Raw genomic sequence first — 69,095 nt, 5'->3', positions numbered from 1 at the left:
GGTTGGGAACCTCAAAGCTGGGGGATGGCCCAGAGTGACCTGAGAGGGGTCGGCTGCTGCTTCAACCCCCAGCTGATTTCTGCTGGCCCTGCTCAGCGCAGGGGATCTGTTGAGGTCAGCTGACCCCAGCCCTAATGGATGGCACTTTTCATCTCTTACCAGAACCCACTGTAGAAGAGACCACTCCAGCCCCTGTGACACCAAAGGCAAGCCCATCCACCCCAACCACAGCCATGCCAAAACCCACAATCACAGCCAAACCAGAACCCGCAACACCAGTGCCCAGCACAGCCAAGCCAAGACCCGCAACCACACTTCCAACCACAGCCAAGCCATCACCCACAACCACGCTCCCAACCACAGCCAAGCCACTACCCACAACCACAATCCCAACCACAGCCAAGCCACTACCCAAAACCACACTTCCAACCACAACCACAGCCAAGCCACCACCCACAACCACGCTCCCAACCACCGCCAAGCCACTACCCAAAACCACACTTCCAGCCACAGCCAAGCCACCACCCACAACCACGCTCCCAACCACCGCCAAGCCACTACCCAAAACCACGCTTCCAACCACAACCACAGCCAAGCCACCACCCACAACCACGCTCCCAACCCCAACCACAGCCAAACTACCACACACAACCACGCTCCCAACCACAGCCAAACCACCCACAACCACATTCCCAACCACAGCCAAGCCAAAACCCACAACACTAGCACCCATCACAACGCCAGCCAAGCCAAAACATGCCACCACGCTCCCAACAACAACCCCAGCCAAGTCAAAACCCGCAACACCAGCAGCCACCACAGCCATGGCCAAGCCAAAACCCACCATGCCAGCAGCCACCACCACTACTGCCAAGCCAAAGCCCACCATGCTAACAACCATCATGCCAAAACCCACCACAACTGCTACCACTAAGCCAACACTCACCACAACCACCACTACCACCAAGGCAACACCCACCACAACCACCACTACAGCCAAGCCAACACCCACCACACCAAAACCCACCACAACCACCACTACCACCAAGGCAACACCCACCACAACCACCACTACAGCCAAGCCAACACCCACCACACCAAAACCCACCACAACCACCACTACAGCCAAGCCAACGCCCACCACACCAAAGCCCATCACAACCACCACTACAGCCAAGCCAGCACCCACCACAACCACTGCAACAGCCAAGCCAACACCCACCACACCAAAACCCACAACTATGGCCAAGCCAGCACCCACCACACCCACCACTACAGCCAAGCCAACACCCACCATGCCAAAGCCCATCACAACCACCACTACAGCCAAGCCATCACCCACCACACCAAAACCCACCACGAGTGTGGCTAAGCCAAAACCTGCCACAGCCAAGCCAACACCCACCACACCAACATCTACCACCACTACAGCCAAGCCAACACCTGCCACTACAACACCAGCAAAGCCAAAACTCACCACTACCACACCAGCACCTACTACAACAGCAAAGATGCAACCAAAAACTGCCACAGCCACAAACCCAGAGCCCACTGAAACAGAAAGACCCAATCCTACTGAGGCAACTGGGCTAACTCTTTCCTTTGAGTCCACGTTAGACCTCGATTATAAAGCATCTCCAGAAGTAGAGGTAGACACTGGAGAGCCTGTGAGCCCCTTAACTACAGTGGATCCGGCCTTATTAGAAAGCATGGGCACATCCTTCAGCCCCAAATCAGTCCCAGAAACAAATAAAGGTGTCAAAGAGGATGGGAAAGTGAAATCAGCCTTTTCCAGTCCACCTCCATCCCTCAGCCAAATTGTTCCAGAGATCAAGTTAGGTTTCAATAAAGCTGAGCTCATAACCCCCTCAAAGTCAGTGGTCTTCAGCCCTGGAGAGCCCACCTTCTTGCGCTTAACATCATCTTCCAAAGAAAAAAAAGGGCAGAGCCCTGCTTTCCAGACCTCCCTCTCAGGTAAGGTAATTGTGGAGTCTGCCCTGGCATAGACACTCAGATGTTCAGTGATCCCCAAGCAGCATGGAGAGCGCTTGGGAGGAACCAGTATCAGACTGGTCCTTTGGATCCTCCTCTCGTATGTGGCACCAACCCTTTTCCTCACTCTTTCCTCTAACGCTGAAGGGGCTGGTTGGATGTCTCGTTTGTGAAGCATGGTTTTGTTTACAGCCTGCTCCCCACTAACCCACCGGCTGTGTCACGCCTTCGCTGGATCGGGCCACTGCTACCTCGCGGTGTCTTGGTGCACGTCACTGATGGACCTGCATGAGCGGGAGTTTCTCTTTTGTCCAGATCTTCCCCTCTAACTCCAGGTTTTCTTCTGCCAGCAGGTGCCCTGGACACTGAAGAACTGGAAACAAACTCAGACCAGACAAGCATGGATCAGCCCACGGGTGGAGCCCCCAGTACCTGCTTGGGGCTTTCACTCTTCCTCCTACCCAGTGTCATCCTGGTGGGCCTTCTGCTTTGAATGGTCTTTCTCAGCTGTCCCTGCACCGGTCACCAAGGCTTTCTTCAGCATTGGTTGTTCCACAACCCTGGTAGGCTTGGGAGACACCACGGACAATTCAGGTTGACACGCTCTCTTCTTGCGCTGCCTTATCTGCTCCAGCCCCGACGAGCCAAGGGCAGCTGGCAGTCCCATGGGAACTTGGTCCCCTTCCCGAGGAGACCCAAGGGCAGGAGGGTGTCTGCCATAATGCTGGTGACCTTGGATGCTTCTCCTTTCTTCCCGGCCAGCCTGGGCTTCTGGTCCGTTTTCAAACTGGAAATGATGAGCTCCCCCCCACCTGTGTGGCTGGCAGGCCCCACCACACCGTGTCCCCAGGGAAAGCAAAATGACTTGGAAACCCGAGTGGCGATGAGACGTGGTCATTGGTTTTGGTGTTTGTCTGTAGATGAGACATGGTGGTTGGGTTCGGTGTTTGTCAGGATGAGTTTCCAACAAAAACGCTCTTTTCCCCTCCTGATGTGTCTGCCTGTCTCGATTTTGGAGAAGTTTCATCTCTTCCTTTCTTGACCAAAAAGAGTGGCTATTTTTTTTTTTCCCACAGGAAAGGATTCCTGTTTCCTTCCTGGTTCTGGTTTAGCTATGGCCAGTACTACCCAGCTGTACTCCTTTCTCCTCCTCACACCTCTGCAACCCTCGCCTCCTTCCTCTCTTCTGCTCTCTACCGCATGTACCCATTTCACAGTTAGTCCATTGCCATGACTGTATTTTACGCGTGTGCCTGCACCTGTGTGCATGCACAGAAGAAAAACCTTCAGCGCTAAAGAGGAGTCACCGGCTCCTTCATACAGCTTTCTTCTGCATGGCTTCTTTCTTTGCATAACTTAAGTGTATTTGAATTTAGGTACAGATCCCGGTTGACATGTATTTTGCGTGTGGTGGAACCTGGTCTAGGAGAAACAAGTCATCACGTGTGCTGGTACAATTTGAGCTCAAGAGAGCCAAGCGAATGATGTTAGAGGTTACCAATGGTTCCAGGACTTGTTGGAGGACCGCTTTCGTTGTCTGGGACACTGTGTGTTTTATTCCCCCGTGTCTCTGCTCCCTTCCCCTGAGGACTCCCAGTAAGGTGTGTTAAATATGTGACAAGCTTTGCAGACCGGTGGAAGGGGCTAGGAGATACAGTCCCTTCCCTGGTGGTTGCATCCTTTGATTTCTTAAAGAGATGAGGTGGAGAATGACCTGAAGGCCAATAGTCGTGTCCTCCCCCGCGATGCTGCGTCCTGTGCATCCCCAGAGCATGCACTGAATAAATCCTGTTGTGAAAGTCTGTCGTGGGGCGTGCAGTGTCTCGCTGGGGGATCTGGAAGCCGGGGGCCTGCTTATTATATCTGTAAAATGCTCTTGATCGTGTGCTTAGGTAGAATTGCTAAAAGACAGTGTGGCTCCTGGGGGTGCTGAAGGGGTGTTTTGCTTTCCAAAAACATCGGGGTACCGGTTTTTGCAAGGTTGCAACTTCATGTTTTTAGGGCTGTGTAAAAGCAGCAGAAGGAGGAGATTGAGAATGACGTAGGGAGTATTCCCCGAGCGCCCAGCAGAGTGCAAAGCAAAAATGTGTCCCCACCAGGAATTTTTGGGCACGGAAAGCAAGAGGAAGAGAGCTCCAAAAGAGATCGAAACTGGGGCTGGAGCGCTTCTGGTTCCCTGATTTGAGAGGTCCAGCAGCCAGCCCCTTCCCGCCCCCAAACACACGCTTTTTCATCTTTGCAGCAAAGAAAGAAGTTAAATGCAAGTGCGTGTCCCCAGATCCTGTGCTTCTGCAGCATTTTCAGTGCAGAACATCACCCAGCTGCGAGCAGCACGCGGGGAAAGGCCCTCGGGAGGCGTAAACTCGCGGCACGGGAGCGATGCTGGGATCAGACCTTTGCTTTTTGCTTTTCCCCATCCTTCCACCCCTGCTTTGCCTGGCGAGGCTGCCCAGCGGCTCTGCATTTCCCTTCTCCCTGAAATCTGCTGCAGGAGCCCAGCAGCACCAGCTCTCCTGCAGGAAACCAGCTGCCTGCGGGGTTTTTTTAGGTCACGGTCACGGCTAGCCCTGCTAAATGGTGACCGGCAGATGGCAGTGGGAGAGACACCGCAGAGAACTGGGCAGCTCTGAACTCGCTACGCAGAACCCTACAGAGAGTTTCATGCTTTATTTAATCACAAGCATCAGATGTAGTTAAGAATCAGATTAAAAATAACCTCCTGCCCAGGTGCCGTGGCTGCTGTACGCTCTCGTCGCAGGCTGAGCTCCTGCTGCCGAGCTGCTTTCGGGGAAAAAAAATCCAGCCTCGGGTTAGGGACAATGATAGAAATACAGCCGGAGCGGCTGCTGTCCGCCTGTTGTAAGGGGCGAGGGCTCAGGCAGGGATGGAGCTGGGAGAGCATTTCAGGACCGTGACTGTTTTTCCATCTGGGTGAAGGAGAGTGTAGCCTTAATTCCCTATAAAGGGTAAAAAGTGCAGAAAAGCATTTCTCCTCCCAGCAAAATCAGGGCATTTGGTCAACACCTGATTTTTTGCCATGTTGGATCCCCCACCCTGCTGAGAGCCATTGTGGAGCTGGAGCAAAGGTGCTGCTGATTAACAGCATTAGCAGAAGCCCATCAAAATAATTCTAGGATTGAAATATTTTATCATGATTTTGGGGCTAGTGATTCTTGTAAAAACTGTCAAGTTTTGTCTTCCTTAAGGTTTTGACTTCTGGAGACACACAGTTGTGCAAGGACCTATTTATAGAGTTCCTGGTAACAGAAAATTCAAAACCAGAAGGCAAATCCCCTCTCCTCTTCCCCCTGTGCCCCAGGACAGCGGGGCTGAGCCCTGCCAGCACGGGCATTTGGGATGGTTTGGTTTAATCCTAAATTAAGGAGTTCTAGGGAAGGCGGGAAGGTGACCGCATGGCAAGGGCAGGGTATGGTGTGGTGCGCAGGGGAGGACACAAAACATTCAAGGGAGACTTTTGCAGCATTTCCACGCCATTTCTGGGGTTGGCATGAAGGATGCTCTGGCGTCGGGGTGATGTGGCGGGCAACTCCTGGGGTGGGGAAAGGAGCCCAGACCCTGGCAAAGATGCTGCTGGGTCCTGGCAGCCCCACAGCCATGTGTGGTGGGAGGAGGAGGAGGCATTTAACCATCAGCTGTGGTCAGCTGGGTTAAAATCATGGGCTTTGTGGTGTTTATAAGGCTTGGCTGCTGCATTAACCCCACCTGCTTGGTTCCCCCCCAACCCCGGGTCCTGTTTCCCAGCAGGGAGAGGGACGCGCCTGCTGCGGGTGGGGGGAGAGGTGACTTAGCTGCGTGCTCCTGAAGCTCCCCTGAACACGGTGAGTCGGAAGGGTCGGGGCAAGCTTGTACACCATCCTGGGGGATTTGCAGCTGGGGCCGCGATGCTGGTAGGTCCAGCTAGCTGCCCAACGTTCCCTCCGAGTGTTTGGGCTGAAAGCGCTCTCGTCCCGCAGCGTCCTCGGGTGCCGGTGGGGACCCACCTTTCTCCCTCTTGCTTCCTGGCTGCTTTTTGCTAAAAGAAGGGACCTGCTCCTCCTTGCCACGGTGGCCAGCGATGGCATTGCTGCCACAGCGTGGCTGCCCCGCTGAGATGTGCCTGGGCATCCTGGCCAGCGAGTTAGCTGGGCATCCCAAATACCCATCGTTGCAAGCTCAGGCAGCCTGCTAACCCTCCTCCTGGGCAGAGGCTGCTCTTCCCATACATCAGGAAGCATTAGAGGGAATAAATATTGCCTTGGCTGGTTTCTGAGCCCTAGTTGTGATTTATCGGAGACAAGATGATGGGTTAGTGGAGGCTGGAAGTCCCTGTGTTCTTCTGTTGCTGGTATCGGAGTTATAAACATGCTTACAGTGAGGACTATCCAAGGCAGAGAGAAGCCCAACCTGCAGCCCTTGAGCTGGCTGAGGGTGAGGAAGCAGGTTGATAGGATTCGGGTGGGCCCAGGAAAGCACCTACTGACAGCCAAAACGGAGGGTCTCAGCTGCTCGGCCAAGCCAATCTGCCCCACATCCTCATCGTGTCCTGGCTGCGGCTTCCCTTTCACGCTCAGGATTTTGGTCAAACGGAGAATTTGGTCGGTGATGCACGGGAACGCTGGCCACCCCTCTGGAGGTCCCAGTTCACCAGCCAAGCTCGCTTCAAGGCAGTAAAAAGACACTCTTTTAAAAAAGTCAAAACAAGTTTATTTTCACAAGAGAGTATCTCCAGTAATATTTTATTCATGGCTTTCGGCTCACACAGTTTCACTGCTTGAGATTCTCTGCATTAACATCAGTGCAGCGGAGGGGGACTGAACTGAATTCATTTGGGACACGCAGGATGAGCTGTTTTCCAGGGGATACCTCTTAAATATGAAGTGGATATGCCACTCTGTTCCCATGCTTGTTGTGCTATTTTGGTACCTTCCGAGCAATTTGTGGCTCGGAGCCCTGCCCCTCAGCAAGCAGCTAGAGGATAATAATGCATCTAAGAGGACCAAGCTGTAGTTTTGCACAGCAAGTCGCCAGGACCGCTGAAGGGCCAGATTTATGGAGAGAGGATTGCATTCCTTCACTGCCGGACACTGCGGCATCCCCACCCACCAGCTGTGGCCCAGCCTGAGGAAGTCATGGCCCAGCCTCGCTGCAGCTACGCCTCATCCCAAGAAGCAGCGGAGCCTTAAACAAGCTGCTACATTTTGGGGAGTCCCACGGCCCGAGCAGTCAGGTCTGGGTCTCCCTGTGCGTTTTCTCAGGGTGAAATCTGAGGGCTCCAATTTCTTTTTGCAGCTCTCTTCCTCCCACTTCATCTGAGGTCGTGTCCTCTGCTTGCCCTCGCTCCCTGATGTCTCAGATCTCACACGTTTCCCTGACAGTGAGATGGCAGTGATAATGGCCTGAGATGTCCTTCAGTCCTGAAGAACTGATGCAGCCCTGGTCGTATTACAGCTCCACTCATGGTCTTCATCCTATTTACTTTGAAATATGGCAGAGGGATAGTCCCCTCTGCTCCTAAGAAAGAGAAGAAATAATGATTCCCTGTCCCTTGTCAAGCGTCCGAGCTCTGAAGCATGCTCTCTTCTCACGTCTGTTGTCAGATGATGGTGCTACCTGCCTGGCAGAGCCCAGAAGGATTAGGACTTGCTCCCTTTGGCTCACATCTCTTCCTTACCCGTCTCCCCTCTAGGACAGGGCGTTAGTCTGAATCGTTGGCTTATTCTGTGTAAATACACAAGAGCCCTAGTCTCTCGCCAGGGTTTGCGTGTGAGTCGGGTTGATACGGATTATCAAATCAGAAAGAACCACCCTCTAACTCTACACCATGGGAGAGCTGGGAACTTGTCCAAAACAGAATGCACTTCCTGAGCAGGGGCCGACCAGCCAAATCTGATCAGCTCCCAGGGCTTTGAGTCCGCAGGCTAAGCTTCCTCTTGGATCTAGTTCTTAACCCAAACTTCAGAATTGGGTGCAACAAACTTAAATCGCAAGCTCAGATCTATCCTCTTTGTACCAAACTATCCACTCCACTCCAGACTCGAGGACAGCCCAGAAAAGAACAGCACACTTAAACCCTTTAAAACTTGAGCTCATCTCCTGCAAAAAATGAATAGAACTGAACACCAGGAGCTGATGCACCAACTCATTTCATTGTTTCTCTTGCACCCATTAAACAGAGAGGTTTTCCCTAAGTAGGTGGCTCCATGCTCATACGACCGAGGCACGGAGCAGTCCCTGGAAGAATGCAATCCTGGGTGCTATAAGAGAAGACCCACTGAGTTGTTCAACAACGCCATGCTGCGTTCTGGGATCCTCAACAGAAAGATGTGATGCCTCAGGAGCTCTGTGGCTGAGCCAGTCCTCCAGTGGTTTTGCTGCTCTTTAAGGAAGGCAATAGACTGTATAGTTATCACCTGAAATGGGATAAAATCCCTCCCACCAAACTATACAACCTACTACCTCACCTCCACAGAGCAGTACAGAGGTCTCGCCCGATTCACGGCCGTATCACTGGCTTTGCATTACTTGCACCACCTGCCTCCATGCTTGGAGAAGAAGTAGATGATGAGAACTGAAGACCTGACTGTCTCCTTAGGAAAGACAGTAGATTGTATAGTTAGCTCAAAGGGAGGATAGGACTCCACAACTATTCAATCTACTACCTCAGCCTCAAGGACAGCTTGGGATCATGGCAGTCTAAGGCAATGAGATGATCCTCATCCAGGCATCGGCTGCTCTGCGGCTCCTGTGAAGAGAAATGCATGAAAATTCATCAGACTTCACAACGTTCGGGGAAAACCCAACCTTGTCCTGGAGCTCCCTTTCCTTATTTAAACCTCCTTCAGTCCACCTGGACTATCCTTTATCCTTGGCGATCGCACTGGCTGCAAACTTTATGCACCCAAGGGCTTACAGAAGCAGCAGCCCTCCCCTTTGAACCCAGGGCCATACATGCAGATAGCACGCCCCTTCTGAAACTGCAATGGCACCAAGTAACGTACAGCCAGGCTGACCTCACCTCTTGAACACACAGCGTATCTAGAACAAACCTGCCAGACCAGATAAGAGAATCCATCAATTTAGCTGCTATGCACTCCAGGGAATTGAGCAGATTAGAAATAACTGAGTACAAGGAAGCTTTTAGCCTGCAAATGTAATGGTATCGAGTACATCAAGGCAGATCTCATTTCCTAAACAAATGAGTGCAACATGCAGGCTTGGTGTCCCTTTAATGCTATAGCACAGCCGGGCAATATTAGCATGGATCTGAGACAGACGGGCTTCCCCCCAAGCCCTTGGCTCACCTTCTGAGACTTTTTTATTCTCTGTACACCCAAATACAGATGCAAGGTATTAAGTTGGTAGTTTAAAAGAAACGCGTGAGGTTCTTTTGCAAAGAATTCCCCTTGAAGATTAAAGAAAGCCGTAACGCAAAGGGAGCCACCAGTAGCACGTTAAGCGGGCTGCGTGCGCAGCACAGCGGATACCCGAGGGAGGACTTCCCAGGAGAGCACCGTGCGGTGTCCCCGGCCTCCCCAAACATCTGCTGAGCGTTGTGGTGAGAGAGGCAGGGGCTAAGGCAGAAGTCCCCAAAGGGACGAAGGCTGCCTAATGCTTTGTGCTTCCACAGCTCACAGGCAACTGCCTAAATAAGTGAGATTCCCAAAGGTTTGTTGAATTATTGTAGCTGGGATCCTTGAGGTGAGGGTTTAGGATGGCCTGGGGTACAAGGATATCTTTGCAGCAAGGTTTGGAAAGTGCCCCTGTTCCTTTGCAGAGCTGTCCAGAAGTCCTTCTCACCGGCGTTCAGCACAGTCCAGGTAATTCTCTTAATTTCCTTTGACAAACTCAGCCTTCACACGGGATGACCTACTGTGCCAGGCCATCTGGCCCAGGCGTCTCCTACTGTGAGAGGGTATAAATAACGTCAAAAAATCAATGTTGCAGGATGGATTCCTATAGCATTTAAGTACCCAGCCCATCCACAGCGCCAAGTACCTTGCATCCCAAACAGCCTTCTGACGGGAAATATTATTCTTCCTGTTTTATTGGCATAGAAAGCGATGCACAGAGGTTGCACATCACTCCTTAGCACATGCAACACCAGCCAGAGCTTCCCCGAGGTTACAATCAGGCTCAAAGGGCCGTCCAGTCTGTCACAGGCCACTCTGCCTCCTCAGGGACAGAAGTATTAGTTTAGACTAAAGTGTTTCAGCTTCCCAAAAATTAAGGTAGTGCCACAGGCACCAACCAGAAGGGACCATGGCGGCAAGAAAGCCAGCGGTTGCTGCAATGGTGGAGGACTGGGGAGGTGGGCGGCCCAGACGATCGCATCAGATGATGATGCATATAGCAGAGGACACTCATCTTCTTCAAAGAGACTCTTGGCAACTGACCTGGACGAACAATTTTTCCTGATTCCCGATCTGGTGGCTTATATTATTTTAAGCATATAAGCAAGATGTATAGGCCAGGCATTTAAAAGGTCACTCTTGATAGTATTGCAGAGAATAGGCACTTGGGCCAATCTCAAACTGTGGGTGGGAAGTTACATTAAATAACTCCTAGTTCACATAGATCTAATTATACATGGAGAGAAAAAAAAATCCCTTCTGACTTCTGTAAGTAATCCTGAAAACAGGAGATTTAATTATAATAATTGTCTTAGTGAGTATAGGTTTTGGGAATACCCAGCTGCTGACTCTGCAATCCTGATCTTGCCAGGATCCGTGAAGAAAGGAGTCAAACAGGAGGATTTAGAAATACTATGCCCGGTAAGGATCACTATGACCATCCTACCCTTAGCATCACTGTCACATTTGTTTGTGCTAGGTGCTATACAAACTGCAATGACAGCAAGCCCCTCTCCTGGATGGCTTCTGGTCTAAACCATCAAGACAAAAGATGGGAAAGAAGGAGAAGCAGAGAGGTGACCAAATTTTCCAACGATCTCACAGCAAGTCCGTGGTAAAGCTGACGCTGGAACCAGCCTTGGGAAGCCCTGCTCCAGTCTCTGGTCACACTGCTGGGGCAATGGTTTGCCTGAGCCAGCCTAACCAGGTTAGGACAGGTTGATATCCACCTCTCCCGGCTGTCTTTGACAAAGAGGGAAAAAGTAATGTTCCGTTTTAATATCTGCAGGAGATCCATAGATCCTGGGAGAGAGAAGATCACACACATACTGGATAACAGCTCAATGGCAAAACCCCGCTGGGGTTTCACAAAGAGGCATTGTGAATTAGTCATATACCCATGCAGCCCTAAGATTTGTGCAAACTCCGTATCTACTGAGATCCTCGGCAAAAATCCCACGGCAATCGCCAAAGTGAGCTGCGTTCCAGCTCTGCCCTGCTTTCCAGACGGGCAGCCTTCCCTTCTAGCATATCACTGCTAAAGCGTTAGATTTACAAGTGCCTGAATGTGATGTAGCTATGCAAAATTCGGGATAAAATAGCCAACAGGGTCTGTAGGAGTCAGAAGCCTACACCCCAAAGCCTCTCACTGCCTTCTAAGTTATTTAAGCCCAGCTTTGAAGATTTTTGGATACTTGACTGCTAAGAAGTGGACCTCTTTGAAAAACACCGTTTTCTGTGCAGACCTTAAGGTAGCGGCACTGCAATTTTCCCTTCCCAGATTCATACGAGTCCTTCAAAACTAGCCAAATTTGATTTTTGTGAAAAAGCTCCATCGGTCTCTGCAAGAGACTGCAGGCAGGTCCCCGTGCTCAGCGTGTGCCACAGCACGGTCCTGCTGTCTAGAGGTGCTCGGAGGGGTGAGAAAAATTGGCAGGTAAAAGATTAATATGTTTCTTCACAGCAAGATCCTCCAGGCTGGCAAAAAAATGGCATTTCCAGTCCGGCTTTCAGACTCATTTTTGGGAGGGAGAGGTGACCTACAACTGTTCTTCAGTTAGCAGGACTCAGGGCGGCTCGTGACGACCAGCCGATCGGACCCCCAGCAGACAACCCAAGCTGATGCCCCCCCCAAATTTTGAAGCATCCGCGGACCGAAGACGCCCGAGCACGGCCAAGTCTCTGCCTTTAAAACGGGGAGGCACGGAGCCCGCCTCGGAGAGTAGCTGGAAAGGCTCCGAAGCTTTGAGGAGCTGATCTGGTTTATTAAGGAGCACTGAATGAAATGGAGGAGGGGGGGAGGAGGGAGGAGGAAACCATAAAACAACAAAGTCGCTCCTTTAAAAGCAGACACTGCTTTCAGCCTTTGTATAGCCGCAGTCCCGCGCGTCGGTGCCAAAACGTGCTGGGGACAGGCAGGGCTTCTCAGCGGGAAATCAAGGCCCCGCGTCTCTGAGAGGCTTTTCAGCCTCCTGGAGCATGGGCTGGACTGGGGCAGAACCAGCCCCGACCAACGCAACGCCTGTGTGCAGCCAGCCGGCTGCGTTGGCACAAAATGGCTGACCGTCGGCCATTTTGTTTCCTTAGCTTTGCCTGTAGGGATGCCGGTAGTGACTTCACGTCCTTGCCTCGCCACGTTGCTGGAGTGGAGAAACAAAAAGCAAACAGACCAAAAAAGAAAAAACAAACCCCAAATAAGTGAAAACGAAAAGAGGTGGGGAAGGTTTTCGATAGCTCCCCAACATTGCCGGGGCGTGCAGCCACATACAGCACCGTTCAGACCTGCGCGACTACTGGCCAGCAGCGAGGAACCCGCTCACAGAAAAAGCAGCAGGCAGACCAAAAAAATGTCCTGAACGCACCCTGTGCCACTGGAAAGCAAAAAACAATTACATTTGCCAAACTAGCCACAAGGACAAGTTGCTTTTAACGTCTCGCAGGCCAGGCAAACCTCTCGGAAAAGCAAGGCCAACCATCTTCCCAGACACCCGATCCTGGAGTCGATATTAAAATATCACGCTTCGAAAGAGTTAATCAAAGGTGCTGCGAATAGGGAAAGGGAAATGGAAGTAAAAATTTTTAAAGTTCATTCCTGCAACAGCCCCCGTCTCAGCAATGCTTTTCCTCCATGCTCTTTTAATGACGTAGGTAGTATTTCACATCAGTGTTGTCATAGCATTTGTTTATTATTAAATTTTATTTGTTTATTAATAAATAGCTACTCATCTGTTAGGGGTTGTTTCAAGTCCTATCAGATGTTTAGAAACATCTGGATCATCATTAATGAATCTGGTATTGTTATCTATAATACGCACATCTGTAACCTGCTTGTCACACAACTTATCTTTTATTAACCCTTCATAAATCCGTTACTAAAGGTGGCCACAAAGGTAACGTTTTTTCCTAAACGTTCGTGTATTTTCCTTGTCAATTAGCACGTAATTTACACTCTCCGGAAAAAAAAAAAAAATCCCAGAATTTTTGTCATAAAAGTAAAACAGGCGCTATTGATATTTCATAGAGTAATTTCTCCAAAATACTAAAAATCAAGAGATATAAGAGAAAGAATATCTTTTTGGTTTATTTTTACCTGCTCCATACTCAATTCTATAGGTTAACTCAAAAATCTAAAGAACGAAGGTCCTTCCCTGTAATACTCTCCAAAACTCTTCCATTAATACTGTTTTCTTTCTCGATGTTCAGTTCAAAAGCTGCTCACGAAAGGTGCGCAGGTAATGTCCACCCCTAACGTAGATTTGGACCGAAGCATTTAATTTAAAACGCGAACCGCCCGCCCAGCGCCCACACATGCAGCCCCGGCTCTGGGACCACCGTCGCCCGTGCAATTCTCTACATTGTCCGTTTGTAAGCAAGCCAAGCAGATATGGAGGCAAATACCTTTCTGTGCAAGAAAAGCGATTTCCCCTCTTTCTGCTCTCCTTCCCAGCTCCTCTCTGAAAGTGGCTGCTTCTCTCCAGATGTCCGGGCAGCCCCTCAAGGAAAGGTAGGACGATCACCCCAACACCGATGCCTTATCAAAGCCCGATCCCCCCCATGCCACTGGACGGAGATCTGTTCCTCCGAGCGTCCGTGAACGAAGATACGTGACTACTAACTCCAAGACATCCAGGCTACTGAAGGAAATGCAGAATCACTTGTAAAAAAAAAAAAAAAAAAAAAAAAAAAAAAAAATCGCTTTTATTTGGCGCATGTTCTGGTATTTTTGCCATGCTTCTGCGCAAAATTGTATGGTAACGCCACCAAGTTCCCTTAAACTTTCAAGGCATGTTACTGTTGATGGCGTCTCTGTCATGTATCACACCTTAACGTGTGCAGGATACACACGCTGGTGCAGTAAACAGCTTGTTATCACAGTACAGCTCCGTCCTCGTAAGAAAAGCAAGGGCTTAAAAAGCCAAGAACAACTATTTCTTTTAATATTTAAATTAAGATTTTGTATTCCCAAGATGAAAACTTTCAAGGCAAGAAGGCAATAAACAAAACAAAAATCCCTAAAAAATAATCCTCCGGATCACATCAGCTAAATCCAGGCACTGCCAGATCAGTGGAAAGGTCAGATCTCATATTCACCAAAAACAAGAGGACACACAACAGGTTAAAATGCTACCGTCCAGCAATGACCGGCTCTAATCATACCAAGCCGATGTGTAAAACCATCCGCCCGTCCAAAAACAAATTAGACAACAGTGCTCTCTGGTACTTTATAAATACAGAAGAAAGGAGGGCTGTTTTATTGAATATAGCGAACAAACCTTTCCGTCCGGCTATACCGTGCAGCCCCGCGACTCTGCATGCACCGAGTAGCCTTACGCTGCTAATACAAAAGCTCAGTTTGGCAATTCCAGGCATTTTCAGTGCTCAACATACGCCAAAACTACCCACTCTCTGCCTCTGATTTTGGTCTCGTTCCAAAAGGTCCTTTTTTTTTTCTTTTTTTTTTTTCTCTCTCTCTCTCTCGCTACAGCCGGTGCCACGCAGAGACGGGAGAGTTGGGCTCGAACATGGCCGCAGCCTCCAAAAAAGAGCCAAGTTCCAGCGTCCTGGCTTCCCCCTTCCAGACGGAAAACAAAATGGCCATGCAGCAGCCATTTTGTTTGCTGCGGGATGGGAGGGAGAAGGGAAGGGAGGGGAGACGCAGGCCAGGAGGGAGCGCACGGGAAGGATGGGGGGGGAGAGGGAGGGAGAGGGGAGGGCATCGATTCGGCAGGAACCCAAAAGCTCTGCAGCGATGCCCGGGCGCGTCCTCCCTTCCTCCCGCCGGGGCTGAGCGGCCCCATCCAGCCCTGCAGCAGGACCGATGCGGAGGGACGGACATGGGGTCGGCTTTTCCAGCCCTCCCAGGCCAGTTGAGCTCGAGTTGTCCGGCCTCACAGGGGTTACGCTTCCTTCCCTGGGCCTGGCTGGCACCTCCGGAGATCCTGCCCGCTGGCACGGGCAGGCTCCTGCCTGGCCACTGCTGGCACCGCATGGCGTGGACTCTGCGAGAGCTCCTGATGGGAGCCAGGCAGGAGAGCGGAAACCAACCCGGTAACGTCAAACTCCTGAACTTCCCTGGGCAGGAAACGGTGTAAATAACACCCGCGGGGAGGGGGAGAGGAACCCGGAGCAGGCGAGGAGGCCTTGGGGACGGTGGCTCGGCGGCAGCATGGCCTCTACAACCCAGATCCCAATGGCACCTGCGGCAAGGAGGCCCGGGGAGGAGCGATCCGAGGTATCCTCACTCGCTCCTGTCCGGATGAACCCGCCTCAGAAATGGAGCCACATGGCCGAGGCTCATGCAGGGTCCGGGCTGGCTTGCAGCGCCGCCTCCCTGCTCTCAAGCACACCGGGGACAGTGCAGGCAGCTGCCTGGTATCTGCCCATAACGCAGGGTGCAGCTCTGTCCTTGTCCCTCCGAGCACGCACGTCGGGAGGAGTGAAAGCAGCAGACGACGGGGCTGAGCTGCGCTGCAGGCAGCGGGGCTTGCAGGCAGCCCTGCCTGCCCGGTGACCAGCTGGCTCTCTCCAGCAGCGCCTCGCGCCTGCAAAGCACCTCGCAAGCTCCATGACTTTTACCTGTCTTTCTGCCCTTCCACAGCCCAACGCCACAACTGCCCGTTCAGACAGCACGCCTACGGCTTGAGGGACCCGAGAAGGACCAGAGGGACCAGAAGCACGGCGTGAAACCTCCTCGACCCTCTTCTCCCTAAAGGACAGAGCTGAGCTCCTAGTTAGCAGCCTTACTGAAGAAGCCAACAAGCTGCAGAGATGACGCCCACCCTCCACCACAGAGGTGAAGTCCCTTCAAGTCCTGACCAAAACCAGACGAGGTTTTCAGAGCAGGGCAAGCACCTCACGACCTTGTGTGAGAGCACCCAGCATGGGAAGACCCTTAGGAGCACAGAAATCAAACCCCCCCCGGGCTTTCTGCTTCTGTAGGCAAGACAAGCGGTGAAAACCAGGACCATTCCCAGGATTTAGGATGGGTAAGAGTGGCCAGTTACAAGCCCTATCCCCTAAGGATGCAGGGAACTGGAAATGCCAAAACCTAGCACAGTTTTGAAGCTGTTACAGATCTTGTAGGAAAATCCTATAAGGAAGGTTGTTAATTGCACAAGGCACTTCGTGGCATATTCATGTGGGATAAATTTAAGCACTGGAGGCTGGACCTGCTAAGCTTTATCTAGTCAGTGGGGAGGACAATTTCTCTGCAGAGTAATTCAGAGCAGAAACAGAATGCCAACATCTTGAATTCTCCTGTGAAGAAACCTAAAATCTCAAGATTTTTTTAATAACCACTATTCCTCACCATTTGCTCCTCTACCAACTTTCTGTAAAGTAACCTAAGATCTCCAGGTGAAAATTATGATGAATGTAGTAGTAATTAGTAATCACGGCTTAGTAATTTGCTGTGATTGATTAGTCTTATTAAAAATGTGCCTGAAAATAAGCATCACCTGTAACAAACTCTATTAAGTGCCTGCCTATCCTGACTTCTCCTGTGGGCTAGGTGGGGAGCCATACAACCTCAGAGGTAGGTTTGTGCGCTTTGTATTAACCACATAGTTTGGGAATTTTGAAGGTATGTGAGAGATCCAAGTCCGGTTTATTTTAATAGGATTTGGGAAGGCAAGGCTCACTTGAAAACCCCAGCTTTTGCACTGAAAGAATATTGCATTTCTTGTGCAATACTCTTCCAGGAAAAACACGGAGGCAGCTTGCAGAATGAAGACCAAAGGGCTCTGGATGCCTATAGCAATAGATCAAGAAATGTCCGCGTGCAGCATGTCAGTTAGAAGCTAGGAATGAGAAACAGTTTCAGCTGCTCTGACACCAATACTCTCTTCTAGAAAAACCCTGACAAACTGAGGAACTTTATCCTTATTCTAAGTGAAAACTTATTATGAACAGGGCAGGACAAGACGCGTTCACAAGACGGGGTGTTTTGCCTTTCCCAATAACAGGGCCCCTAGGCAGCGCCTTGCCGGTGGGTCCTGAGATGGAGCAATAGGGCGTTAGGGACATGCATGGGGCTAGGATTGCTGAAGACATTAATAGCCCACACAAAATCACACATAACCCCTTGGTGCTAGTTGCTTATTCGATATATCTTAGTCAAATGGCTGGGAATAAGAATTTAAGAGTAAAGAAGATGGTGCGTGCGCTTGGGAGGCTTATTAGCATGGAGGGGAAGGTATCTGAGTGCGTGAGCAAGGGAAGGAGATGACAAATGCACAACAGGTTTTGTGGACCTGGGTGACTGAGAGCTGAGATGGTTTGTGTTAGGAGAAGGAGGTGTGAATACGATTAAAATGCTGGAGCTTTACAAAGGACAAGGGAGGAGTTGCTGAGCAGGGGGATATTTTTGTAGCCTCCAATTTGGGCTGCTGTGGGCTTAGTAAACTGGTGGTAGATTAAGACGTGGTCATGAAAGGAGTCCCTTCTACAGGCCAGGCTGCTTGCTCTTGGTGCTTTCTGCTTTCAGATGCTGCTGCTGTGGCCTCACCAGAGCTCTTATTCAAGGCATACCTTTGACGTTGCTGTTCAAGCTTCCAGTGTTGTGAAGGGCTTACTGCCTGGGCAAAAGCCGGTTCAAAGCCAGGAGCAAAGGACTGGTAAGGCACGTGGGCCCATACTTAAGCCCCAGGAGACTCTCTTCCTCAGGGATGAATCACTGAATGCAAGAGTTGGTTCTCATTCTTCCACACACGTATACTGGCTGCCAAGGACCGTCATTTGATAGTAGGTAGAGCAAAGCGTGCTGTCTGACTTCAGATCAGAGCTGGGTGGGGAGAACAAGACTCCCATTTCTGTTTGTGATCAGGACTCGTGAGAAAGGGTCTGTGATGCTGTCACGGGTCTTGCAAGCCAAAGAACTCTATCTTTGTGCTTTAGCTCTGTTTTTTCCTACCATGTCGTAAAGCCGTGGAAATCAGCTGCTCATCATCATGTGTTTGAGGCTGTGGACTTCCTCAGCATCAAAGCTTCCCCTCTGGCTGTTTGCTGGAATCTCTTTGGGTCTTATCCTTCTGGTTTATTCTCATCCCGGTGACTCTGTACAAACACAGCCCCACCGTCATCTCTCACGTGCTCTTTCCTCCCCACATTGGCCGTTTTGCTTCTGATTCATAAAATTTAGAGTGGATGAAAATGTGAGTAAGAAGCAAAGGGATTTTATTCATTCGCTGATGAGAAAAACTTTCCTTGTGAATGAGAAGAAATGGCATTAGCTTTTTTCCTTAGTTGGTGCGAGCATGTGGGTGAACCAGATCACCTTCTCTGGGTATATTTGGATGGATTCTTTTCTTCTCCAGGTTTGTCCAGCAGCACCTTTCCCCACCGGGCCTCTCTTTAGGACCCTTCCATTTCTGTCTCAGGGTAACTATGTACATAAGGCTGCAGCAGCAACAACAAAATCATTTGGTAAGGAAAAAAAGAGAATTAACAGCTGCATTGCTGAGCTCCTGCATCCAGTCTTATTGAGTCACTTTGCCTCTGTGTCCTCCTTTGGGAGACAGATGCTCCCTACCTGGGATGCTGAGAAGGTTAACTAGTTAATGTACTAATTAATCAAATGTGCTTTGAACAATGGAATTGCTTGAGGCAGTAGATCTCATGAAGGTCTAAGTCTAATACTGGCTTTAACAAGGGCGGGCTCCCAGTTCTTATCAGCTGGGACACCTTCCCCTCAGCCAGAGAGAAAAGAATTTAACTTATCTGCATTATTCATACTGTTGCCACAGCACATCTGAAGCACAAACGGCCAGAGTCCATCCGAGCTCTTCCCTGCCTGCTTCTCCCACCAAGGCTGAAGATGCATCTGGCTTTCTTCTTCTCCTCACAAACACAGCTCTGGGGCTGCAGACCGAGGAAGCGGAGAAATCCCAGCTAGGGTTTTTGACAGCATTGCTAGTCTTTTTGGTACGTGCCCAGCAGTCTGTTTGTGACCCATATCCCACCTTGCTCTGGAGGACTGCATGCACCCAAGGCAGTTTCTCCTCCGTCTTGCAGAAGATGGATGGTGGCAGAGAGCCACTCTGCCTGCTAAAGTGAGAGATGGCTTCACTTTCCACATCACTGGGACCCATCCCAAACTGGATTTGGAGCTGCAGCTGCAATGAATCCCGCAAGCCAAACCGTTTTAGGCTTTGGCCAGTCCTGAGCTCATCCAAAGGCCGTTTCATGCAGCTTCAAGCACATTATGTGTCTATAGAGGCAAGTGAACAGTGAAGTCAAACGCCACAGCAGAGGCTGTTACCTAGTTCTGAAATGTTCCAACAAAGACGTAACCACCGGAGATGATGGAGGCTGTTTGCCTTACTCGGGCATGAATACAGCAATCCATCTAGACTGTGCCCTTCATCAGGGTGACAAAAGTTACCCCTTAAGAGTGACACTGTCCCCAGGCCATCCCGTGTGGGCTGGATGGAAGAGAAATTGTGACAGTTTTGATTGCTCAGGGAACCGAGGTCGAGTTTGATTTCCAAATCTGAGACTAAATTCTCCTTCTACTACAGTTCTGCAAGCTCTGAAACTCTGCAGGTTTAGCTGGGTTCCTCCCCAGCTGGAAAAGAAAATGCAAGGCAACGTCACAGCTATTTCTTCTGTGTCACATTTATACAATGTAAAGGCCTAATCTGAAGAAGCTGAAATTCATAATTAGGCAGGCAAGAACCTACAGTCTGAAAAATGCATCCCTCTTTCTAGTCTAGTCTGAGGCGTGTATTGTATTAGGCTCTTAAGGGCTGAGTTTTCAGAGCTGCATTTTCAGAAATGAACTGCCGCTGAAAGCAGGCCCCCTAAAATAAGCAAGATTAGCAAATGTTCCCACCTCCAGCAGTTCTGACGATGACACCAAGAGACAGATTTTCATCACCCTTTTGACTGAGCCCTTCTGGAGCTGTGGACGTATTTTCTACAGGCAGAGTTCTTTACAAAACTCCCCTTTTCCAACACAGAAACTATACAGATTCCTAACTGCAGCCAAGTTTGACCACAGATACCATAACACAGATCCATCTCTCTTCCCTCTTTGTTGATGCAAAAATGCCTTGGAGAAATAATATCGATATGTCTTTGCTAATTGATGGTGGCATGTTGGCTTTGACCCATCAGTTGATTGGCCATCCTCAACTGTCATTTCCTAAAAACAATATTTTTCTGCTTGTTTATCTTCCCTGGCCTTGTTTGCACACAGCCACCACCCAAAACCCTCTCTCTGTCCAGGGAGTAGGATTTATCGCCGCTGTTTCAGTAGCAGCAGAACACAGAACAATGTAGGGCCTATGCAAACAAGTACTGCTGTTTTCTTTTGCTTTTCATTTATTCCTTAGTGGTAAATCAGCGCATTCCAAAACAAACACAAATCAGAAGATTTAGGACCCAAAGAGCAGTCCAGAGCAATATAATAGGGGCTGAAGACAGGTTGCATTTAGAAGTTAAGCAACAAGTACCCCTTGAAAGCAAATGAAATGTTTCATCTGTGATGTATACCTCAAATTGTTTCTGGTCAGTAATGACATTTTGGCACTCTGCAAATGGCAGCAGCTCAGGTGCCTGGATCATTTAACACTACACACAGGAGAGATCTGGGCTGAGCGTGCAAACTGCTCTGGGTAGGGACCATCATCATCTTCTGTATGTGGATAGCACTTAGTACAACGGATCCCTCAAGACACTCCAACGACCAAACGCGACACAAGTAAGAGCTAATATAAGTGCAGGTTGAGACAGTTTGGACACCAGAACTGGGAATTATAACCCTTAGATTTTGTCCTGACTCTGTCACCAAGCCTGACCTTTCAGAAGACCCTAAAGGACCGTGCAAGCTTGAGCCACTGCATTACAAAAAAGCATTGAGCCACACACCAGCTCCTTCTTTGACTTCATTTTAGCCCAAGCTGGCACGTTGGCCTGGCGTTTGCAAGCCAATGCAGGGCTGCCATGCAGTTTTTGCATAGTTGGACAAGATTGCCAAGGAAAAGAAGGTGGAATGAATCCTGAGGATCCTGCATCAGCAGCTATCAACTTTAACCAGCGTTCCTACAGAGCGGGACTGAAAGCCTAGTCCCTTCCGCGACCACGTGGGGACTGTATAGCCTGTGCTCAGGATCCCACATGATGAACAAGACTTTACAAGCCTGGCAGCCGAACATAATCCACCTTTACCTGCCTGTAGTAAAGTTGAGCTCAGATGAGCAGGCTGGAAAGTTGAGCTTATCAGCGTGTTACAAAGATCACTTTGAACTTTTGTTCAAAGCCCTTGGGGAAGACGCCCCCCCTCCCTCCAAAGAAGAGGCTTTTCCTGGGCTTGGTCCTGCTGTTTGCAGCAATCGTAGCCGGTTTGTTGGCTGCAGGTCACCCGGGGCTCCTTCTGGCCTGAGGCGGGGAGAGGGAGCAGACGCCATCGTCACGGCATCCACGGCTCAGAGCAAGCCTTGTTCTCAGCCTGCCTGGAGTGGCCGTGGCAGACATGGATGAAAACAGTGCCCGGGAGGCATCTGCCTGCAACGGGGCGTGCGCTGTTGATGCGCAAGGATGAACAGATGGGTTGATTACACAGGGAGAAATGGACACTAATCGTATCCAGATTCACCAGCTGCAGGATTTCCTCCTGAGCCCTAAAGGACAGGAAGCCCTTACCTGCTTCGTTATCCTGTCTCTGTTCATTAGCCCCTTCCCCCGCCCTGGGAACCACATCTCGGCTAATCCCCTGGGCAGGGGAGGGCCCAGACTGCAAAGCTGAGATCCAGATGGGAACTCCCACAGCGCTCAGGCACGGCTGGATCCAGCCCCAGGTCAGGGGCCTATCCTGGCTGTCAGCTCCAGCACAGCCAGGCTCCACTGGCTCAAGTTTCCCTACTTTGGGAGCTCATTGCCGGACTCTTCTTTTGCTGCTGCCTCTCTGAACAGCCGGGAAGATTTCAGGACTAACGAGAGCAAGTTGTGCAACAAAGACTGCGTTGGGGATCGACACATCGTGTGTCACCACGTCTCTGCTGCGATGCAGCTGCTTCTGGGGTGGAGTCCAGCGTGTGTTGCATAGCACACGGCTGATGGAGCCAGGGAGTGAAGGAGCTTTTGCAGATTTAAAACAGCAGAGGCAATCCCCCAGCAGGCTGTAGGGCGACTGGCCAGACTGAACGGGGAGGTGATGGTGGAGGTCTTATCTGTATTCTTACTCCTGGGAGACTGAAACATGCTGAGTGGTCGGGTTTCATCGCCTGCTTAGCTTTTATGCAGTGCCAGGTTGGAGAAAGGAGCAAACTCCTCCTAGACCCCTTTATCCGTGTCCCTCTGCGTCCATCCCCGCTCTCTTCAGCCACAGTCACGTGCTGCCAAGGCAGCGTGGCTGGAGGGATGATCCCAGGCGTCCTCCCTGTGGGGCTGCTCAGCTCCCAGGGTCTCAGCCCAGTCCTCCCACAAAGAGGAGCCCTGGTAGCAGACGTGCCGAAATTCAAGCTGTTGATCGTGTTGGTATCAGCACCCACCCTGACTCCATGTAAGGAGTGCAGCCTGCTTGAAAAATGTTATAACCCAAGCCATTGCTCCGAGTCGGGCTTTTTGGGACCCTCTCTCCTTGCATGCCCAGCATGCCTCCATTCCTAGCCCTCAGGCTTCTGTTGTCAAACTCGATGCGAGCAAATTAGCCTGCTCCCATCCTGCTGCTGGCTCCCAAGCCGTCCTGGCTCCACACGCCGGGATGCCACGTGCTGCCCCTGCGACCTCTGTTCCCCTCAGCAGGGCCGGTGCCCAGCACCGAGCAAGCCAAGACTGAAGGAGAGGAGAACCACTCCCCGAATTCTTGGTGTTACTCCCAGAACCTCCCTGCCCAGCCGAAGCTGCTTCAGGTCCCCACACCTGGCACTAAAACATCAGCACGGGCCATCCCACGAGTTCAAACCAGACCCTGAAGATCCTGACGGAACAGTCAACCAAGTCAAAGGTGGACATGGTTGCCCTGCAGAGCCCTCAAGCTGGGATGAGGAGGAGGAAGAAGCACAACACTTCTCATGGTCTTGCAAGCGAGGAGAAACCTCCTGCCTGGTCCTGCCCGGGCCGGGGCTGCCCTGGGATGCATGGCCATCTCCCTTGGGATGGTCCTCGGTCCCCAAGCCCAGCAGGATGGCGACGCTGATGTGCTGGCAGCAGCCACAGGACAGAACAGCACTGATGGGAATGAGCGGGAGAGGTGCTGGCAAAGCCACCACCCCACAGCCTGGCTACGGCCCCCCCAAAACCACAGGGTGTTACATGCGGGGTGATACTTGGTTGTCATCATCACAATGATGTAATACCTACCCCTAGGGCTCCACAGACCTCACTTTGTGCAGCATGTTGGTTGTGCCCTTTGCTGGGCTACTTCTTCTCTTTTCTGTGGCCAGGACTCTCTCGTGAGCGACCCTAGCTTGCCAAACCCAGCGTGCATTAGCCCTGCGTGTCTCCTGGGCTTTCCAACTGCAAAGCCAGACAGCACAGCTCAGTGCCCATGAGCAACCCTACAATAACAAACCGGCCGCCTCGCTTTGTCCTCCCAGACCTCACCTTTCGCAGCAGCCAAGTAACATCAAAGATAAACAGTAGCCATGAGCAACTCCACAATAACAAACCAGTACGAGAGAAAAAAGTGGAGGGAAATTAGGGAATGAAAGAGGTGGCAGAGAGAGAGAGGGAAAAAAAACCTGCAGGAAGGAAAATAAACAATATTGATTCTTCTGAGGACCAGCTGTAGGGTGGTACGGAGGGTCAACCAGATCTGGGTACCTCTGGATACGGTATGTTCCCTGTGGTGCACGAAGCTGCTAGCGTCAGCCCTCCCTTGGATGTGTTTCTACAAGGATCCCATTAAACTTGTGCCCCCAAATCCACTGGGACAAGTAGTGGAAAGGCTGAGGATGGAGCCCAAGGCCAAATTCAGTCTCCTTGCCTTTCACCCCCCCTTTCCCCACCAAAAGTTGTCACTGGAGTGGGGAAGCTTAATAAATGGATGGTCCAGGATGGGGGAAGCTGGTCCCCTCAGGTCTGGCCTGTAGAGACACAGAGCACAGCGTTTTCTGCAACTGTAAATCAGGCAATTTTCACCAATGCAAGTTTTGCTCCAAGTTGTTTTTTTTCTTTAAAAAAAAAAAAGGAAAAAGAAAAAAGGAAATCACAATCCAAACTCTGCCTTGGCCAAACCTGGCCCTTTTAAGGAAAGGAAATTTCCCAGAGCCACCCTCGACAAACCTGGAGGCCCGATCCTGCTCTCAGGAATGTCAGTGCAAAGCCAGAGTGGCTCTGCTGACTGCTGGGGGGTTATGGCAGCTGAACGAGGCTCCAGCCTCGGAGAAAAGCTCCTGGTCTCCCGCCCAGAGATGGAGCAGAGCTTGCACCAGAGCAGTCTGAGAGCAAAGTCCTGATTCAAAGGCAATAAACAGCAGAAAGATCCAACTCCCAATTTCAAGAATTCATCCTTTTTGCTGAGCCATGTTCTGGAAGCATGAGCCCTATTTTGCTGTGAGCTGTGTGGAATAAAACAGCTGCGTCCCTTGGCTGGATGGCTCTTCCAGGGGTGCCAGATGTTTTGCTTAGGACACGTCAGAAATGTCTTGCTTGAGTTCAGGCTTTCTCTCCTCTCGGGCCGCCCACTGCAGAGCCCACTGGAGCCATCGGCTTCAGCCGGTTTTTTTTTTTTATATCCACTCTCCACTAGCTTTTCCCAGGGAAGCAATAGGGGTTGGGGACAAATTGGGAAAGGTCTGGTTCCACCCCAGCCCCTGCTTGTATCAATAACCTGTAAGGGGAAAGCTGGGCTGATGAGCAAAACCCTAGTGCTGCCTTCTCACAGGCATTAAGGGGCTGGATGTAAACTGGTGTGTAAATGTGCTCTGCTGAGAGGGCATCCCGACACATTTTGGGGGTCAGATCCCATGAACTGACCGCCCCCAGCTCCCACAACACGGGAGTTTCAGCTTCGAAATCAACCGCGGGATATTGTGAAAACCTACCTACGGCTGTGCCAAACGGCACGCCGGCAAGCGGCAAGGTTTAGAGCCAGACCCCAGCATCCCGGCTGCCAAACCTGGGTGCACGAGGCCATGCAGCTCGCTGCGGGACCGGGAAGATGCGCAACATCCAGGACAGCATCTCTGGGAGGCAAGGGGCAGGCGAGGCAATTTTGGGGATGTCCCCGGAGCACGGCGAACGCGGCCAGCGCAGGCTGGCGGGTCATGGAGGCAAAGCAGGGCTGGGGCGTTCGGGTGCTTTGTGGCCAGTTCGAAGGCTTTACTGTAGGGCCATGCGTCACTCACTGAAAGAGGGTTTTTTTCGGAGAAGGGAAGAGGAGGGGGGAAGCCAGGCAGGGGGGGAAGGAGGAGGAAAAATTTGGTGAAGGAGGAGGGGCGGCTTTCATGGCTCCCGAGCGCCTGCGAAGTGCACGGCGGCCGGGAAGGAGGACCCTGCCCTGCAAACAAGCTGCTTTTGTTGCGTCCCAAAAGGGCCTAAATTAAGTTTGACAGAAAGAGGGCAGATTCACACGCGCTGGGGCCAAACCCCCGGGCTCGGTTAGAGCCGGGCAGACCAGGAGAGCTTCGGCACGGCGGTGCCAAATCTCGCCCGGGTGCGAGGGGAGAGGCGCGAACCTTCACGAGGCAGGAGGTGCTGGGCGGCCGCGAGCGGCCCCGTTAATCGTCCCGATGCCTTCGCAGAGCAGCCTCCTCCCAGGAGCACCGGGCTTGGTCCATCTCCAAAGCCTAAAGGCCGCCATCAATCCGGGAAAAGCTGCTGTCGGAGCGCTCCCTTGGCCGGCTTCGCCTGCCGGGCCAGCAGAGCCTCCCGCCCCGCTCCTGGGCATCTCCCCGGCCCTGCCGCCCGCCCTGGCACACCGTGCCAGCGTGAAAAACAAGCCAGCTTCTAAACAGTTAACGCTGACAAAACCAGACCGCTTGAGTTCCCTCCTTCCCGAATCGCTCCTGGTGTAATTCACCCCCCCCCAAAAAGAAATAAAATTATCCTCCTCCTCTGACCTTGCCAGGGTGTCCTCCCTCCCTCCCGTCCTCCCTATCCCTCCTTCCACCCTTGCCATGCCCCCACCCTGCGCTGGCACAGCCGGCCAGGAGCACGCGTGCCCGCCGGTCTGCTCGGCGCTACGAGCTCCCACCACGTTAGCTGCGGCTGCCATGTTGAATTGCAAATCCGACATGATTCGACATATTTTTTTTTTCCTCCTCGGTGGTGCCCGGTGGGGAACTAAAGCAGCACCCGCGCGACACGCACCCAGCCCCGGGTGGCTCTCGGGGACGTCCCGGGCGGCGGGGTGAGGGCAGGGAGAGAAATCACCCTCCAGTCCTGCTCCAAACACTGCACGTAGGGACCTGCCTAACTGCTACACATCCCTCTCTACAGGAGACCGATTTTTAAAGTCGGATGTTTTAGCACCAAGGGCCAGAGGACTCGACGGGAAGGGGTTTCGGGGAGAAGGCAGGTTACAGCAACAACAAAGCGACTAAGCAAGTGGAGGAACAAAACGTTATTTCAAATCAAAGGCAAAAAAACCCAACCGCATGAAAAAAAAAATAAAAAACAAAATCAAAATTAAGAGTGAGGTTCGATTTCGTACCAAGGCAGCAAGAGAGACGCACCGTGGAAGAGAGTGGTTTTGTTGTTGAGTGGTGGCTGGATTTAGCTCCGCTTATCCGGACAATCATCGGGGAAGGATCCTTTTCCGAGAAAGGCCAGTTTGAGTGAGACAGCTTTTTTTTTTCCCTTCTCTCGCTCGCTCTCTCCCCTTTCCTTCTCCTCGCAGCTCAACGCCAAGAAATGGGCGGTGCCTGGATGCCAGGCTCCATCCGAACGAGACACCCAAGGCCAACGGAGGCTGGCACAAAGGCGAGCTGGCAGGAATTCCTGCACTCGGAGCCGCGCGCCCACGGGACGAGCCCGCCGCCTCCCAAAAAATCAACCTCCGACGCCGCCCGCTCCGGAAAGTTGCCTCGTTGGGCTCAAAAACACCCCACCAGGCTCAACCACAGGGGGAAAAAAAGGACAAGGGGAGGGAAAATAAAAAAAAAAGCCAAGACTTTCCTTTGCATCGACACAGGTTAAACAAAAGGCCTGGGGAGGTGGATTATTTTTTTTCCGCCCCCTCTGGGCTCCTCTTCCCGCCTGCCCGTCTCCCTCCTCCCTCCTCGCGCCCTCCATCGCCGGCTCCCTCGCCCGCTGCCCCAGCGTCCAGGCAGAAATGAGCCCTGGGCTCCCTCCTTCCTGGTTTTAGCACGACAGGAGGCGGCGGGTCCTTGAATAGGAACACACGCACCCAACGCGAGAGGGATCCGATGGGGGGGCAGGAAAAAAAAGGACCAAAAATAATATATATACAAACAACAACCCACCCGCCATGGAGGAAGGTTGGAAGCAGTCGCCGCCAAGGGGGGCGGATTGGGGGTGGTTTGGGTGCCAGGGGGTATTTTTGGCCTTTTTTTTTTTTTTTCCTTTGCTGCCCTAGCACCTGGGTTGTGCCGATTGTAAAAGGGAGTCACGGCGGGTTGGGGAAAGGACCGGAGAGAGCGGGGGGGCAGCCGGGGTTGGTAGCGCTGCTGGGGAGATGCCAAAAAAACAAAACAAAACACGTTTTCATTTTGTTTGCACCAGCCTGGGCGCAGGCGAGCGCGGGAGAGAGGGAGGGAGAGGGAGGCGCACGCCGCCAGAAAGCCGCCGCGCTCAGACGCGGGCCTGCGGCCACGTCCCTCCGCAGCCGCCCCAGCAGCCGCTCCCGCTCCCTCGTCCCCCTCTCCCTGCCCACCCGGCTTCGCCTGCCAAGTCCGAGTTGGCACGGCTCCCCCGGCTGCGCCGAACAAAGCCGTCACCCATCCCCGAGCCGGCGCTGACAGTAAGCAAAGTGACAGGCGCATCTTCCGCATGTTAATCCAAACGGCGAGAAGGCGAACGAGCGACGGAGGCCCCCCCCTTGCCATGCACGTATCCCCCCCCCGCCGCCGACCCGCGCACCCCACCCTTGGCACCCGCCGGCCTCGTGCGGGGATGGCGAGGCCCCCGCCGGCGGGAGCACCGAAGCCTCCCTGTCGGCGAGGTTTAAATCGAGCCAAAGCCCCGCTCGGCGGGCAAACGAGGCCACTCGGCATCTGCTGTACCTGTTCCCGCTGCCTTCATCTCGCCTTGGAACCGTGACAAGAGCGCACTCGCCTCTGGTGGGCTCTCAAAGCCGCGGGTCTGTAACCCTTTGCAGGAAGTTGGCACCGATCCCAGGTAGGACTTTACTCCCCGGCTCTCGCTCTCTCCCCCCACCTCCGCCTCCCGCTCCCTCCCCTCCGCCTCCCCACCCATCCTGTCCCTTGGGCCCCTCTCGCGTCCCCCAAAACACCTCCCGGCCCCCCGCTCCCCCTCCGCCGCTCGCCAGCCTCGTCGGCCGGGGGGCAACGCGGGGGGCGGCCGACCGCTGCTGGGTGCCCGCCGAGCCCCGCGCGCCCACCGCCCTTGCGCACGTACCCTTCGAGGATGACCTGGGCAACACAGAGAACAACAACTTCCTGCTCCGGCTCCCTAAAACGCCTGTTTCCACGCAGGGGTTAGGCGGCGCGGCGAGACGGGGGGAGCTGGGAGGAGGTTTGGGGGTTTGTCGTCATTGAACCGTGCTTTTTTTTTTTTTTTGCCTTTTTTCTTTTTTTTTTTTGCCTTTTTTCTTTTTTTTGCCTTTTTTCTTTTTTTTTTGCCTTTTTTCTTTTTTTTTTTCCTTTTTTCCTTTTTTTTTTCCCCTTTTTCTTATTTTTTTATGCTTTTTTTTTTTTTTTTTGGAACATATATTTTTGCCCAGCAGCCCGAACCCAACGCAAAGGGAAAGGGGGGGGGGGAAGAGAAATCAAATGGGAAGAGAATAGCTCCAAGTCGGCAGGACAATGCACGGGAAACGGGGAGATTAGCGTAGCTCTCGAAATCCATCGCGCCCTCCCCGTTTCTGAACCATTCGCCCCCGCGCCTCGTCTTTTTTAATACTCCCAGCTCCTGAATTATTCCAGTCCACGAGCGGGAGGGGAGCGCACAGTCCGGAGTCCCTCGGAGCTGCCAAGAGCATTGCAACAGGAAAGAAAGAAAGCGAGAGAGGGAGAGCCAGGCAGAGCCCTCACAATCGAGCAGCGAGAAGAGCAAGGAGAAATTAACATCCAATTAGTGCCGTGTTTAACGAGGGAGACAGAGGCGGCTGTTGTTTTATTGCCCTGTTCTTTTCAGGCGCATCTGACAGGCAGCGGGGAAGGCACCCCTGCTCCAAGTGACGTCATCATATTTTATTTTTTAATTATTTTTTTCCCCCCCTTTTTCCCCCCGTCTTTCCTCCTCCAAGTTTCGCGGAGATCGTCTCGGCAACTCGGCCGGGGAAATTTGGGACTTTCTCGTATTCAAGCCGCCGGCTCCCCCCTCTGCCTCCGGCCTCCTTCCCCCCCCCGTCTCCGACACCAACCCCGGAAAAACAAACGCGCCAACCCACCCCAAAGTCTTTGTTCTTCCAAAAAAAAAAAAAAAAGGAGAAAAAAAAAAAATAATAAACGTTGGGATCAGAGCCGGAGGGAGCCCGGAGGAGGTTTCTCCGCGTGCGCGTCCGAGTGCGTGCGTGCGTCTGTCCCCTCTCCCGTCCCTCTCCCCAGACGGCTCGTTCGCCTTGTAAAACTTTGCGGCATGTGACGCTGCTCCGGCCTCCTCTGGCAGCCTGACAAGAGCCGCACCGCCCGGCCGCAGCGCGCAGGCGGCTTTTAAGGGAGAAACTCCATTCCTAGAGATTAGAGAATTAACACGTTTTCAGCAAGGGACGGCGCCTCGGACAATGGCCGCCACGGCGGCGGCAACACCGACCCTCACCATGTCGGGTCGCGGCGGGGGGAGAGGAGCCGAATCCAAAGCCGGGGAGACTTTTTCCCCCTCCCCGGCTCGCTGGGCCTGCTGCTTCTCCCGCCGGGATGGGGGGGCCCAGCGCCGTGCGAGCACCGAGGGCGGCGTACGGGGGCCATGGCGGCCGCGGGGCAAGGCATCCCGGCCGACCCCGGTGCTGCCACCTCTTTCCCCCAAGGCCTGGGGTCTCCTCGGGGTGGGATAAAATGCCGCCGGCTCCCCCCGAGAGCACCGCCATCCCAGGAGGGAACGGAGCGGCTCGGCTTGGGGGATTTGAGGGAGTTTCCTCAAAAAAAGGGCCCGCAGCAGGCAAGCGGGAGCGTGGAAAGCAGCGTCCCCATGCTCTTCCCCTCCTCTTACAAGGCTTCAGCAACGGACAGAGCCCCGCCGCCAGCGTGGCAGGCCAGGCCACTGCGCCGAGCTTTCCCGCCGTGCCCTTTGTGGCCTTCTCTCCTTGTTTCCAGCCAGGATTTCCCTTGTCCAGAGGGGAGGAATCCAGCAGGACCCAGCTCCTCCGTAACTCCGACGGCGGGTGAAGGCCATCCCGGGGGACGGGGCCACCCCGCTCAAACCGAGGATGGGGCTGTGCGAAGACAGGGGACGAGTCCAGGGCCACCGCGCCGCCGGCGCCTGGGTGCGGTCCAAGTCCCCACCCTGAGCATTTCCCGGCACCAGCCGGTCCCACCTCCCCGGCGGCAGGATCTCCTCCGCGAGGGTTATTATTTTATGTATCTATTTTTTAAAGACTTCTTTGCCTACGTGGAGCTCGGCGCTGCGGGAGAGCAGCGCAAACAGCCTTATCGAGGGCAGCCGCGCCGCAGGGGCACTTCCTCACGCGCGGCCGCAAGACGGGGCCCCTCCATCGCTGCCAGGGCTGGCAGGGGGGGCTGGCACCCCGACACCAGGGTGACGGGCACCGTACAGTCATTGGGAGAGGTTTGCTGGGCTGCTTTCCTCCCGGCTCCGCAGCGGGGAGAGCCGCACGGCCGGGTGGGGGTTTGGTTTTAACTGAAGGGTCTTTAGCAGGACGGCTCCGCAGGGGGAAAGGGGAGGGCGATGCGATGGGTCTGAGCTCAGCTGCACTCTCCCCGGGCACGAGGGCTTCACCAGCACCTCGCTGCTCCCCAAATCCTGCCCGACCCAAGTGTCCAGGCCCCACTGAGAGTCAGGGCAGCCTTGACCTGAGTTTCCCTCTCCCGGCTGCCGTCACTGCCTCCCTTCTCCCCCCAGCAGCTGGGAGCAGATGAGGCCAAAGTCCTGGCAATCGCTGTTTTCCACTGAGGGCTGATAAACCGCGTGGGCAGAGAGCGGCAGCGCTCTCCACCCATCCCCGTTTTGCGCCGGAGAGAGTCAATATTTAAACCTGAGTTTGTTTCCTGGGCAGACAGGGGAACGCCAGGGCTGTAGGTGGGAGAAATCCCCGGCTCCATCCCAGGCGCCGGACCCAAACCTCCTCCTACACCCCTTCATTTCTTCTCCCGACCCCAGGTTTCACCCCGGATCCCCTCTCCCGCGGGAGCAGGGCCCCGTCCCCATCAGCTGTGCTACACGAGCACCAGCTGCGGGGCCAAGCACCCGCTAACGGGGCAGCGATTTAAGGGCGAGGGGTGCCCAGCCAAAGTTCGGGTTCTCTCCTTGTCTGCTTCTGCTACAGCTGCTGTCCCCATGGTGGGACACTGCAAATGAAGCATGGGACAAGAAGAACCAGGGTTAGAAACAGGGAGGAGGTAAGGAAATATTTAATCATCCTATGAATGGCAGCCCCTGCTTCAAGGTAAGGCAGTGCACTGCAATCTTTGAAACCTGGTTTTCATTTAAATTGACCAAAAAACTGTATTCAAGTGTTGTGTTTCCAGCAAACCTCATGGGTCCCAGTGAACTGGGCAGAAATTGCTGGCAGGATGCTTGCTCTGGTGCAGATTTAGGTAAATTCCTTAGGTAAATTCCTTAAATGAAAGGAAATAGCACTTTTCATTGCGGTGGCTGCCGCCAGGCTGCGCGCAGGGTGTAGGAGGCTTTACAGGCATGTGACCAGCAGAAGGTGGCCTTAATTTTGAGGGTAAAGGCGTATGTTCCTGAGCAGGCGTTGTGTGAGCTGGGAGATGCAATGCCCGGTGTTGGGGTGGGCGAGAAACCAGCTAACGCACTAAAAGGCAGGCGGGTAAGGACCCTGGGAGCCGCGCAGGGGAGGACGGGGCGGCTGAGCCCACCCGATGGCCTCAGCGGGTCTGACAGCAGCAAAAGGTCTCCCCCAGCCCTTCCAGAATTGCTCAGGGTCGCTTTTAACTCCAAACACCTACTTTTATGTATGCTGTTCCAAGCAGCCAAGCCCGTTGCTGCCTCCACCCTCGCTCCAGGTGCTCCCAGTTTGCTCAGCCTAAACCTGCTGATCTTTCATGGAGGTGAGGAAGATCAGAGGGAATCTGAGTTTGCAACTGCTGGTTTAGCCCTGGCTTTGGGGAAGAAACCAAGGGAAATGCCCGTGTTAAACTGAAACCTTCCCTGAGTGAGGGAGTCTGTTACGCAGAAAAAAATTAACACTTTTTAAAAGAAGAAACACCCGAGAGTTGTTGTTTTATAGCTGTATTTTGGAGCACGATTAAATCCTCTTTAAAGTAACCTCTGGTGTTAGGGAACAGGGCCATGCATTATTTAACTTTTGTTACTGTAACATAAACTGTATGGGAGGAAGGGAGGACAGACAGGACTGACTTCACGACACCGAAGGGAGCTGGGTGGGAACCACCGGCCCCAGCGTGTACCAGTGCTGTCCCGCAGGCCCTGGCTGGGAGGTGTGGATCAAACCCATCCGACGGAGGAAAACCCCTGTGCGATGGCAGGCTGGGGTCCCCAGAGGACCAGGATGGGATGTGACCCCAGCTGCTGCTGCAGCAACACGTGGGAACCTGCTCAAGGACCCCAAAACCCCTTCCCAGGGAGCGCAGCAACACCTCTGTGCAAAAGACTGCTTCGTGGAGGAACCACAACGGGGGAAATCTGCCTGGCTGCTCTGACAGCACAGACTGGTGCAAAAAAATCTCTTGTCTGGGGAGCTGAGGAGAAATCCTGCTCTGCTACACAAGGGCTCCCATGTGCATGAGGAGCCCCGACCCTGATGCCTCGCAAGCCTTTGGCCGGCTCAAGGTTTATTCCCGTATTCCAGCCAGCAACGGACCGAGTGCCCCTCCTGCGAGGTGAAGCCTTCAGCACGTAGCTGTTAGCAGGACACTGCCACGCAGCAGCCCAGCACCGCAACACATGGCTCCGTGTTCATCGGTGAAGCAGCGATGCTCCGGTTTGGCAGGAGCCCGGCGGGGCTCGTGGCCCTGCCGGCTGGGAGACACCCATGCGACGCAGTCGTGCCGCTACAGAGACACGCTGCACCCAAGCGTGGGCCGGTCCAACCCAGGACCCATCTCCGCTGAGAAATGCGTACAGGCTGCCTGCCCAGGTTATGCCCAGCAGCTCTGCCGGGTGTATTCTAAATACAGCCCATCCCGCTGCAAAAACCCTTCCCAAAGCCGTTACCACCGCAGCGCACGTCCCTCCCCAAGCGCCCTCTCCGTGTCCAAGTCCCAACGCTGCCCTGGAGCCGAGCTCTTTGGGACTGCGCTGCTCTTTGGTAGTGGGACTCTGTTTCCCTTGTCTGTTTTGATGCTGTAATTTCCCTTTCACGCCCATGGGAGGTGGTGTGCTCCCTAGTGTTCGGGTACCCTCAAAACCTTAAATATGGGTCGTGGGGTTGATCTCGCCCAGGATGAGCTACCTGCTGCACAATCGTTTGCCCTCTCCAGAAGAGATGAGACGGGAGGCCGGTCAGCTGGCGTAGCCTTCCCAGCCAGGCGACCTTGGATCTCCTGCTGCTTCTCAGCTCAGGCAGAACGAAGCAGTCTTTTGTCCCTGCATCTTGGGGCTGGCTCATTTAGTACCTGGGCGTCTTCTGGTTTCCCAGACTTCCTCAGTGACTCCAGAGCTACAGCCTGGACCAAAGAGACAAGACAACTCCCTTCTGCTCTCTCTGCTTCACATCTCAGTCGAGACAGCCACGAGGATGGGGCTTTGGTCCAGCTGGAGCCTGAAGCCAGATCTCCAGAAGCCAACTTGTTGCTGGCCTTGCTGGAGAGGAGGTGTCTTGTTCTGGCACCACAGACTTTGGATCGAAAAGAAAAAATATACATATATCGAAACAAGCTTAGGGTTTCTTGAGGAGTCCAAGTTCATCACCTCTCCCTGCCAAGGAGTCAGTCGCTGGGGAAGCAGGCGGCTGGCATGGGCGCCCTGCGGAAGAGCAGGCTGGAGCCGCGGAACAGCTGCCCCTGAGGAGGAGAGAGAGCACAGGGTCAGGGCAGCCGTGCTGAGACCCGGCCGGGGAATTGCAGCTGGTTTAGCAGGGACGGATCGTGCCCGCTGCAAGGCCTGAGCACCCCAGGTTGCTACGGAGGAGAAAGTGGGGTTTCAGCCCTGTGGGTGCTGGAGTCAGGCCTTTCCCCCAGGGGTGACTGAGGGAGAGGGGCAGAGCCGCCTTGCTTTGCTGTGTGCGATGCATCGGCTAGAAGTTTGCAGGCTGCAAGCTCAGGGCGTGTAACAGGCAGACCAGTACTGCCATGCCTGGTACCAGTACCAGAACTGGAGGGATGGAAACGGCTTACAGAGCACATCAAGGATGCGGCACAGCCACTTTTTGGGCAGCGCTGGAGACCTCGGGAAGGAGCAGAGGGAGCCCGAAGCCCCGCGTGTGCCCCGCTCCCTCACCTGAGCACTGAGATACCTCCAGCAATGGATCCAGGATGTAAACGCGGGAGCGTAGGGAGGGAGGCCGGCGCGCAACCTGCATGGCAACAAGAAATAGCTGAGACGGTCTGTACAGATGTCACGTTATCCAGACAGGTAACACAAGAGCAGCAATAAGTGTAAGTGAGGACACAGAAACAGTGTCTGCACCGGGCTGAAGGCCAAATGACCAGCTCATTATTTACAATGCAACAGATCACGTAATTTAATTACCCTTGGAGTGTACAAACAAGGAGCGTTACCTGGATACGTTAAGAGCCCAGGACTATACGCTGTATCTACACCTTCAAGAGCCAGCAGATATCGAGAAAACGCTACACCAGCGGCTTGGATCCAGTCCCCTTCCCATAAGCACGAATGCAGAAGACTTCTTGCAGCAGTGGGATTGGGAAAGCAAGCTTGGTCCTGCTCCTGTCTGCGCCCATCCCTGCATTAAGAGCTGTGCTTCCCCTCGTGCCGCTCCCCAGAGCCAGCAGAGTCCCTTTGATCCCTTCTCCCTCCGGTCTAGTTCCAACCGGACCACACCACCATGACTCTCCCTATTTCTCTCCACTTGAGCTTTTATGCTGCTCTTGTCTGTGCCCTCTGATCTAAAATTATAAGCAACCTGGGACAGGAAACGAGCCAGCTCCGTGAGGTGCCATTCAGTTTACGGTTCTGTATGAAAGCTTTATGATCGTTAGCAGAGGATTCGGACAACAAGGGGCTGGAAGAAAGGAAGGGAAAGCCTCAGATCTCAGTGTGACAGACATACCCACAGTTGTTCACCGCCATGAGATCTCCCACGAGAAGAAATGGGTACGTCAGCATGCTCACGGCGATCTGAAAGCATAGAAAACCGGTAGCCTCTCTAATGTTCATCATGTCAAAAAAGCTAGTTCCAGCTTTTGCGTGTTAGCAAAGTTATTCTCATCTTTGGATATAAAGTACAGACCAGCCTTTTCCCCCCAGGCCATGAGCTCTCACCCCGCGGATGTCGGGAAAAGGAGGAATGACGTGGCAGTTGCCTACGTACCCCCATCACAAATTTTGTGTAGCTCCGGATCACCGATGCCTGGCTGAACTGGAAGGAGAAACCAAAGGGATTATGGAGGAGGTGGGTGGCACCAGGCTGTCACTGTCACTACATGACATCCCTCTGAGCCCGAGATGATGGGTGTGGGGCAGGGGAAGGAGGCAGAAAGCAATGGTAACCACACCGCATCCCAGCTGAGAATGAGGGAAAACATTTGCTACCAACCCTGATCCCCCAAACTGCAGCTGAAACGCAGCCCTGAGCAGACACGGCATCTTTAGCACTTTTACAGTGTTTTATCCAAAGCCCAGTGCCTGTCTGTATTAAATTAGCTGTTAACCTCCCATTAAGTCCTCCCAGCTGCGGGTGGTTGGTACGGGCCCCCCAAACCCTCCATCGGGCGCTTCCACTCACGTTATCGTCCACCGCGTAGGTGTTGATGAAGTGAGCCAAGAGGTTGCAGCACCAGAGGAAGATGACGTCCCCCAGGATGTGAGGGACTAAACCGCTGCAACAGCAAAGAGGGGCGTGAGGTGCAGGAGGGTCCCAGTGCCACCTTCCAGGGTGCCCAGCCCTCCCTCGCTCCCTCCACCAGCACAGAGGAACCCCATTCCCCCAAAATGCATCTTCACTTCGCAAGGAACTGAAGGGAAAAGGGCAGATTTCAGGGAAGAGCTCTCTTGGCCTTCAAACGTGGTCCTACGTGTGCTGCCAGCTGCTCCGGACAGGGGATGCTCTGGAGTAGGAAGTTTGGGATCTGTTGTTTGGGCAGGACTCAGCCAAGTCCCCTTTTTCTACCCCAAATCCCTTCTTGGCCCAACTCCTGCTCTGAAACCCAGGCAAGACAGAGATGAAGCGGGTTTCTGTTAAGCTCATTTTGCAGATGCTCTTCCGGATGCAGAATGAGAAGTTCATCTCTTTGTGGAATCTCCCTCCTTTTAGAAATTAAAATGAGGGGGGTTGCTCCTGCAAAACCTGCTCTACTGCAAAGTGGGATTAACTGGGGGCAGCACTCCAGTCCTTGATTTTTCCCATCCCTGCTGCCACCTGGGAGCACGGGAACACGGGGTGATGTGCTGCTTTGGCTTACAGCTCTCATCGACATGCGGGCCGGAGCTCCCAGCAGCACGAGCACCCCCAGCTTCTGCAGCTAATGGTGCTCAAGCATTAACAAAGCGTCTCGGAAGGTTTCTCCAGTTTGTCAGAGCTCCTGCAGCATCTGTTGCACCAGCGCAGGCATCGAGCACAGGGCCTCCTGCTTTGGCTGTGCAGTTGTTCCACTGCAAAAGGATCCAGGTGTGTTTTACACCTGCCTGTTTCACCAGCAGATGTGTTCAGACAGTTCTGAAAATGAGCCTGCTGAGAGCCACACGAGCGTTTGCTGGGCTGGAAAGAGCCCCCTCCAAGCACAGCAGTCCGAGCCATTGATTTCTTCCCAAACACCACGCTGCCCTTCGGAGAAGGGGACCAGTTTTGTTTCCTGCTGTGGTTGCTGCAGCAGCAGAACGGCAATGAGGAGTGCATGCTCTGATCCAGCCTGCTTCGCTTGCTTGGTGTTAGGGTTTATGCTTTTTGGGGACAACCTGTGTATTGTCACAGCCCTGGCAGCTCTGGAGATGCAGCCGAGGTCTCAGGGGCTAGGCACAGCAGTCGTCTTCAATAGAAGATCTGCTGGCTTAAAAGATGTGATACATGAGAGCAACGGACAGGACAAAGAAATCAAAGCTCTGTGGTCCCAAAGAGATGGTCTGCTTTCCATTTAGCATTCAGCCTTTGTAAAAAAAAATCCTTTCTCTAACTCAAAGTGAAGTCTGAAGCAGACTCCTGAGCTGCTACAGATACAACAGGAGCTTAATAAAGTCCAGAAACAGAGGGCTGGTCCAGGACTGGGCCACGGCAGCCATGTAAGTAAAACCTCACCCATCTGTTGATAGGAGAATGTGATCGTTTGTTCCATTTGCGATAAGGATCCCATCCTTCCCTCTCCTCCATCATCAAAGTAATGACGGATGCTGGGCCTGAGTCTATGGGATGACTGGAGACCAGGGGTCTGAGCGAGCTGCAGAAAGGGACTATAAAAACCTAATTGATTTGTGCTACAACTCTCACGCCTGGTGAGATGTCCAAGGAGATCTGGACTGGGAATATTTTTAGAAGATGACGAGTCATTAAAAGCTGAAACAGCAGCAGGCAGATGAGGAAGCCTGCATGATGTACGGTGACTGGTGAGAAACCCCAGTGCTGGGGAGCTGGGACAAGCCATCTTCGAGCTGACCATGCGCAGCAGTTTCGGAGCCCCCGGAGCATCTTTCTGGCCTGCTGGCAGGGAGGGGACTGCTGCAGATACGAGGGGTAGTGAGATAAGTCCATCCCCTGAAAAGTCTTTATCTCTAGCCAGGCATCCAGAGTGAGCGTGTGCCGCTGTTACGGCTCCGCAGAGGTTGTAAGGCCATGAGAAACAAGTGCACCGCGATGATTTTAAGGGAGTGGATGTGTTTGGATTGCGTTAGGAGGGCTGAGAGCAGAAAAGCAGCCGTTTGGCCCTACAGATGCAGTTTGTGTTCCCCTCACAGCAGTGTGATTTCCTAGCGGGGCTGTAGAGCACGTATAACTTCAGAGCCCTCCTGAGACATTTTGGGTTGTGTTAAAGCCTTTCCTGTGAACTATTAAGTTTAATTAGGCTACCAACAGTGTTTATTTTATGTGGAGGAAGGGAACGCGGCGGCTCCTTTCACGTTATTTCCTCGGGAGGTGGAGGAGAGGGAGGGCTGCCGGGCAGCATGCTCCGGCCGTGCCCCAGGCACAGGGAACATCCCAGAGGAACCTGTATTTAATGGAGGTGATTTGGGGCTGCACAGCTCAGAAGAGCAGCTGTGAGCTGCAAAAGGAAGATACAGTGACACTCAGTTGATGGGGTCTCTGCAGACCCCTGGCCCTTTCCCCCTCGGGAAGGACAGGGTGAGACCCCCTGCGACTGCTTGCCTCTTCCTGCCGCATTCATGTTTCATCTGGAGGCCCAAATTTAGTGACTGCAGAGCCAAAGGCATCAGGCCTGAAAATCCCTCCTGAAATTTTGGAGTTGCCTTTACTATTATTGACATAATAAAGTGAGTTATCTCCCCACCGGGAGCAGAGGCAGCAGGTGGTTCTGCTTTTATATAGATGTGGAGAAAAAAAAAAAAAAGCAAGAAGCATTAATTAAGGGTTCAAGCAAAAAGGTGTCCAGTAGACTTCGATTTCAGCAACGCCATCAATTTGCTATGCTTCATAAGCGGCTGGAGGCACCTTTCAGCTCCTTCTGGTCCGGGCAGCATCACGCTCCTGTCATACAGGCAGACCTGCTGCCAGCACAAGCCACCTGCTCATTACAAGCACCCCTGGTGCTCTTCAGAGGAATGTGCTTCTTATCCAGGCCCTGGCTTTTATTTCAACAAGGAGTCTTATTGTTGCACTTGATCTTGGTGCCTGTTGTACAAACAAATGCTTTAAATGCCCCTTCTCTGAAACACAAAGAAGCACCAAGGGACAAAGGTAAGAAAAAATACAAGGTTTTCCCTGGGCTCTGAAGGTTTGATTGAAGATAAAGATCTGGGGCAAACTTAATGGTCAAACTGGAGCGCTGTCAAAGGTACGGATTTCATCTGCAGTCACGGGAGTGATGTGAGAGTCCCTCAGTCAGACAAGGTTTCAGCTGGGGGGAGCTCAGCACGACTCCTTTAACCGAGGTTAGCAGAGCAGCCAGAAGAGCCACCGGTGCCACCAGACTATGGGAGAAAGTATTTAAACAACAACTCACGTACACAAAGAATCCCAGGATCCCTTCTTCCTTAAATATCCTGCCGATGGCGCTGAACACACCGCTGCCAAGAAAGGAAAAGAGCTGTAACCGTGCAGGGGTTGCTCTGTCCTGCGCAGCTTCCCGTGCGCTCTGCAGCCACCAGCCATCGTGTCAGCAATGCCGCAGGCAGCTCTGTTCTGCTGCTTCTCCTCAACCCGTGAAGGAGGGTTGTGTCTGCACTCTACCAGTCTGCAATAACGCCTGGGACAATGCTCCACTCGCTGACAACTGTTTAAGTGCTGAAGCTAGAAGAGCTCTGCTTGGCTTTGTGTGAGCAGATACGCAGACCGCAACCACAGCACATAATATGCTTTGATTAGGCTGATTCTCAACCCAAGAACCCTGTCCTGCCTCTGGGAGCTCGTGCTGGCAGTCGTGGGTTAGCTGCAATCCTGTCTAACACACCTTCAGATGGCTGCAAGTGCAGTTTTGCTGCGCAGAGAGGCAGATACTACTGATAAAGGCTTGGAAAAACCTTGCAGGCTAGCAGGGTTGCAGCAATGCTTTGTATTACCTACTCCGCCTCCCTGCTGACTTCCCTTTCTATTAACACCTAAAGCAAAAAGGCAGGAGACTCCCTGTGTGATCAGCAAGGTGCGTTACAGCCACCAAAACCCCCGTGGGCACAAGGCAGAACAGAGGCACGCCAGGGATGGAGCCCAGCCTTCCCCTGTCCCTTCACCCCACGGTCACCCACCCTCTAACCAGGGCTCAGATTCACTTTTTGGTCTCCCAGACCTCCTGGGTTGCCATATCCCCCACTGCACGGGAGCATCTGGCACGGCTGACTCCAGGACTCGTGCTTCTGTGTGCCCAAATCCTTCCAACCTGCAGCCACTCACCTGTATTTGACTTCCCGGCCTACAAACTGGACCATGCAGCGCATAGAGATCACTACGAGGAAAGAAACACAGGGCTGACAAAGAAACAAATCCAGTTTGGGTTGCAATGGATGCGAAGGAAAATGCAACCTGACCTTCTGCCCTCCCTTCCCTCAACTCACATCACCTCCAGCGCCTCTCGGTGGTCCTCATCGCCACAAGACTCACGAGAAACCGGTGCCCTCCCCTAGTCTGTAAGTGATGGGAAGGATTGCTGGCCCTAAGCCCAACGGGATCTCTGGGACAAGCTCTTGGATGAAGAGAGCACCTCGCCACTCAGCTGGGTTAGTCCCTGAAGGCCAACCCAAGCGTCAGCCTCCCTAAGCAACCACTCAGACCTGCATCTGTTCTGCGGTTTCATACAAAGCCATCTCTGATAGAGAAGCGCATCGAATACACGGGGTTTTGGGGCGATCCTCAGTCCGGAGAGGGCTGCCAGGCAGAGGGACAGGACTCACCGTGCAGCGGATGTGAGACAACCCGGGACACGCACTGCATCATCATCTCGTGAGATGTCTGGGAAGGGGAGGAAAAAAACCACACCTGTATGAAAAGCTGTGCTGCTCCACCTGCGCAGATCAGGCCCTTTCCCTTAGCGTACAGAAACCCATTTCGGATCCCTCTTTTAAAATCTGTTGTTCATGGTAAACCTCTATTCCTACAAAATATTTCATAGTGGGACACGGAGTGGCTACTAAATACCACGGCCTTTTAACCCAGAGTTTCCCTCCCAGTAATTTCACCCACAGCCCACAGTTCAAGCTTCCTTTGCTCTCCAGGCGCATCCCCAATGCGATCTCCCCGATCGCTCATTAATGTGCAATATCCGTTTCTCACCTCTTTCACCACTTTCCTAAGGGAGGTCTTCACATCATCCTTGTTAGAAACGTGCTCCATGTCTTCCAGTGGAAAGGCCTGAGCAGAGAGAGAAGAAACATATGGTCAAAACTGATGGAGATGCTGACCCACAAACCCTCAATGTCTGAGGACAGGAGCAAACCATGAGCAGTTGTGCTTTAGATGGGAGGAGAAGAAAACGAGGCACGAATGAACACAGGAGAAGGAAGGATGGAAGGTAAAACAGGGAAAGACAGGGGTCACGGAACTGCTTACAAAAGATAAAAGGCAACTGGCTGTTCAAATTAAATTAAAATTGTTTAAAAAATAAATTCTAGGGATATGGGCGCTGTTCCGTCCTGAAGGACTATTCAAAGCCCTTAGGAGATGGAGAGGGATGGGCGCTTTATTCCTCCACATGCAGGCATGGCTGGGTGCAGGCACGTGCAGTAGCACCAGCTGCCCCAGCAAGCTGATTTATGGAGAGAGAAGCCGACCTTTACCTTCTTCACGCTCCCCCTGGTGATGGTTGATAAAGTGCTTGAGATGAGGCGAGGAGTGAGACCACGGAAGAGGCCTCTTTTCCCATCCACTTCCACAATGTGTCTGGCTGGGTAAGAAAACACCGGGCTGCTGTCAGTCAGGAACCGGCTGACCCGCGGAGAGCATCCCAAACACCTCGGTGTTCAGCCAAAACCGCGCCGGAGCTCGGCACGGCACGGCAGCCACTCTGCAGTCCCACCGTGAGTGATTTATTGTAACAGTCTTAAATAAATTTCATATAGGATGCAAGAATCCTTATGTATTCCCTGTCATATCTATCTAATCTGGAAGGATAGCTCCAGTATCTTGGGCTACTTCTCATCTTTTGATTGTTTTGCTCACCTGACAGGGCTACAAGGCAGTTTGGACTGAACCAGGGCAGGGAGGGATCATCTCATGTGTTGTGTGGTGTCACCTCCTCCCTCCGCCCCGGCGGGTCAGACTCGGGGTTAATATGGATCTCACAAACCCAGGTTCAGTTCCTGTCCCACCACCTTCTCCCCTACAAACTTCCTCGGGTCTCCAGCCAAAAAACAAAAGCCGACGGATCCAATTTCCCCCGATACAACAAAGTGGACTACAACCCGCTACGTGCTTGTGGGTACCGACTGCTCCTGCCCCCCATCTCTGCTGTCCCAAGGGAAGCCAGGAAGGCTCTGTACCCCTCCATCACCCAGTGCTGTAAATCTATTTGGAAAATGCATCTTCCAAAGGGCAGCACCAGAGCATTTCCAGCCCCGGGTGTTCCAGGACGGGTCTGCAGTGCTTTCGTACTGCTCCCGTGCTGGGTCCCCCCGCCCCACAGGCACTGCTGTCCAGTTTTGGGAGCAGCCCAGCTTGACTTTCAGGACCATGAGCTCTCCTTCCTCGCTGCAAACCTGCCGTGAAAGCAACCCCCGAGGTCACAGAGTATTCACCCGCCTCTCCTATGCCGCTCCACCCGCAAAAAGAAAAGAATAGTTCTTTTTTTTCCTTCTAAACATATTACCTTCCCTTTTCTTGGTATTTCGGTCCCTTTAGGGCCCCATCTACAACACAAAGGAGCAGAGCAGGGGGCCAAGTTATTGCAGGGCTGTTTTGTAGCAAAGAAAGGTGCTTTGCTATCTTTAACACATGCAAAACCCTCCACCAACAAACCTGCGCCACCTAAACCCCCGCCGCCCCCTCCGCTACGGTGCAAACCCAGAGCAACGTGCCACGGGAAGGGGACGCAGCACCAGCGGCGGGGCCACCACCTCCTTGTCACCACCAACAGGTAGGTAAATCTGACGGCTTTGCAACTAGTTGTAGTGTTTTACGTCTCATTGCAGCCTCGGGATGATCCCAAGGATGCTGCCAGGGATGTGGGAGTGCTGCTGGAGGTCAGCTCAGTCTACCTGGCAGCTCCCAGCCCCGTTTTTGGGCAGGACATCGCGCTGGCAGGGAGGGACGCTCGCTCACCGTAGGTGAAGAAGCCGGGCAGGTACAGGACTTTCCTTCCCAGCACGTTTCTTCCAATGGTTGGAGGTAGTGGCTCGTGTCCGACCTGCAAGACAAACCCGTGAGCAGGTCCCTGCCCCTGTCCCGGCGTTCCGAAAGTCCCCGGGCCACACGGCCTCAATCCCGGCATCCGTGAGCTGCCAGAAGGCCATGTCCCCCCCATCACCCCCAGATACACGGGGGTGCCATGACATGGGCAGTCCCTTTCCCATTATAGGGGTCCCTAGGGTACAGGGGGTCCTCATCCTTCCCATTTTATGGGGGTCCCTGTCACGGAGGGGTTCTCAGGACACTGCAGGTCCTCATCCCCCCGTTATATAGGGGCTTCCCACCCCTCATTATACAGGAGTCCCCATTGCAGAGGGTATCCCCATCCCTCCCATTTTATAGGGGTCCCTGCTCTACAGGGTGTCCCCATCCCCTGTCATATGAGGGGGTCCCGATGCCCCTGCCATACAGGAGTCCCCACTCTATAGGGGTCCTCATCCCTCCATTACATAGGGTCTCCTATTCCCTGTTATATGGGGGGGTCCCTGTTGTAGAAGCTATCCTCATCCTCCTGTCCTACAGACTTCCCCATTTTATAGCTGCCCTCATCCTCCCGGTTCTATAGGGACCCCCATGATACCGGCTGACCTCATCCCCTGTTATATACGGGGGCTCCCGTTGCACGGGGGCCCTCATTGCCTCCTTATATAGGGGTGCCCCCCCACTGTACAGGTGCCCCCCTTGTGTCCCCTGTTATAAAGCGGGGGGGCTGTATATATAGTGGTCCTCAGCGCACAGAGGTCTCCATAGGGGCGCTCTATAGGGGTCTCCCTCCCTTCACTATACCCCGATCCCCCGTTATACGTGGGCTCCCCTTCTCCGCCCCCCCCCCCCCCCTCCCGGCGGCCCCGGACCTGGACGAGCAGCTTGACGTAGAGCAGCGGGTGGCTGGCGGCGGCGAGCCCCGCTCCCAGCACCACGAACAGCCCCTCCGCGCCCTCCGCCCGGGCTCCCCCCGGGGCCGAGGCCGCTGCCGCCGCCTCCCGCCCCGCGGCACCGCCAGGGGGCGCCCTCGCCGCCGGGGGCAGCGGCGCCGCCGCCGCCATCGCCCCCCGCCGCCGCCACTGCGCCTGCGCCGCCCCGCAAGGCGTCCTGCGTCACCGCGCCGGGCGGGGTGGGCGGAACCATTGAGCGACGAGAGGCGGGGGGGGGAAGGCGGGGAGGGCGGAACCATTGCGGGAGGGGGGCACGGTGTGAGGGAGGGGACGGGGCGGCCATGGCGGGGCCGGGCAGCGGCGGGCGGCCGCGGGCTGTGACGGGGAAAGCGGCGAGGCCGTGGGGCGCAGGGGGAGATGTGGCGTGGTGGGAACGTGCCCTGCGCTCCGCTTTCCCCAGGGCTCTCCTCAGGGGGGACTCTGACGCTAGCGAGCCCCTCGGCCGCTCCCTCCCTCTTGGCAGCAGGTCCCTTCCAGCCCGGTGGCCGCCCCTGCCAGCAGCGGGACCGCTCCTGCCCCCGAAATCGGGAATAAACCTCAACACCAATGTCGCATTAAGCATCAGGCGTTCTCTTTATTGCAGCGCTGGAGGCGCGGGGGATAGTTCCACCTCACGTGCGTGCCGTATGTTTCATCAGTCAAAGCTTATATCCCCCCGTTGCATACGTACGCGATGGATTTCCCAGAATTACTATCCACATTCATTGCTTCCTGGGACAAATTATCCTATTTGTATAGTCTTTACACACGCGGCCCGAGTCTCCGAGGGCTTCCCTGGGGGGTCTTCGCTGGTCCCTGGTGGTTCCTGGTGGTTGAATGGAAGACACCCTTACGGAAGCGGTGTCTCGTAGCGTTCTTTTCGTGAAGTCTTTTCTTCCAGATGTGGTCTTTGTCTTCCCAGGTTCCTTGTCTTGGTGTCAATGGGTCTATCCGCTCTCCCCCAGGAGATGCCGGTCACAGCTGGGAAGCCGCGTCCTCGGGTGGGTTCTTGTCTGAGGCCCCCGGTAACGCCCGGACCCAGGCGCAGCCACGAGGGCGCCCGGGCCCCGGCGCGCGGTGGGACCCCAGGGGCTCCCCCAGACGGGCGCCTGCAGCCGCCCGGGACCCGGCCCCGCCGCTGCCGGCTGGGCTGTGCCGCCACTTTGAGGCACACAGCAGGGTCCCCCCCGAGCTGAACATATTCCCAGTGTTTTCTCAGCGTTTCTCCCACTTGCAACCTGCCGCGCTTCCTCTTTCCTTTTGAGGCCAACCCAGAGACGAGCTCTCCTACCGCAGTAAGGACAGCAGATGGTCTTCGCCTTGCAAATCCTCCTCCCCAAACAGCATCGTGGGTCCCCGAAACACCTCAAAGCAGAGAGGGGGAGACAAGGAGAGAATCGCAGCCATCAACACCCGCCCCTGCAGCTCCTTTACGCCTGGGACCCGCTCCCAGCCGGTGCAGCCAGTGCCATGGAGGGAGAGGCCGATAATCAGCGGAGCGTGTTGAGCCTGATGGCTGTGTTCGAAGAGCACTGGTAAGGAGGGAGCGTCCCAGGCGCTGTGAGTGCGTTAGGGCTCCATGGGGCATGGGTTTGGATGGAAGAAACACGCTGTGGAGGTGGTTTGGAGGCTGTGGAGAAGCTGACTAGGCAATTTGCTATTCTTTAGCACTCGGATCTGCCCCGGTGTCTTCCTCCTGCTGCAGGGTCATGGACAGAAGTCTGAAAACCTCAGTGGGATGTGACCGAGTTTGCTGGAGGTTTCTGTGCCTGGCTCAGGGTTAGGTTGTGGCATGCTTGTTCCCTCCGCGCTCAGCACCTTTGCAATCAGCCTGGCTGGTGAATGCGTCTTCCCCTGCTGCTGGGGACAAGGAGTGGGGTTTGCAAATATGTAGGCAGGGATCTTCACTGGGAATTAACTGCTTGCGCATCTGGGATGATCTGAGCCTCAGGCACCAGCCTCAGACTATCCAGTTTGCAGCAATGTGGCTCCAAGGAAAGGGAAGAGAAAGAATCGTGTTCAGGGGGAGAGCAAGTTCCTTTAGGGCTGCATGGCAGCCCCATTAAACAGCACCTTCGCTTGGAGCGTGAGCTGGGACCCGCAGACAGCGTGTGCCAGGGTCGGAGCGAGGGGATCTGCCTTGCCCCTGGTATAGAAGTTATTCTGAGGTTTGGGGTGAGTCAGCGTTGTGATCTGTGCCTCAGTTTCCCCATCTGTTGAACTGGGATACCCACTCTTGCCTTTCCTTGTATCAGTGAGGTGCTCTCAGCGAGCCTTAATGAGGCTGGGTGGTTGGGCAGGTGAGTTTTGCAGCACTTCCTAAAGATGGTCAGGCACAAGATTTCCTTCTGCTCCAGGAGCTTCGCCTGCATCTCCGCTGCGTGCTTTGCTCTGGGCTTTGGGCTCTGGATGGCTCCAGAGCAGCGTGGTTGTCCCCGTGGTCCCACAGTTGAAATTTGGCCTGTGATGTTGTGTTGGAACCGTTTGCGGCGTTTGATCTGCCTCCATTTCGCTGCTGCAGTGTGTTTGTTGTTTATCGTGAAGCGTGACTTTGATTTAGAGGAAATAAAAGTAACTTAACGACTTTCGGAGGAAGCTGGGGGACCTGGAAACAAGTTTTCTGGAACAGAAAACAGTTTAGCCCAAGTCAGCACAAATAGAAAGAGAGAAGTTCCCTCTTGGATCTCGGCAGTGGGTTTAGGCTGGCACAGGTCTGGGAGGCACCGGGAGGGACAGACAAAGCCTCTCTGTCACGTGAAGGGTTGCGCCAGCCCCCACGGGCAGGAGGGGATGTTTGCATGGCTGTGGATGCACTCCTGAGCTCACAGACGTGCTTATCAGTGTGGGGATGGACCCGTCATCCTCTTCAGATGAGTGTCTGCCACTCAAGTCATCTCCTGTCCTCAACTTCACCGTTTTATGTCCAGTTCCATCCCAGTTTTCCCCTCCTCCTCATCCCACTCCTGTCTACAGGCCACCAGTATATGTCTTTCCAGTTTCTGCCCAGCACAGTTTACCACAGGGACCGGCTCTTGGGTGACAGACAACTTGCTGTCATCTTCACGGCCTGTGCCCTGTGTGGCTTCTCCCCGATGCATGCTCTGGACCTGTTTCCCTTGTCTTTGCCAGAAAAGGGAAGAGAGAAAACCACAAAAAAACTATGCCTCTGCAAAACCACCTACACAAGCCCTCCTCTTGGCTGACACCTCTTGGCTATTTGGCTTCTAAAGCCTCATTGCCCAAGGCCGCTGGCTCCCTGCTTTGGCTCCGCGGTGGCAGCAGGCAGAAAGCCAAAGCCGTACCAACGTCGCAAAGGGCAGGGCTATGATTTGCGAAATAAACGGCTGTGGGTGGGATAAACGGCAGGGTTGTGCTTTTCTAGAGCAGGATGGGGACTGACTGCATCAGCAGGAGGCACTGGGAGAAGAAGGGCTGGATCCTGGCCCCCTTGAGGCATGTATGGGCTTTCAGACCCTGGTTTGTATCAGCAGGGTTGTAGCAGAGCAAAGCAGCATCAGCACTGGGGGGCTGCTGTGTCCTATCGCCTTCGCTCCAGGATGGTGGCTTTAAGCTGAGCCTGGGAGCTGGGTGGCCCGCGCTGTGCTGGGGGAACGGGTGAGCTGATCACGCTGATTCCTCCGTGGCAGGGCCAGCAAACTTGCCTGGAGGGACAAGCAGGCTCCGCACGGCCAGACTGCTGCAACCAGCCAGCCCCAGCAGCTTCCAGCATCCCCTGCCAGCCAGAGCCTCTCCCAGATGGCTGCCAGGCACCAAGCAAAGCAAGAAAATGAGGAGGAGGAGGAGCAGCAGGGTCAGCGGGGGCTCAGCTTCAAATGCCTCCGTTCTTTCCGACACAAGATCAAAGAGGACAACTGGAGGAGGCAGCAGGACCCAGGCCTCGAGCCTGGCAGCAAGGTAAGCTCTGGAGGCGGCTCAGGCGAGGCTGGCAAGTGCCCACGCTCAGGCAGGGAGTCGCGTGGGCTGGATCTGAGCTGAGGTCTTTGCTGGACCTGAGCAAGTCCCGGCCCTGCAAGGGCCAGTGCGTGGGGTGACAGAGAAGTGGCACCTTCCCTGATGCTTCAGGCACAAATTTCCCATAGTCAGATAGATCCAAGCAGACCTTGTCTCTTCCAGCTCTGATATAACTATGCTGTGGGGGTCAGATGCGCAGGTGGGCCCAGCCAGGTCCATCCCAGGGCATCCCCAGGGCTGTGCTGCCCTTTGCCGACTGCAGGCACATTTCCGCAGGACTGCGTTCAATTCCAAGGTGCAATTGTGGACCATGGGTTAACCCACCCCACCCTGCCCCGCTCCTCGGGGTCGCTAGCCCTGTATTGCTCCAGGAGAAACAGGCACAGAGAAAGGGGTGACCCAGGAGGACGTGAGCCAGGCTTCCCGACAGCCCCAAAACAGCTTTGTTTTCACCCTTGTTTTCACGGCATGCTTTGTAGAGGTCCTTCCCTTGCCCTCACACAGAGCGAGGTCCAGTTTGATGCTGGGCTGTGGTCTGTGAACACTGGGGAACAGAGCTGAATCCCCTCCGGCTGGTGGGGGTCGTGTCTCTGCCCATGAGATTGAGCCCTTCTCCCCATACAGGAACCGGAGGAAAAGAAAATCGCTCTGGAGCTGCTGGAGACGGAGCAGGCTTACGTCAACCGCCTCCACCTTCTCGACCAGGTGAGCTGGGGAGCAGAGAGGCCCACATAGCCCTGCTGCTGTCTGCCCCCACCAGCACAGCTTGGCCACCCCATGCTGACAAACCAGGCAGGACCACGACGCAGCTCCACGCTCACCAATTTTCATGTGCTCCTCAGCAGGGCTTGGACCCTGTGGCAGTGCCTGGGCTCAGTTCAGGGCATGCACAGGCCAGGGACTTTTTACTGGAGATTTTGGAGAGAATGAAGCTGTACAGATGAGAGCCACGCTGGGCTGCTGGTCTTCAAGGCCGGAGAATGGGTCTGGCCTTTGCCTTTCCTACACCCCACACCTCCAGGGAGCGCCTTTGTCCCAGCAAAGCCTTCCGTCCCCCCTGCTTCTCTCCTGGGGCCTGGGATTTCCCTCCTGCACAGAGTCAGGCCTTTTCACTGGTTGATGTGCCAGTCTCAGAGAGGGAATGGGATCCCCAAGCCTCTTCCTGACCCTTTTTATTCACCCCTTCTTTCTTCCAGATATTCTATACAGAGCTGATGAAAGAAGCCAAATATGGGAAGACAGTCCCAGAGGAGGTGGTGAAAATGATCTTCTCCAACATCTCCTCCATCTACCAGTTCCACGCCAAGTTCTTCCTGCCAGAGCTGCAGAAGCGCATGGAGGACTGGTGAGCTGCAGGAGGGGAAGGCAGGGCGCCTGGGTTGCTTTGCCAGAATGGGGGAGCAGTGGTGGATTTGGTCTCCCAACAGGACCAGGGAGCTCAGTCTGTTTTGCTCCGAATGTCTTTGTGCTGGAAAGCACTTCCTTAAAACACTCCAGCCCGCATCAGGGTATTTCTGAAAAAGGGGGTGACATCTCGGGTGGTGTAGGGGTGTGCCCAGGCATGAATGGCCCAGGCTGGCTGCAAGCTGGGCACCTTCCCGTTCTGGAGAGCAGGAAGCTGTATGGGGATGTAGCAGGTCGCAGCAGTAAAAACCTCTGTCCCCCACCATGCACAAGCCACCCCTTCGCTTTATCCCTCGCTGTCTGTCTGCCTCACTGGACTGAGGAAGCTGCCGGCCTGCGGTTCCCTCCCACAGGAGCTGCAACCCACGGATCGGGGATGTGATCCAGAAGCTTGCACCATTCCTGAAGATGTATGGTGAATACGTAAAAAACTTCGACAAGGCCGTGGAGCTCATCACCGTCTGGTCGGAGAAATCCCCGCCCTTCCAGGAGCTCATTGCTGACATCCAGGTAATTGGGCCACAGCAGGGTGGGGGACCGCAGCAATGCTCCCCAAAATCTCCCTGCAAGGGAGAAGCAGCGGAGGGTGGGAGCTGCCTTGATCACTGGTTCTCTCTCCTCCCCAGAAGAGGAAGGTCTGCGCTAACCTAACGCTGCAGCACCACATGCTGGAACCTGTGCAGAGGATCCCGCGCTACGAACTCCTCCTGAAAGATTATGTCCGAAAACTACCGCCGGAGTCCCCAGACCGGGACGATGCAGAGAGTAAGGGCTCTGTCTGGCTCTCCCCGCTGTGGAGAGCAGCAGGGTGGGTTTGTAGGGGAAATAACAACCCCTGATGTTGTACAAGGACATCAGGATACCTGGATTCTCTCACCAGCTGCACTGTACCCTTGGATAAACCTCTCAGTCCAACCCTTTTCTAGCAGGGAGAGGGATTAATCTGCCCTTTCAGGGTCTATGGAGACCAGCGGGGAAGGTAGGTGGTGTTTCAGGATAAGGATGATCCCACCAGAGCATCCCCCAGGGAGACCTGCACTGACCGGGGGAGCTATCAGACCCCTACGGATCACAGCAGCTCCCAGTCCTGCTGGGACGGAGTGACAAACGAGCGGCTGGCTGTCCCCGCAGGACGCGACCGCGCCACGCCGCGCAGTCCAGCCGGACCCCGGCGCTTGCACAGCGTTCAGGGCCGTTCAGGCTGTGTCCAGGGGAGGGCAGCAGCCACCACACGCGTGTCCCCGGTGAGGGAAGGGACCCAGGGGTTTTCTCCCTAGCAAGTGTTTAACCTCCACCCTTTCTCTTCTCGTTGCAGAGGCCCTGGAGATGATTTTCATGGTGGCCAAGCACTCAAATGCAGCTATCGCCGAGATGGTGAGTGCCTGTCCCAGCTGGCAGTGCTTTGCGCCTCACGGCACAGTGATTTGCCAGATTTCCTCATGGCCTCGCTGCTGTGTGACTGAGTGGAGCCCAGCCCTGCCCGGAACGGGACAGGAGCACTGTGGGTTCAGCAGAGGAGGTTAGACCCTGCTCTTGATGCCTGACCCCATCACCCCAAGCCTGGGGAAGTCACGTCTGCAACATCAGCCGTGATGTGACCGGCTGTTTCCAGGCTGGGAGCTGCTCTCAAAGATCAGTCTGGGGTGAGAGAGCTGTGCCACCTCCCCTGGTACTCAGCAGCTGGCGTGGGAGGTGGGGATGGAGGGGACCCGGGGGTGACAAGGTTGTGGCTGCTGAGCTCCCCACAGAAACAGATCCTTCTGCCTCCCCCAGGAACGGCTGCAGAACCTCTGGGCGGTCTATCAGCGGCTGGGCCTCGAGGACGACATTGTGGATCCCTCCAACGAGCTGATCAAGGAGGGGCCAGTCCAAAAAATCTCCGCCCGCAACAACAGCACATCGGAGAAGTACCTGTTCCTGGTGGGAGCTGGGATGTCCAGGGGAAGGGGCAGGGAGCAGACAGGATAGGAATGGGGAGAGGGGCAGCACGCCCTGGCCGGGGTGTTGCTGGCTCATCTCCACACAGAGGGGACGAATGCAGAGCTGGGGGGTTTGAGCCACCCAGTGCAGGGCACCCTGTACAGGACGTGGCTGGGAACCTGCTCGTCCCCTGGGCACGGCAGCCCTTGGCGGATGCCACACTCCCAGAGCACTTCACCTTTGCAGGGTGGGAGAGGGCTGGGGCAGAAGCAGTTGCTTTTTAGGCTGGATTCTTCCCAAGGAGCAGCTCAGCCCAGGGGGGTGAAGGACCCTAGATCCCAGGGAAGCCCCCAGCTCTGAACAGACAGGCGCTGGGCTCCAACCAACCCTCTCCTCCTCCCCCCTGCCCAGTTCAACAACATGCTGCTGTACTGCGTGCCCAGGGTCATCCAGGTGGGCGCCGAGTTCCAGGTCCACCTCCGCATCGACGTGGATGGCATGAAGGTCAGGCAGGCACCTTGTCTTTGTGATTCCCCCAAACCCTGGCTCCCCAAAAATGCACCCCGCTCTGGGGTGTGTTGTGGCTGCTGGCCCGCACCTCCTCGGAAAGGAGGGAGGAGCTGGAGCCAGGGGTGGCTTTGTGGGTGAGGAGGACTGGTTGATATGCTCCGATCCTGTGAGATTGCAGTGCAGCCTCGTGCACGTAGGATTTGAGGGACTGAAGGGCTTGTGCCCAAGGGAAATCCCTGTCCCCCACATCATGGAGGAAGGTCCCTGTGTGCTGGACGTGGGTTCAGCTGCTCCACATCCTTTCTTTGGTCTCAGGTGCGGGAGCTGAACGACACGCAATTCCCTCACACCTTCCTGGTCTCGGGAAAGCAGCGGACGCTGGAGCTGCAAGCCAGGTAAGGGGAAGGGTGACGGTCCCGCAGACCCTCGGGGAGGAGGGACAATGGCTTATCCATCTCCCTTTTTGTACCCAGGTCTGGGGAGGAGATGAACGCCTGGATCAAGGTACCACTGAGTGCTGGGAGAGGCGGCACGTCTCACTCACCTCAGCTGGATGCCCTGTGTCAGGGGCAGCCCCTCGGCTGCCCCTCCAGCCCTGCCTTCCCCTCTAGGCCTTCCAAGATGCCATTGACAGGAAGGAGAAGAGGAGTGAGACCTTTAAGACAGCAGTGCACGGGCTGGAGCTGGGCACCCCTGCGTTGAAGGTAACCCTCCTGCCCTCCCTCTGTCTTGCCTGTCTCCAGCACTCCCCTGTACGGAAGCTCAGGGAGAGCCCACCTTGCTGTGCCTCAGTTTTCCTAGCTAAAGAGAGCTGGGGGGGAGGCTGCAGACAGGGAGAAGGGCTGAGGAGAAGAAGGGATGAGAGCAGAGGGGCTGGGACAACCTGGACCACAGCTAGCCAGCTAGACAGCCATGCCGTCTCCCCCCCCCAGACAGAGGAGCTGGGCCGCCGAGCCCCACAGTGGGTGCGGGACAACCTGGTGACCATGTGCATGCGCTGCAAGGAGCCCTTCAACGCCATCATACGCCGGAGACACCACTGTCGGGCTTGTGGATACGTGAGTCGCCCCTTCCGCCCTCTCTTCCCTCCCTCCTGGCCTGCTTGGGTGGCCGCTGGGCCAGGAGCGCACCTCTCCTACACCTTGTACCCCTTTCCCTGGGCTCAGGGCTGCTCCCGCCCCTCAGCTCCTCATGGAGTTGTCCCTGGGATCCCCCAGCCCTGCCCCAGTCTCACCGGTGTCCCTGGCTGGTGGCTGTAGGTGGTGTGCGCTCGCTGTTCTGACTACAAGGCTGAGCTGCAGTATGATGGGAACCGCCTGAACCGCGTGTGCCAGGAGTGTTACGTCTTCCTGACGGGCCACGTGGTGCTCGAGGACCGGGAGGGGAAGCACAAAGGCATCCTGGAGGTGAGCTCTGCCCCTCTCTGCCCGTCCTCCCCGTGCCCTGCTCCTCTGTCCCTCTTGCTCTGAGCTCTGCCACCCACCGTGGTCCCCACCCTCGCTGTCACAGCCCGGCCGTGCGCCTGCAGCAGCGGGGTGGGAGTCACTCCCGCAGCGGTCAGAGGCTGCCTGCTAATTGGGAGGCTGGTGGATGTGCTAAGCCCTCTCCCTCCTGCTCTGAGCCTTGGGACCAGGCATCCAGGGTGCTCTCCGCCACGGGATCTCAGCAGGACCCTTACAGCCAGGACTGCCCCTCGCCTGCCCCTGGTTTGGGGGAGTTTTGTGGAGCAGGCAGGGAATTCCCCAGGAAATTACCTTTGCTCAGTGCCCTTTCTGCCTTCCGCACAGGGCATTTAGGGAGTTGTTTGCTGTTTTTTTGGCAGAAAGGAGCCGCAGAGGTATCAGGCAGGAGTTTGCTGTGCAGTTCCCTGCAGCTGCTGGACAAGAACGGCAAGGGGGGCACGCGGGGCTGGTTCGTGATCCCGCAGGATGATCCCCTCGTGCTGTACATCTACGCGGCCCCCCAGGTAAGGCCGGGCTCGGCTCCATCTGCAAGGGACAGCCCAGCGTGCCGTCCCCTGCCTCCCACCGCTGTCTCCGCTCTTGGCAGGACGTCCGAGCGCACACCTCCATCCCGCTGCTGGGCTACCAGGTGAGGGACCTGCCCCAGGGCGACTCCCGCCACCTCTTCCAGCTGGTGCAGTCCCGGCAGGTCTACACCTTCGTGGCCGACACCGAGGAGCTGAAGCGGCGCTGGATGAGGGCCATGGCGCGCTCCGCCGCGGGGATCACGCACCCGGAGGAGGGCGAGGATGCGGACTCTTGCGACGAAGCAGAATGAGGCCGTGCCCACCTCCTGGGCCGCCTGGCAGGTCAAACCTCCCCCTGCCCGTCCTGCTCGCAGCCAGCCTCAGGCAGCTCCTCCACCTCTCTGCGCTTTGGTTTTTCATCCCGAAAAGGGCAAACACGTTCGCCACCGCACGGATAAGCCAGTTCTTCCTCTCCCTCCTTGCTCTCCGCACTGGACAGAGACGATGGAGGTACCCAAGCCTTGAAGTGGAGGGAGAGCCAGGGGTTTTTGGAGAGCCAGGGGGATTTGGAGAGCCAGGGGGTTTTGGGGAGCCTGCGCCCCTGCAGCCAGCCCGGCCCCGGCCCGCTGTGCCCTGCCGCCGGCTGCCGCCCGAGGGCAGCAGTGCCTCAGCCTTCCCCGAGCCTGGCCCGGCGCTGGATGGTGCAGGGGGGATGCCCAATTTTGTGAAAGCATCTGTGGAATTGGGACTGCTGTGATAAATCCTACCTGCAACCCGCCTCTGCGGTCTAAGGCGCCTTTTTGGGGGGGTGTATTTTCCAGAGCGCCCCGTGGGGTTGCCACCGGGGCCCTACATCTGTAACCAGCCCCGGTCCGACACCCTGCAGAGACCCAGCTCGTAGCTCACCCTCACCCGGCTCCGGGACCCTCGTGCTGGGTTTAGGATGTCCCTCTCCCAGCCTGTCACCGCTCCTGGCCTCCCACTGCTGCAGTCCCACGGTGTGGGGGTACCCCTTAACCACAGGCACCCCCAGCCTGCGTCGCCGAGCCAGCCTGTGCTCCTGCCCATCCCAGACTTTCCCTGCACCCCATCCTGCCCACAAGCACCTTCCACCCGTGTACCTCTCTCGGTCACCCGTTTCCTGGAGGGGAAACGCTCTGGGACAAATCCGAGTTCACACAGCTGGTGCTGCCGCGCTGGGGCAAGGCAGTGATGCTGAGAAGATGGGGAATTCCCCTCTTCATCGTCAGCGTAACGAGCACCCCTGGTCGCTTCACCCAGCGCTGCAGGCTGCAGCCCCACGTTTCTCTCTCTTCATCCTCTTTAGCTCCCCAAAAATGTTGCCCAGGCAGAAGTTGCACCTTCTGAGCCATGGGATGCGGGAGCCCACTGTCCCCAGCAGGCAGGGAAGGCCGTCCCTAGCAGGCAGGGATTTCTGCCTGCACCTGGATCGCACAGCAGCTCCAGCCCAGCAGGCAGACGCACGGCAGCCTCGGGCAGGGCCCAGGGGTGTTACGGGCTAAACGGATCCATGGAGAGCGGGAAGGGAAGCGAGCTGGAGCCAGATGCTGCAAATGGGGACAACGCTCGGGGAGAGGATGGGGAGCAAAGATGAACCACAGCCGTCGCCACTCGGGGGGCTTTGGGGAGCCAGGAAAAAGCTGTAAGCGTCGTCCTCCTTCCTCAGTCTGCCCAGCTCAGCTCATCCCAGGAAAGGGCAAACTGCAGTGGCTTTATCTCCTCCAACTTATGAGATACCATCAAGGAAGGGGGAGAGGAGCTGGATGTCGGAGGGAGAGCTCTGCCAAAGCAATTGCCCGTCAGGGTCCCACCCCGCACGGGGCTGAGCCCAGAAGCAAACACTACAGGGGTTTCCAGAGACACCCCAAAACCGTCCTCACCTCCCACCATCGCCTCATGTGAAGGGGAAACCCCAGCACCCCTGGAAAAGCCGGGGAGCGCAGGGTGCCGCTGGGGGGAAAGAGCGAGTAAGGGGAAGCCCGCGGGGCTGGAAGGTTCTGCGTGGTGGCCTTCCGCCTCGGCGTCACCCCGGTGTCAGCGAGGAACAAAACAAGCCTGGAGCGGGGAGCTGCCATCAGCCCGCGGCTCATGAATGGGCCTAAGAATAGATTTCCTGTTTACCGACCGAGAAATCACTTCTGGGGCAGAGGGCACCTGGGTGCTATTTTTACCAGCCCCTGCCCACCCCTCTCCCGGCTCCCCGCCGCCCTCGGGGACCGCTGCCCCGCGGCGGCATCCACCTGTGCCGGGGAAAGGGGCTGCCGAGGGATGGAGGGGTGATGGGGCGCCGGGGCGGGTTATTGCCGCGGCCTCGGCGTCACGCCGGCTCCGAAGGACGCTGCTGGGAGACGGCATCGCTCGGCTGCCCTGAGCATCCCCAAAACCGGCTGGTGGGAGACCTAACTCATGGGATTTCGTGATTGCCCCACTCTGCTCACCCAGACAAAAAAAAGGAGATTTTTTTTTTTTGCACCCAAGACGTGCAGCGAACGCACTGATCAATTTTTCTCTTCCCGTGCTTTTTCGGTCCCCTGGCTGCGTCACAGCGATGGTCAAGCGGAGCAGTTTGGCCTCTCGCCTCCCTGCACAGAAAGCGAAACCCTGTGGAGAAGTCGCGCGGTTTCCTATTCTTGAGAATGAGGAAGGCTCGGAGGCCATTTACTGGAATCCCCCCCCGCCTCAGCCCTCACCGCGGCCTCTTCTTGTAAGCACTGACCAAAATACATTGTGAAACCCTCGCGCCGCGGCTACGCTGGGGGCCGGGCCACCCCTCATTGAGAAAACCCAGCCCGCAGCAAAGGGGAACAGGCACCGACGCAGCCGCCGCTTTGCAGAGGCTTCGTCGTCCCGTGCTCACCCCAAACCCCGGGTACCGCACCCCGATCTATCCCGTGCTGCGGGAAAGGGGACGCAGAGAGGTTCAAGGGCACGGAGCGAGCAGAGAGGTGGCCGGTGGGGACGTGGAGAAGCGTGGGGGGGTTGCAGTCGTCCCTGCGCCCCGCTGCGGGGCTGTGTGCGGTGCAAACCCCCCCTGCTCCCCGGGAAGGGGCTCAGCAGGACGCGGGGCTGGTTCCCCCACGTGCTCCCCAGGTGTGGGGTGGGATCGGGACCATATGGGCCCTATAAAACCCCACACCCCCAGCCTGCTGCTTGCCCTGGCAGCTGCTCTGCGTGCTGGGGGCTCTTGGTATATAGGGACAGGCTCTATAGGGGGGTTCTCTACAGGGTAGGCATTCCCCCTCTGCAGGGACTGCTCTATAGGGCACATTCTCTTGCTTGCTAATTGCAGATCCCTATAGGGGCTGCACTCTTCTATGTGAGATATTTTCCTGCTCTATAGGCGCTGGTCTGCAGGGAGCTGCATCACTGGGGCAATACCTCTTGCTCTACAATGCTTGGGGTTGGGTTGTATAGGAGCTGGGCTCCATAGGGGCCAGCCCTCTGCAGCAGGGGCCCTTGCTCTATAGGCGCTGGGCTCTATAGGTGTCAAGCTCCACAGGTGCATTCCCCTGCGCCATCCCCTATAGGGCCTGTGACCCACAGGGGCTCCGCTCGGTGATGCGGAGCGTGCAGCCCCGGGGGGCCGTTCCGGCGGCATCGCCCTCGCTGCAGCGCCGCGGCGCTGGGGCTGCGCAGGCCGGAGCTGCGGCAGCATGGCCTCTCCCCGCCGCGCAGCCTCCGCAGCCCACAGGGGTTTCCACCGCTCCCACCGAGCGCTTTAAATAATAGATACGGCGAGGCCGAAGGCAGCCGCGGAGGAGCCCTGCGCTGGTGCACCCCTCCCTGCCGGGGGCTGCGGGGGCGCGTGGGAACCCCATCTCCCCTGAGGCTGGGCGGGGGATTTAAGGACGGGAAATGATGCTAAATGATGTAAAATATCTGTGATCCCCCCCCCCAAAAATAAAACACAGCCAGGATTGTGCAGCCTTAGAGCTGGGGTACCCCGGTTCCGCTCTGCACCCCCCCGAATCCCCCAGGGAGCAATGCAAAGCAGGAGGGGGACCCCAGGATCCGGCCAGCTGCACCCCCCCTTTTCATTGCACTGGCAGGGCCTCGCTACCGGGGTGTCCCCAGGCTTGGGGGAGCTTTGGGGGGGGCTGCAGCTTCCACCTCCTTTTCGGGGGCTCCCGCAGGCTGCCGGCAAAGGGCGTTTCATGCAATTGAGAACCAGGTCGTGCATCTCGGCGTCTGGCGAGGCGGGAGGTGTTTCCCGGTGGCGCAGGAATTTGCTGTTTGCGCCTGTGTTGCAGGAGGCTGGGGGAAGGAAGGAGGGGGGGCGATGGTTGTTATTATTTAATTTTATTTTCTTGCCTCCATCCAGGAATCTCTGCAATGTGCCGGCTGCTCCCCAGGAGGCTGGGGCGGCCGTGAGTCACTGCTGCCGCTGGAACGTGACTCAGTCCTGCTGCTCTCCCTGGCAGGACATGACCAGACTGCCAAAGCCAGGGAGAAGCCCCAGCGCAGCCGCCTGCCCGTGCCGGCGGGCGAGGACGCGCGAAACCTCCCCGGAGAGCTCAGCCCCCCGCTTCCCACAGGGATATCGGCCCATCGCCATGGGGCAGAGCTCAGGCTGGGGGGTAAAATGGGCTCTTTTATTTATTTTTATTTATTTTTATTTATTTTTTTCTCTTTTTTTTTTTTCTCCCAGCCCAGAAAACCCTCCCCACCCACTCTGGCTCACCCCCCCGTGGGTCACCGTGGGGCTGTGGGTACCTTCCCAGGGTTTTGCTGCCCCATCTTCCAGGCCAGGCCCTAGGGGGGAGCGGGGAAAGCCCTGGGTTGCCCCACTCCTGGCACTGCTCCTGCCCCAGTTCCCGTGCCTCAGTTTCCCCATCCAGTGGAGAGCGGAGATTTCCACATCAGGGAGCGGGATGGGGGTTACTTCAGGTTGTGCTTTGGGATGGGTGAATAGCAGCTGCGGGGGGGTATTATTAATATTAATGGCCAGGCTTGGTCAGGGCTCTGGTGGCGGGGGGGACGTGAAGCAGCCCTGAGTCACAGGGCAGGAGCAGGGGGTGGCCCAGCCCTGCGCTGAGCACCGACGCGCTCGCTGCACCCCAGGTCCACAACAGCCAGGGGCTGAGGCAGCCCCACTCGTCTCACCCAGGGCTGGAGGATGCCGGGCATGAGCCCTCCTCATCCTCACACCGCTGCTGCATGGGGAAATGGGGTGGGAGAGCAGCAGAGGCGGCCACGGGGCAGAGCTGAGCACTGGGACGCTCATCACACCTCTGGCCACACGGTACCTCCGCGGCCGCAGCTGCCTCTGTCAGCCGTGATTGAAAGCCAAGCCGGGCTGGCAGCCCTTCTCTGTGATCTTGTTAATTAAGAAATACATTTAATTAGCAGCACCCCAGCTGTGACTCAGCTAATCATCATGATCGAAACACGAGCCGGACTCCAGCGCCGGAGCACGGCAGCGCCAAACCCCTCCAGCAGCCGCGAGCCCCCAGCTCCGCCGTGGGACCCCATCGCCCGCCGGGCACAGCCCGCTGCCCCCCGGGGGTTTTGGGGTGAGTTTCCCCCTGGGCTGCAGGCAGGTTGGGGCTGAGCCCGGCCTCCTGCAGCACCGCACACACGCAGGGTGTCATCCCCACCCGGGGCAATTACCCATTGCCACGCTGCGAATAATCATATTAATAACCCATTTACTGCGCTATAAATAGCCTCGATAATAACACCCTGGGCTTTCCAGGAATAGATCGTAAAAAATGCGAGGAAAACCATTCCCACCCTGGTCTGGGTTGCAGATGGGGAAACTGAGGCACGGCTGGTGTTTGGGGCACGGCTCTCGCCCGCTGCACGGAGCCGTCTGCCAGGCAGCTGTGGAATTTGCTCCCGAATAAACCGTCATGTAAATGAGCCCTTATGTATATTTATAGGCGCCGTCCTGCCAGCTGGAATCCAATAGGGGAGAAAATAAACTGGGAAACTGCCTGGAACAGGAGGGCGGCGCTTCACACCTCGGCCCCACGGCCCCGCCGGCACTGCCGGGGATGGGTGTCTGTCCCTGGGGTGTCTGTCCCTGGTCTCGGGTGCCCAGCCCTGCACCCCAGAGTGCCCAGCTCTGGTCCTGGGTGCCCAGCCCTGGTACTGGGTGCCCAGCCCTGTGCCCCAGTGCCCAGCTCTGCTCCTAGGTGCCCAGATCCCCAGGTGCCCGGGTCCTGGGGTGCTCGGGAAGCTGACACCGGGTGCTCTGCAGCTGCTGCAGGCTGCAGCGGGCTTTGGGCTCTGGAAAATTTGGGGGTGTTGCCAGCACTGGGTGTAGGGGGGGTCGCAGCGGGTGAAGCTGTGGTGCATTTGGCACCCCTGTGCACGGCGCGGGGCTGGCACAAGGGGTCCCTCCCCACCCAGCAGGGCCTGGGTGCCACCTCCGTCCCCGGAGCTCCTTCCTTGCTGTGCCAGTGTGCACACACATGTGTGTGCGCATGCACGTGTGTGCGCATGCAGGTGTACACGTGCACATGCATGGGTGCGTGCACATGTGTGTGCATGTGGAGATGCCACGCAGGCGCTGCAGGGTGCAGAGCACCCACCCGGCGGGCAGCCGGTGCAGGGGTGGCCGCGGCAGCGGGGCCGGCGGCAGCACCCGTGGCGGGGGAACGGAGCCACGCGCCCAGGGGTCCCCTCGCCCGGATTTCCCGCAGCCTCCGCAGCGGCGCTGGGCGGGGGAGCAGGCGGCAGCCGGCGGGAGCGAGGCCGATTAGAGATGCAGACAGCGCCGCTCGCCTAATGTCTGCCTGTCTCGAGTAGACAGCAGCAGCTCGCGCGGCCCCTCCGCCGCCAGCCTCCCCTCCGCACCCCGCGCCTCGATGGGTGCCCCGTGCCGAGGTGCAGCCCCGCTGCCCGTGTCCGGCTTTGTGGAGCGCGGAGGCAGCGGGTGGCACGGGGACGCTGTCCCTGGGGTGCCAGCAGGCCGTTAAGGGATGCGATGGCGCCAAGGCCAGGCGTGACCCTGCAGCCGTCCCGGAGGGGGGGTTCCTCCCTGAAAAGGGAGGATGGCGAGGCCGGGGGGGTTCGGAGCAGGGATGCTGGCAGGGCTTCATGCTGCAGCACCTCTCCCTCCCTCCCTCCTGCTGCTCCCAAGTGCTCGCTGCCATGATTCCCTGCAGCGGGCTAAAAATATCCCCGGGAGCAGCCGCCGCACACCGGCACTTGGAGGTGGTTATAAATAACCCGAGGGGGGGCTCACGCTGGCCCCGCGTCGCTCTGGCCCTTCCCAGCTGCTGCGGGAGAAGGTCGGAGCCCCCGTCCTCACCGTGCCGCTGGAGGGGTAGATGGACAGATGGAGGCGTGCAGGGAAATGGGGACGGAGCAGCCTCTGCCCCTTGGCCGCACGGGGAAACTGAGGCACAGGTGGGCATAGGTGGGGCTCTGCAGGGGGGAGGCGAGGGGCCCCTTTGCCCGCGACACTGGGGGAGAAGGGATCAGCCCCGTGCTGATGGCAGGGCTGGGGGGGACACAAACCCTTGCGCTCGTGTCACTCTGAGTCACATCCGCCTGCCTCAGACACAGCCCTCCGCACCAGACCCGTCCCTTTGCAGCAGCTCCGTCCCCCTGCAGCAGAACCAGCCTCCCGCATCCGACCCATCCCTCTGCGCTGCATCTGTCCCTTCGCACCAGCTCCATCCTTCAGCTCTGGCTGCTTCCCTTTGCACCAGATCCGTCCTTCTGCCTTGGATCCATCCTGCTGCCTTGGATCCGTCCTTCTGCCTTGGATCCATCCTGCTGCCTTGGATCCATCCTTCTGCCTTGGATCCATCCTGCTGCCTTGGATCCATCCTTCTGCCTTGGATCCATCCTGCTGCCTTGGATCCGTCCCCCTCCATCGGATCCAGCCCCAGACCAGGGCTGCCTCGCTCTTCCCACACCGCGCTCCTCAGGGTGGGGGACGAGCTCTGGGGACCCGCTCAGGGGATCTGCCCCCCCTCCCCTCCCACCTCCCCACAGGGCCCCACTCCTGCCTCTGATCCATGCACTGAGCTGGGACCGTTCTCATGCCCGCGCACCTCAGGCAGCTCCACGTCATGGCCGGCTTCCTCCAAGACCACAGGGAACGGGCTGCAGGAGGGGGGTCCCGTGCAGGAGGGGGGTCCCAGTTCGGTCCCATCGCCCTGTTGAGACCGAGCATCCCAGGGGAGCCCCTTCCCGCCCTCCCTCCCTCCTCGCTCCCATTCTCGCCATGTCCCAGCCCACCCCGGCGGAGCTGCCAAAGCACAGGGCAAACGGGGACAAGCCGGGAGAGAGAGTGATTTTTGCAAGCGTTTATTTTCCTCCATCAAAATCCACCAGCCGGAGAAAGCAGCGGCGGGGGGAGGATGGGGAAACCCATCGGGTTTCACGGGGGATGCTGCCGCCCCCCGCGCCGGCGCTGTATTTATTTCCCCCCCTCCCCGCACCACATTTCATGTCGGCCCTGTAACGAAGCTGGGTAATAAATATCAGCGTGCTGGTAAGCGGTGAATCACCGCCCGCTCCTGGCGCTGACACACCGCCACCGCGGCACACGGCGTTTCTGTCCCCAGCCCTGGCCCCCTGCCAGCCCGCCGGGTCCCCGGGAAGCGAAGCCCCCGCCGTCCCCGGCTCCGCGCCGCAGCCAGGCCACCAGGCAGTTTCAGCCACGGCACAAACATATTTGGCCGCGTTCCCCTGGCTCCCGCCCCGGGCCGGTGCCGGGAATCGGCTCCAAAAACCATGTTTTGTGGGAAGGCACCCACTAGGTAGTAACATTTCACCGCTGACGGGAGGCTGCCCGGAGACCCAGGGATGCTCCTGCCCCCCCGGATGCTGGGGGTGGCCCCGCGCCAAACCCCACGGTCACCCCATCCCTGTGTTGTCCCCAGTGTGCCTAACTGGTCCCAGTAGGTTCACCCTGGGGCAGATGTCTGCTTTTCCAGCTCCATGTCCCCCCCCAAACAGCCCTGACACCCACCAGCCCCGGGTCCTGCCGCCTCCCTGCTGCCTGCACCCATCCTGCACCCTTCGGCCTCAGCGAGCCGGTCCCTGTGGGATGGAGGGGACCGCAACCCAGCTGCGGTTTCCCACCCCACTGGGTCAGCGCGTCCCCACTTGAAGCACCAAAGTGACACATCTGTAAAATGCAACTGCTGGCAGGCTGCCCCGGGCTCGGGGAGCATCTCACACCGGCCCCCCAGCACCAACCCCCCTCCAAAGCAGCTCCCCAGGGACCCCAAACCCACCCCGGGCCCCAAACCCAGCCTGGGTCCTGCTGCTGCGATGGGGCTGGCACATCTGAGGCCGTGCACCCCCGCAGCTCGGTGTCACCCTCGGTGGCGAGTGACACGGCCCATCCCGAGTGCCACCAAAGTCTCCGGGAGCTGGAGTTCAAAGTCCCCCGAGCGGCTGATCCCCTCCACAAGTTACAGAAGGTCCTTGGACCTCGTGAGCAGCTGGTGTGAAGCTGTAATTACCTTAATTAGCTCTGGGATTGCATTCCCTCCCTGTACTAATTTCGTTTCTACAGTAACCAGCCCGAGAGGTGTGCGTGCGCTCGGAGCGAGACAGAGGCAGGAACCCGGCAGCCAAACCAGGCACCCCGAAACCACCCCGAAACCAGGGGCCACCCCCAAATCCCCGCACCCCAGGGGCTCAGCCAGCCCTGCTCTCCCCGTGCAGAGGTTCAAGAGGGTCCTCGGTCTTTCCCACCATCCCAAGGGGGTCATTTGCTGCCAGCAGCATCCGTCTGGCTCCGGGGAAGGGACAGGTTGGGGGGGAGCAGATCCAGAGGCTGATGGTCCCTAAATGCACTGGTGGATTCAGGAGCAGGCAGAGCCTGGGCTCGTTCCTTGCTGCTGGTATTTGCTGTAACCCAATATCCCCCTGATGTAAGAGCCATTTGGGAGGAAACCATAAAAGCTTCAGGAAATGGGTATTAATTCACATCGTGGCAATAAAAGGGAAGGAGGGCTCCTGGGCAGCGCAGCCGCCTTGGGGGAGTGAAGGCAAGCGGGGCTGGGGAGCGCAACCACTGCTGGGCAGCGGCCGGGCAGTCTTGGAGCGGACCCCCACCCCGTAATTGGGAATTAAAGCCCCTCTGAGTCTTTTTGGGTAGAAAGGGGGGGGTCTGCAAGGTGTGGGAGTGCTGAGGTCTCGCCTGGCTGCGGGTGAAGCATCACCGGCCCCTCAAGTTGGGCATCTGGAGCTGGAGCGTGGCTTGGGGCGACTTTCTCACCCTGGAAATTTGGAGCAGGTCCAGCTCTTCCCCTGCAAACGCCAAACCCTCCTCTGAATACATCCCTCCCCGATGCCAACCGGCCTTGGGATGGAGAGGGCACCCCCCCAGCCCGGGCAGAGGTCAGGGCAGCTCCTGACCCGCAGGCTGAGCCAGGGGGGACGAGGACAGGGGACCCCCGCACTCCCCCCCTGCACAAGGGCAAGGACCAGGCGATCCCGCTGCCATGCTGGTCTGGTCCCGGCACTGTGGCCATCACCATGCAGGCATTATCCTGCAATAAGGTCCCTGAGCTGGGCAGGATCCACCCTGCTGATTGCAGAGGGAGAGGGGTGATGCTTCGGGGAGCCCCAGGGGGGATGCGTGTGGGGTGCCCTCCCCTCCACCGCACCAGGAGCCCTGGGCTCGCTGTGCGCGTGGGGCTATAAATGGTGCTGGAAAGCCGTTTGCGGTGCTCCCATTGCTCCGCAGAGGTTTCGGCAGCTCAAAAAGCCAGCAGAGCCTGGGGAGGGGGCTGGGAGGGTGCAGGGCAGGGACCATGCTCCTGCTCCCCGTTTCAGGCATCCAAGAGCCACCTTTCCCGGGATGGATTTCTCCCCGGCGGCGGGCGGCGGGCAGCGGCAGCAGGACGGGCGGCGGAGGCGAATTTCGCTGAGTGGTTGCTTTTTAAAAATAACTCTGCCTTTGTCAGCAGGTCAGGGTTGCTCCAGATTGAATAATCGCAGCCGCCCAGCCCTCCCCTGCTCCCGGGCACTCGCTGGCAGCCCCAGCCCAGGATGCATCGGGCAGATGCTGGACCACGGCCCCTTCGCTGGCATCGCCGTCCTCAGGGGTTGAATATCTCCCAGGGGACAGGATGCTCTGCATCTCCCACTCTGCTTCCCCCAAAACCCAGCCCGAAAGCCACAGCGGGTGGTGATGCCCCAAGCTCGCATCCCCAGGGCTGGGGTGGGTAATGGGGGGGAGCTGCGGGAGGAATTGGGGCGCGCGAGGACGGAGCCGTCAGGCTTTTGCCGAAAGGGCTGACTCACGCAGTAATTACGCCTTGAATGTGAGCACGTTCGTGCAGGGATGAAAGATGCTCACAGGAGCCGAGGCAGGGAGCTCGCCCGCTCTCCCCCCGCCGAAGGCTCTGCCCCAGCCGCTGCCGCAGCAGGGAAGGAGCAGATCCATTCCCCTTTCATCGGGAGCAGGGAAAGGCCCCAGCTTTGGGGCAGCAGCTGGAGGACGAGCGGGAGGGAGCGTGGGGGCGATGGGGGAAGCTGGGGGAGAACGGACAAGTGGTGGGAGAAGGAAGGTGAAACCTTGCGGAGCAAACCATGACGGCAAAGAGCAGTGCCTTCAGCTGAGTCGCCGTGAAGCCAGTGATGCTTGGACCAGGCACGGCACGGCACAGGGATGCCTGCGCGGCACGGTTCGAGGGCTGGGCTGGCTTCCAGATGGGCGACGTTTGGAAAGATGAAGCAATTCGGCAGTACTGTCCTCACCAGGCACCTACGGCATTAGGAGGGGGAATAAAGCACATGGGAGGGAAAGGTTGAGCACGACCGGCAGCGAGCTCAGACCGGGGCCGGCTCTAGGTGATCAAAGCAGATTCCTAAATTCTTGCTATTGGAGAAAAACTGCCTGGTGTGGGGAAAATGGAAACAATCTCTGTCTCGGCAGCCAAAGGAGGGGTTTAGGGCAGGAAAGCAGCTCCCTGGGCTTGTCCTCACTGCCGTGGGGACCGGGGACGCTGCGTTACCTGGGGCTATGCTGCACCAAAAGGGTCCTAAGGAAAACGGGGAGGAATGGAAAGCCCCCAGCCACGTCCCCCGTCCTGTCCCAGGCAGGATGGGGACAAGGGGACAGGCCACCCGCAGAGGCCAGGCTGCCTCTGGCCACCCAAGGGCTCCCCAGAGAGCCCCTGTCCCCATCCCAGTCTCTCTTTGGGGCAGGCTTGGGGGCAAACGCTGGTGTTGCACAGATAAACCCTGCTCCGGGAAGGGAGCGGGTGCGGTGCAGAAACCGCAGGTGCCTTATTGCTCCCTACAAAGACCCACAGGACCACGGCGGGGGGGAGATGTTTGCTTGGCTGGGACTCCATCAGCAGGACACGGAAGGGTGGAAAGCAGAGGAGATGCTGAAAAGGGGTTCAGACCGCTGGGAGCTGCTCTTTGGACTCCCCCGGGCCATTTTCCCCCATAGCGGAGCGGTGGCACGCTCAGCATCCTCTCGCAGACGTCCTCACACGCCCTTCACCGAGCTGGCAGGGACGCGAGGTCTCCCTGTCGCGACGCTGTTGCCGGAGCGAATGCTGACGGCGAGGCCAGATCTTGCAGAGAAATCCTCCGTCTTGTTCAGGTCTGATTTACACCCTGGAGACGCTGCCGCGCTCGGTAAAGCCGCCGCTGATTGATAGCAGCGCGACAGCATCCCACCCCGCGCCATCTATATCCTCCCCCGGCACCCGGGGACAGCCCCGCGCCACCCGCCCTCCCGCAGCCCCATCTGCCCGCGATGGCATCGCCCCACGGAGCCGTCCCTGCCCTGCCACTGCCACCGGGATGCGGGGGTGATGCTCCCCAGCACCCTGCAGCACCCTTGGCCACCTCTGGCTCCATCAGACCACGTTGAGACCGTGCAGCCCCACGCTGCTGGGGTGAAGCATCACCGGGGTCCACCAGCCCCCTCGCCGCCGTGCCTGGCAGGTACCAGCTCTGCCGTAGGCTGATCCAGTGATGAAGCAGTGGGGACCTTTCCACATCCCCATTGCACATCTGCAGTCGCTCCCTCCCTCCCTCATTGCAAAATGCCTCCCTGAGCTCTTTCCATTAAAATCAAACCCTTCGGCACATTTGGGTTTGGGGTGAACGCCGGGGATGGGGTGGATTTGGCCTCCCATCCCTCCTCCTCACCCCCCATGCCATTTCAGAGGGGAGAAAGGAAATCACAGCCTTGGTTTTCCTCCCCCTTTTTTTTTTTTTTTTTTTTTAATAATAAAGGCAGGGAGCAATTTGGGATTGTGCTGCTTGTGGAGGGGCTGGCGGCGCGCCGGCGCTCTCCGGGCTGGCGGGGAAAAACGGGGAGGGGGGATATAAAAGGTTTCATGCGGTGAGCCGGGCACTCAGGGAAGAGGCTGAAAGGGGGTGGTGAGTGCTTTGTATTTCATGCTTGAAGGCACCGAGGCTTTTACCAGCCTTCCCACAATGATTTAAGACCGGCTCTGCAGTTCAGGAGGGGATCGGAGCCGCGGCTGGCAGCTCAGCGGGACCCCCCAGCTTTGCCCGGGGTGAAGCCTGGTCCTGGCTTGGAAATGCCCCATATGGGCAGGTACCAACCGTGCGTGTTCGTGGGGCAGCTACGGAGTCAAGAGGGGCATCTCTGGGGCACGAGCCTGGTTTAGACATCTGCCCTGGGATGTGCCTTATGGGAGCGGTGGGGAGCCCCGGTCCCTGCTGTCCGCCCTGTCCCCCTCCTGCTCAGCACCTCGTCTGCAGCAAGAGGGGTCTCATCCATCTCTGCCCGCAGAGCTCATCCCTTCTCAGAGGGTTATTTACTGTCAGCGAGTGTGTTAATCCTACAGAGGGGGGTGGACACGGGTTGTGGGGTCCTCTCTCGCCCCCAGATCTTCCTGAGCTGAGACCCCAAGAGGCAGAGCCCCCCAAAAGCAGGTTATCGCCTCCCCGGGGGGGCTGTGCAAATGGGCATGGGGGGTTTGCAGCCAGCTGCTCCCCGGCACAGGGATTTGGGGAGGACCAGCCGCATCCCCCAAACTCATTCGCTGTGGAGCACGGGGTGCAGCCCACGTTTTGGGGAGCACGTGGGGCTCAATCTCATGCTTCAGCCACAGCAGCGACATGTTTGGGACTGGGGTTTTCATCACTCCTGCTGGCACAGCCCGGCAGCGTGGGCTCCATCAGGTTGGTCCGTGCCCTGGGATCTGGCCCCTCGGGCCCCCCAAGTGAACCCCAGGGCAAGAACGTCTCCTCCAGTCCCCCCATTCCCCACTCTCCATCCCGGCCACCTCCATCCCAGCTGTGGGTCTCACAGCTTTGCCCCATCCCATCTCCCCAGCTGGCCTGGATCCAGCCCAATCCCCCTCACCCCACCCGCCCTGGGCTATATAAGCCCTGAGCAGCCCCAGCTGATTTTCCTTCTCTGGGTTTTGCTTCTTTCTTTCTAATTTTGCCTTAAACCAGGCCTGTAGCTGCTTGCCTCCTGTGCCAGGGCTCTTCTGCTTCATCCTGGGCGAGATGTGGATGGGAAAAAGGCTGGAAGGATCAGGGACGCTGCGGGGAAGGGTCAGACCACGGCAAGTAAATGGTGTGAGCGGTAGCGGAGGCTCTTGCCCTGGCAAGGTGGCTGTGTGCTGTAAGGGGGATGAGAGCCAAAAAGCTCGTGAAGAGGCTGCAGGTTTGTCTGCTGCTCAGGGGGGAACTGGAAAAGAGAAGTGAGGGTGTGAGCAACGGTCGTGCAGGACCTGAGGTTGTCTGGGAAAAGGGAGGGGGGAAAGTGTCAGCCCCGAAGCCAGGTTTGGGGGTGCGAGTGGCCAAGGATGGGGCTG

General features: G+C 56.3%; 3 protein-coding genes across 5 annotated transcripts in view; 2 read left to right on the top strand and 1 right to left on the bottom strand.

Annotated features, from left to right (window-relative positions):
* PI16 (peptidase inhibitor 16) overlaps positions 1–3,752 on the top strand; it is a gene marked incomplete at its 5' end in the record, with an annotated part of 8,490 nt that extends 4,738 nt beyond the window's left edge. The window contains 2 exons of one of the 3 annotated variants that reach the window (XM_082330021.1): positions 163–1,974; positions 2,343–3,752. In XM_082330021.1, coding sequence (XP_082186147.1) covers positions 163–1,974; positions 2,343–2,485 — 1,955 coding nt within the window. In that variant the 3' untranslated portion in view covers positions 2,486–3,752. The remainder of the gene's footprint in view (positions 1–162; positions 1,975–2,342) is intronic. The other 2 variants (XM_082330023.1, XM_082330022.1) reach the window with 2 other exon arrangements.
* Positions 3,753–31,965: 28,213 nt separating this feature from the next.
* On the bottom strand, positions 31,966–44,693 carry MTCH1 (mitochondrial carrier 1; the record flags this gene model as incomplete). Its single annotated transcript, XM_082329911.1, has 12 exons — positions 31,966–34,531; positions 34,968–35,043; positions 35,761–35,828; positions 36,022–36,069; positions 36,436–36,529; positions 39,822–39,881; positions 40,702–40,753; positions 41,199–41,256; positions 41,578–41,655; positions 42,081–42,187; positions 43,561–43,645; positions 44,502–44,693. 12 exons carry the CDS (start codon positions 44,691–44,693, stop codon positions 34,457–34,459), a joined length of 993 nt encoding a protein of 330 aa, XP_082186037.1. The 3' UTR covers positions 31,966–34,456.
* Positions 44,694–45,529: 836 nt separating this feature from the next.
* Positions 45,530–54,647, top strand: FGD2 (FYVE, RhoGEF and PH domain containing 2; the record flags this gene model as incomplete). Its single annotated transcript, XM_082329930.1, is given in 19 exon segments — positions 45,530–45,745; positions 45,747–45,774; positions 45,777–45,879; positions 45,881–46,096; positions 48,209–48,476; positions 49,158–49,238; positions 49,730–49,878; positions 50,291–50,447; positions 50,564–50,702; positions 51,253–51,311; positions 51,711–51,857; positions 52,269–52,361; positions 52,683–52,762; positions 52,841–52,871; positions 52,979–53,071; positions 53,300–53,425; positions 53,627–53,773; positions 54,190–54,333; positions 54,417–54,647. Coding segments are annotated over 19 exon segments (2,508 nt in total).
* Positions 54,648–69,095: the final 14,448 nt, after the last annotated feature.

This window comes from Platalea leucorodia, assembly GCF_965183815.1.
Source record: "Platalea leucorodia genome assembly, chromosome: 19".
Lineage (NCBI taxonomy): Eukaryota > Metazoa > Chordata > Aves > Pelecaniformes > Threskiornithidae > Platalea > Platalea leucorodia.
The sequence above is the reverse complement of the archived record's forward strand: the minus strand, read 5'-3'. Positions and strand labels throughout refer to the sequence as shown.